Source organism: Benincasa hispida, chromosome 3, assembly GCF_027475165.1.
Source record: "Benincasa hispida cultivar pf3 chromosome 3, pf3_genome.v1.1, whole genome shotgun sequence".
NCBI classification, from domain to species: domain Eukaryota; kingdom Viridiplantae; phylum Streptophyta; class Magnoliopsida; order Cucurbitales; family Cucurbitaceae; genus Benincasa; species Benincasa hispida.
The window spans coordinates 10750360-10821136 of record NC_143480.1 but is presented as its reverse complement, the minus strand read 5'-3'; the positions used below and the strand labels follow the sequence as shown (position 1 = coordinate 10821136).

The 70777-nt window shown below is 34.2% G+C and overlaps 1 protein-coding gene across 1 annotated transcript; it reads left to right on the top strand.

Moving 5' to 3' along the window:
• The first annotated feature begins 22545 nt into the window (after positions 1-22545).
• LOC120072504 (helicase-like transcription factor CHR28) lies at positions 22546-33344 on the top strand. Its single transcript, XM_039024877.2, has 11 exons — positions 22546-23114; positions 23907-23997; positions 25023-26182; positions 27072-27143; positions 27240-27317; positions 27402-28305; positions 29183-29313; positions 29445-29666; positions 30545-31159; positions 31345-31554; positions 32802-33344. Exons 1-11 carry the CDS (start codon positions 22983-22985, stop codon positions 32904-32906), a joined length of 3720 nt encoding a protein of 1239 aa, XP_038880805.1. The 5' UTR covers positions 22546-22982; the 3' UTR covers positions 32907-33344.
• The last annotated feature ends 37433 nt before the right edge of the window (positions 33345-70777 follow it).

Below are 70777 nucleotides of genomic sequence, written 5' to 3'. Positions count from 1 at the left end.
CAAGGATAATATTAAATATATTAATGAATTGAATCTTTAGATACTTAAGTCTGGTTAAGCTTATTTTGAGTTGACCCTCGTTCATAACAATAATTCTATAAAGTAAAATTATCATTTTATCGAAATTATTTTTGAATGATTAGAAATGTATGTTCAATAATGATCTTAACGATTTTAGAATTATTTCAAAATATGTCTTGAAACTAACAAAACTTTTCTAATATGGAATAAGTTCCAATGCTGTAAATGGGAAAAAATGTTAAGAATTGGGAGAGGAATGTCACTCCTTATGAGGAGATCGAACGATATTTCTTGCAGATGTCGAATGGTAACAACGACAACTTCAACAGCGTCTCGTGACAACGATGGTGAAAATTGGAATCATATACCAAGTCTTTTTTCTGCTTTTTATTATATATTTTATTTTCTATTAAAAAAACATCAATCCACCCAATTATTTTTCAATTGTATATTTTAAAAAACTACTGTGCCAAAAATTTAAAATTACGTATTTAAACTATTTTACAAAATAAAAAAAAAATTCCGTTAAGACATTTGTTTTTAAAATTCCACGAGAGCGCTTACACACACACCAATTTTCATATAATCAATTGGAATTTAGCCATGCGTTTGTTGCCGATGGAAGACGCCAACGCCGACCTGCAGCGCCTGGTGCATCACGTGCCTCAGAGGCCTTCAAAAGTCAAACACGGCCGGGCCTACTTTTTTTTTTTTTCCTTTTTTTTTTTTGTAATTACCTTTTAATAAAGACGACGCGGGAAGACCGACATTAAAGAATTTCTCCTCCAGCCATTGCCATTTGCCAAGAGCCAACTGGTCTGTCACCCTGTTTATTTCACCGCCCATGTTGGGTTCCGGTCTTTTAAAAAACTTTAAACTCCATTATTCCTTTTAATATTATTTTAATATTGAATTCTCTCTCTCAGACTTTGCCACCTCTATGATATTTTATTTTTCCTTTTTTTTTTTTTAATGTACCAGCTCTAAGATTTAAGTGCATTATGATTTGTCCAATTCAGTGTTTAATTTAATGTGTATATCCTTACCAAACATAGTATTCGTTAGGTATATATGAATCAGAATTTTGTCGTTTTAATGTTCCAACGTTAATTATTTCCTTCCATCCCTAGTTCCTATTCCACTTATATTTTTTTAAAACTAATAGAATAAATGGATAATTATTTTAAATGATAAACTATTACAAATATTTTTACGTATAGTAAAATATCACTGTCTATCGATGATGTTGACGAAAATTTTATTTTAAAGAGAAAAATGAAAAGTTGAATTTTTCATAGGTTTTGTGAAAAGGAGAATCCCGCATTGCTTAAATCAACTAAGGAGAGTACCCATGTTTTAGAGGGATAAGGAGATAGGCAAATGGGGATTAATGGTCTTTCCACATGCGCGTTGCCACCATCGATGAGGCGTGGTGAGGTAAGGTTTAAATAAAATAATTTTTTCTATTCAACTTAATATTATATCTTTTTTTTTTCTCAAATGTTCCACATTCAACCGCGCGATTCGTCCGTTGCACCCACCCACTGGTGCACCTCTCACGCTTGGTCGAGTCATTCAATCTCAATTACCTTCTGTCTACCAGAGGTAGTCGTTCCTACAGTTTTAAGACGATTGTCCATATGTCGCTATTGTAATTACCGTTTCAACACATGACGATATTATATCCTCTGACGTCAACCGTCCATTCCGATTCAAAAGAGTAAACTTCAAACGTTGGAAGCAGAAGTTGTTGTTCTTCCTCACCATCAAGAAGGTCGCCGATGTCTGCAATATGGAGAAGCCAATTGTCCAAAAGGAAGATCCGATTGAACAACATATCAAAGATGCAGCTGATTGATAAGAAAAAGACTTTTTTATGTACAAATTTTATTTTAAATAGTTTAACTGATGATTTTGATGATTATTATAGCACAATGAAGACAGCAAAATAAATATGGGATTCCTTGCGAAAAAAATATGATACCAAGGAGGCCAATTCGAAAAAGTATGCCGTCAACCGTTACTTGAAGTTCCAAATGACGGACGAAAAGTCTGTTGAGGCCCAATCCCATGAATTATAGAAGATATCCCATGAAATAATAAGTGAAGGTATGTCTATTGATGAGCAATTTCAAATTGTTGTCATTATTAATAAATTGTCTCCTTTGTAGAAGGACTTTAAGAATACCTTAAGACCTGACCAAGGAGTTCTCCTTTAAGAGTCCGATCACCATCTGAGGATCGAGAAGGAAGTCTGGAAGTAGGATCAAAGGGAAGAGGTAAACATTATATCGAAAAAGCCCACCTCAGCTACTGGGAAACCTGACCAAACGCAAAAGGGAACCAAAAGAAAAAGGCCAGAACCATGGATCCAACAATTAAAACAATAAGAAAAAACAGAAACCCTCTTGGAGAAATGGTACAGTTCCTCTACTTTAACTGTAACAAACTTGGGTATATGGCCAATAACTATAGGAATTGGCATTGTTATATTGAGCAAGTGAACTTGAAAGAAAAAGCTTTAGTAGCCATGATCACATAAGTAAATGTGATCGGTGGCTCTGAGGGGTGTTGGATAAACATTGGCGCTTCACGTCATGTCTGTCATGACCTTAGTCTCTTTAAATCTTATACTGAAATTAATAATAAAAATATATTATAAGGGGAGTTACCACTCAGCAAAAGTTGATGGAATCAGTGAAGTGGAGTTGTAGTTTACCTCCGGGAAGACTCTCACTTTGAAAGAAGTCTTGCACACTATAGAGATAAGAAATAATCTAGTCTCAAGCTATCTTCTCAACAAAGTCGGCTTCACTCAAACAATAGGGGCAAATTCATATGCCCTCACCAAGAAAAAGACATTTGTAGGGAAGGGTTGCAACTGTTGTCATGTTTAAATTAAATCTAGACTCAAATAAAACGAAATCTTCTGTTTATATACTGTGTTCATTTAATGTTTGTCATGCTAGACTTTGTCATCTTAATAAAAGATTAATTAGTAACATGATTATGTTGGAAATGATTTCTAAGTTATCTATGAACAAATTTGATAAATGCAAAAATGTAATCAAACTAAAATAACTAAGACTTCACATAAATCTGTACTTAGATAATCCGAGCCTTTAGATTTAATTCTTTCTAACTTATGTGAATTCTATAGTGTCTTGACTAGGAATAGTAAAAGATACTTTATCACTTTTATTGATGACTATTCGGATTTCGCGTTCATATATTTGCTGAAAAATAAAAGTGATGTTTTTGTTGTCTTTAAACTTTTTGTGACTGAAGTAGAAAATCAATTTAACCAAAAGGTTAAGAGACTTAGTAGTGGTAGGGGAACTGAGTACGACTCAGACAGTTTTAACGAATTTATAATTTGTGTGGAATAATTCATGAAAAGACTGCATCCTATTCTCCTAAAATGAGGTAAAGCCGAAAGAAAGAATATAACTCTATCTAAACTAATAGTTATTATTTTGTCTTATTGGTGGGGTGAAATGATCCTAACCGTGTGTTATGTTCTAAATAGAATACCAAAATCTAAAAACACAACTTCACCGGAAGTACTTAAGAATAAGAAACCCAACTTGTCATACTTTAGAACTTGGGGGTGTCTAGTCTTTGTAAGAATATCATACTCCAAACGAATAAAGCTTTCTAGTAAAGTCTATGAGTGTTTCTTTATAGGTCATGACGTAAATAGTAAAACCTATAAGTTCTATGATCTAGTAAACCAAGTGATTATTGAATTAAATGATACCGATTTATTTGAGGATAAATTTCCTTCTAAATCTAGGAATAGCGGGGGCTCGAGTTCTAGTAGTCTACCACCTATTTGGAGCCTAACTCCTAATGAAGAAGCTAACCCAGAGCCTAGAAAAAGCAAAAGAACTAGAATTTTCAATGATTTTGGGAATAACTTCCAAACCTATAACGTAGAAGAAGATCCTAAAGACTTAAAATAAGTCTTGTTCTCTGTAGATGCCAACTTATGGCAATAAATTATAAATGATGAAATGGACTCTTTTGAGTCAAATAAGACTTGAATTTGGTAGACCTACCCCTTGATTGTAAAGCAATAGATTGCAAATGGATCCTGAGGAAAAAACTCAAACCTGATAGAACAATTGACAAGTTCAAAGTCATACTTGTAGCTAAGGGTTTTAGACAAAAAAAAAAAAAAAACATAGATTTCTTTGACATCTTTTTTCCTATGACTAGGATCACCTCAATCCGTGTGTTGTTTTCTCCAGTACTTTAAACAACCTTGATGTTCGTTAGATGGATGTAAAGAATGCATTCCTAAATGATGAACTTAAAGAAGAGATCTATATGGAATAACTTGGAGGCTTCGTAGTACATGGTAAAGAGAACGAGGTTTGAGTTAGATCAATCTATTTATGGCCTGAAACAAGCTTCTAAGTAATGGCATGAGAATTTCGATAATCTCATAACATCTAAAGGATTTAAAGTTAATGAAAGTGACAAATGCATTTACTATAAGTCTGAAAACAATCTATGCACTATCATATGTTTGTATGTGGATGAATTGTTAATTTTTTTTTTATCAAACTTGCACATTATAAATGATGTGAATCCTTGTTGAGTACAAACTTTGATATGAGAGACTTATGAGAAGAAAATGTAATCTTAGGCATAAAAGTATTTAGATATGAAAAGGGAATTTCTTTATATCAATCTCATTATATATAAAAGATTCTGAAGAAATACAATTACTTTGAATGTAAACCAACATGTACTCCTTATGATCCTAGTGTCAATTGTTCGGGAATAGTGGTGACAGTGTTAATCAATATGATTATGCGAGCATCATAGGTAGTCTTAGATTCGCTACTGACTGTACTAAGCATGATATAACTTATGCTCTAGGATTACTCTATAGGTTTACAAGCATACCTAGTATAGAGCATTGGAATGTTGTAGAAAGGGTTATGAGGTACTTGAAGAAAAACCATAACCTAGGATTACATTATCAAATGTTATCCACTGTTCTGGAAGGGTTCAATGATGCTGACTGGAACTCCCTCTCAAATGATCCAAAGGCTACTAGGGGCTATATCTCTAATATAGCAGGTGGAGCTGTTTCTTGGAAGTCTGAGAAACAAACTATTTTAGCCCAATCAACAATGAAAACACTAGCAACAACTAGTGAAAAAGCAAGTTGGCTTAGAAGTATGCTATCAGAGATTCCCCTACGAGAAAAATCGGTACCACCCATATTAATTCACCGCGATAGTACTGCAACAATCGCAAAAGTCGAGAACTGTTATTACAACGAAAAGAGACGACTAATACGTCGTAAGTACAATATCATTAGAGAGTTCGTCACTTCTAGTATAGTTAGAGTGGATCACATACAGACTGATGAAAACTTGACAAATCTTTTGACGAAAAGGATGAGACTCATGCCTATAGAAAGATTAATCACGTGTGAGGAAAACCCAACCTATAGATTGGATATCTCAAGAAACGGGTTCAACAGATAATAACTAATCATAAGTGATATGAAATGAATCATGCTAAAACGAACACGGAGTTTCCTTCCTATGACCTAGAGCATGAGCATGATATCCTAAAACATAAGAAATGTCGTACTTAGTTCTTAATGAGATCTATACTTGATGTCAAGTGGGATACCTAGCTACAGGAGTACTCCTGATAGACTCACCTATGTGAACGTGGAAGTAAGGGTTGCTTTCTATGAATTTTAGGTAAATTCTCTAAAGCGTTCGCTAAACTAGGATACATATGCTAGGCCTTAAAGCACAGGCTTTCGAATTACACCCTAATAATGATATGCATGAGATGTTGTTAGAGATAGAGTTCAAAATCAAGAGTTGCTCTAGTATATTTTGAATCGTCTACACTAGTAATGGTTCAAGTTGTAAGACATCTTTGCCTATGCACACATACTGATATGGCTCGATGAAAATGTTTTTCTTGTGTTTCTTAAATTTTTCGAGTGGGGGATTATTGGTGAAATTTTTGTTTTAAAGAGAAAAATGAAAAGTTGAGTTTTTCATGAATTTTGTGAAAAGAAGAATCCCACATTACTTAAATCAACAAAGGGGACTCATTTTATATACTTTCTCCTCTAATTTTGGATTTGGGCCCAAAGGGGTATCCATGTTTTAGAGGCAGTGAGGAGATAGGTAAATGGGGATTAGTGATCTTTCCACACACACGCTTTCGTCCGCTCAGACGAGCGTGGTGAAGTGAGGTTTAAATAAAATAATTTTTTATTTGAAAAAATAATAAAATAAAATTATTTTTGTACTCCACTTAATATTATTTTTTCTCTTTTCTCGAATGTTCCACGTTCAATCGCATGATACATTTGTTGCACCCACCCATTGGTGCACCTCTTGCGCTCAGTCGCTTGTCACCCCACCTTTCATACATTTTCGTTGGCTCTCGAGCCTATAAATTGAATTGTTTTCAGAGAAGCAAAACATGATTCTTTTTTTCCTTCTCTTTCTCTGTTCTTTGGTCTCTGGTTCACTATTGTTTCCCGAGTAAAACTAAATAGTGTGAGTTTTTCAACCGATGCCAGTACAGTTCCGTTCAAGATAGTATATCTGGGCTGTTTTATCCTGAGGACGGTGTGATCATTGTTGAAATGCTTGCACAAGGGGCAGAGCCACGAAACATCTTAAAGAAAACAAGATTCGTGACTCAGCCTGTAACAGTTCTCTTTTGTAGGTTCATTTCGACGTTGTTCAAGTCGTTCAATCTCAGTTATCTTCTGTCTATCAGAGGTAGTTGTTCCTACAAGTGATAGACCGCGATAGACAAGGTTGGAACATTTTATTATATCATTAACCTTGATCTATTGCAATCTATCAATGATAGATAGTGAATTTTGTTATATCTATAAATGAATTGGTTTATTTTTTTTTTATTTGAAAACAACTTTACATAAATCAATAATTATTAAAAGGTTGAAGAGAAATGATGGAGAAATGTGCCGAATTTCTTACTGCAGTCTATAGGGGATAAAATTTTAATCTATTTGTGATTATTTTTTTTCTTTTCATTATTATTTTCGTTTCTTTTGTTAAATATATATTGGAATTGAAGATGAATTTTATATTTTCACTAACTAAATATACTTAATGATCCTCAATGTATTAAGGCAATTATCAATTCGATTCTTAATCTTAAAAAGCTTTAGTTTTACTCTTAATATTCTATTTTCAAACAGGTAATTTCAATACAAAATGACGTTTTTTTAATAGCACGTGCGTGCTTACGTGCGTGCACATGTGTCGAAATAGATTAATAAAAATAAATAAATGTTTATTGGTTCTCTTACTTAATGACCTAATAGGCATGGTTTAAAATTTTCAACGAAATAATTTTGAAATTTCAACGGTCTTGAAATTTTGGTTTCCCCGAATTTCGAAAAAAAATTATATTTCTCCATTAGTATTTCGACAAATTTTGATATTTATTTTGATTTTTTAATTAATTACGTTAGTTCAAGTTTTTTAATTTTATGTTCATAGTTACACACAATTCTATAGTTTCACTAGAGATGTCTACGGGGTGAGGCGGGACCGGGATGCCATTCCCTATCTCCGTCCCCACGAAATTCCCCATGGAGATCAGGGCAGGGATTCCCCACGGAGAATTTTTCCCCGTTATTATTATTATTATTTTTTTTTTTTGTAAAAAGTCAATTAATTTAAATCACTAATGTGGGCAAATTTTAATTACATAATTAACTTTATCACTAAATTATTTATTATGGTTAGTTTTATATGCCTATTTGAATTTAAAGATAAATTACTCAAATTTTAGCCTAAAAAAGCTAATTAATTTTTTTTGTAGAAAGAAATAAATATAAATCAAATTATTCACATATATAATCTAAATTTAAACATATTCATTATATTTCTTAATAAATAATCAAATTTGAAATTTGAATGTAATATTTATATAATAATAATAATAACATAACATTAGATATTATATTAAATAAATATGTAAAAGCTAATCAGGGTGGGAATGAGATGGGGTCGGGGATAGGGAATGCATTCCTCGTTCCGCCCTCGTTTAGCTCACGAAGAATTTTTTCCTCCATTCCCCGCCTAATCGAGGACGGAGTGGGGCCTCGTCTCCGTAGGAAAATTAGACATCTTTAAGTTTCACACACTGAAATCATTTTCAACAAAAGATTAATTTTTTTTATGTGTTAATATTTCTAATTTCAACTTTTCTCAATTTTTATCTTTATTTTCAATCCAAAACCTTAGTATCTAAAGAATTGAATTTGAAAAATTACATACATACATATATATATATATATTTATTTTTAACCTCATTCAAACTTTTTTCATTAAATTTTTACGTAATTTCACCTAAAAAAAATTATACACTTTACATTATTTTGTAATTATTTTCTATTTCTTTTTTTGAATTTCTGCTTTCGCATTAACATTCACACCAATTTGATGACAAATCCGGTCTTCTTGGTTTTATCAATTTCCATATTTCGTGCTCTCTCTCATACGTATGGCTCGAAGATTCTTCCACTGTGTTCTCTATTGCGATATTTTTTTTATCTTTCTACTACTACGTCATGTCTTATCTTATTTTGGGACCGCGAATTTCTTGACTTTCTTTTTGGGGACCTTCTCTTTTTCGGGATGTTGGGATGGATAGCTGGTCATGGTAACCAAGGCGATACCTCTTCTGAGTGGTTTACTTATACAGAAGAAAAATCGGCCAGTTCCAAGCGTAGTAGAAGTACCTCATCGGTCAATCAACCAGAACAAGCTAGGCCTTCCAATGTCGTACCCGGCCCCCAACCCATTGCTGCCCCAGTAGCTCAACAACGAAATCACCTAGATCAAACAAATGGTGAAGGTGAGAATCCATTGAATGCTGAAAGGGAGGCTAGGGCACAAGAAGAAAACGCTCGCATCTATGCCGTGATTGAGGCTATCACAAACGCCTGCGAGAATGAGGAGGCGTTCTTAGGTTGTTCGTGAAGGTTTCCACATAAGATCCCTTAGTTCTGGCAAACGGATCACAATTACAGGTACCTGGAGCATACCGATAGAATGAACAAAATACGAATAGTTAACATAATATAGTCATAGATCATAGGTTGTTAACAGTTACATGACAGTTAAGGAAATAGATCACAATTTGGTATTAGAGCCACTCTTTTCGAGTGGAGTCGAACAAGACAGGGAGAAAAGACCCGAGGGTTGAATTGAAGACTTCACAGTTGCGTTAAAAATGCCAGTTTGGCAGGGCAGATGTGAGTCAATATCAGAGACAGTGTGTAGGTTGAAGCTGGATTTTGCCATTGAGGGAAATATGTCCCGTCAGGAAGTAAGAACCAAGCTCATTTGCCAAGAGTTTGGGTGTTCTGTTGGTTAGAAGAAGCACAAATGTTGTACCAGGTAGGGTGCCTTCGAAATAACCATTACTACCAGAGGGATAGTGCTAATGGTTGCATGCAGAAGAATCAGGGGTCTGGGAGACATGTGCCGGTCAAGTGCAGTTGTGCATCAAGAGTCCGTATGAGCGTGGCTAGCAGAGCCAGGTGATTGGGAAGCAACTTGCAAGAATGGGTTGTTATCCCGTGAGAAAATGCTCCCTTTGTGTAGAGTCATTGTGTCCCTTAACTCATTCCACATGCCTAAGTGGGGTGGCTTCATAGTTGTTGGGGCCAGTGCACGTTGGAGATGACCAACAGTCTGGCATTTCAGAGAAAGAGAAGAAGTTGCATCAAAAGCAAAAGAAGCATTTTTGCAACATTGCCATATGAGGTGGCCAGTGAGTCGGCTGAAGTGTAGTGTCGATGAAAGAGGGGGTTGTGTTTTGTTTTCCGACTTCATTAAGGTGTGAGTAGATGCCACGATGTGTGATGTTCTGAGGTAGGCTTACGAGCCTCATCCCGAGGAGTGCATCTTGATGTGTGCTCAGAGAGTATGTATTATGGCTGTGGTTACGACCGAGTTATGTGGGATGAAAAGATATCCCTTGTTAGCGGAGGCGAGAGGATGCCGAAGCTTTTTCTATGCGTATGTTGCGAGTCTCGGAGGCCAAGTCCTAGAGTGGGCGCGAGGAGGCCTGTGGGTGGGATGGCTCATATGTAGTGGCACTTTTAGTACTTAATCTGATGCACACCATTTTCAGCAGGTCCGTTATGCAACCAACCCAAGATCGAATCGTCATCGGGACAATGTCGAATTTAAGTGGGGGAAAATGTTGCAATCCAACGAGATTGAAAATGGATTGCACCCTCAAATGTGTCATCGAGGATGATGACAGTTTAAGTGGGGGAGGATGTCACAATCTAACTTTGAAATAGTAGATTGTGACCCCACTTATGCAGATAATGCAGTGGCGACACATGAGTGTCGACACATCTGGCAAAGACAGAGGGACAAGAGAAGTGTTGTGATGCGACCGAGGAGAACGGTGCATCATCCAACACACCAACATAAGTGGGCAAGAATGTCATGTTGAACATTAAGCAGAAAGACAAGCAATCGTGTCATCGGTGGTTGGTGGTGTCAGTGACAAGCTCTGTAGGGGCCAGATGGGGCCCCGAGCCATGACCTCGGAAGATGGGGTTTTGTCGCGAGTTTGGACAAGTGGCTCTAGAGTTAGATGCATATTGATAAGAAATGCAAGCACGTCGAATTTCATGTCAATCAGAGTTCAGACGAGCGCTCTATGTTGGTGAATGACAGTTCGCCACATTTGATATGCATGAGTGGCAAAGAGGAAAATGTTCATAATACACTATAGGGGGAGGCATGGTGTCAACTTTCCACCACCCCTGAGCCCTATGGCCTAAGTGAGCTACCCCATGGCACATGCATGTGTCATGGCATGGGCGAGCGTTACAAGACAAGTGTCTTGGGCGTCTTCCATCGAGAATGGGATCTCATGGACAGTGTCGGACGACGCGGGTGTGCCGTCATTGCGCCCCTTCCCATGGGCCAGAGGTTCGATGTAGCACCCGATATGCCATTTTGATTCGACAATGGCTCGAAAGGGCCTAAGTCTCGATTATGTCCGGATGGATGGATGTCTGGGAAGTCCTGAGTTGGATTATTGCCCATGGGTTTGTTGATGATGGTTCTCGATAAGCGTGCCGAGCAGGAGAGAGAAATCTGATGACATCCCGATACTCGGGATGACATCCTAAAGCATCAAACATTTACAATAAACATTTAAATATTGTCTTGGTGATTAAAAATTGTCATAGTCCAATTAAGCCACAATTAAAATATCATTAACTAATTATAACAATTTTCATCCATTTTCATATTTTTTTTGTTCGAAATTTTCACAAAATCAGAATCTCGATATTTCTATTGTCGTTGATATTTCGAACCTTGCTGATGGGAGAATTTTAATAAATTTATGTGATTTTTTAAAAGAATGAGAACCAACTTAAGAATCATCTTAAAGATTAGAGATCACTTGATATTGTATTTTTCATATTATATACATTTTTTTAGGACTGATTTTTTTAAATGTAATTAGACGAAGATTTTAATTTTCAACAAAATGTTCGACGATAATTATGACGGTACAAATAAATAGTAATTTATAACTTTTAAAAAGAAAATCTCACCATTAAATCTTATTTTAAAACATAAATATGGGCAACATACGTAATATGTATTGATTTCTACTCAATTGAGCTCACTTTTACATAATAGGGTATAACTTTCATTTTTCAACTTTACGATAATAAAGTGAGCAATCAGAAATTCAAACCAATTGATATCCTAAATAATTGGATTTTTTTTTTAATAATTGAGTTTCCCAATTTGAATAATCGAGCATTAGATTGGATTCATGCATAAAACTATGAATAATAATAATAATAATAATAAGTTAGAGAGAGAATGTTATACAAGCATGGTCGGATCGAAAATTTTCCAACATATTCCATGGTTACTTGATTATGATTTTGATAAGATTGCTAATATGGGCCACGTTGTCATTTTCATGAAGACTAAAAGCGTAAAGCCTTAAACTATTATTACAAAAATGATTAATAATTGGCCATCAACACAAATAGTAAATTTCCAGGTTTATTTTGGAAAAATAGTAAATTATTTTTAAAATTGTAAAAATAGTCGAACGAAATTAAATATTAAATATAAATAACTAAAATTTTCAAAATTATCAATACCATAACTAACCCCAAACGTTTGGAATTTGAAGGAAGCATCCTTCAAAAACATTAAAAAAAAAAAATTGACACTATATGCAGACAATTATCACACTACACAATGAATTTGACAAATGTCATATCGACACCTGCAATGAATTTTTATCATGTTAAACAATACATACATTTAAAATAATAAAAATAAAAAACAAAACCCCAAAATCTAATTCCAATCTTTCCCAGATCAAAAGATAAATGACACTCCACATCTCTCTCATCCAGTGACCCAACCGACCATTAATGTGACAAATACATCTTTTATGGCGACCACAACACAAAATCAAGGTTAGGAAGGCTTTCGCCTGTCTCGGCACCCCCCAAATCCACTAGAAATAGTAGAGAAACGCCTTATCGATAGGTAATCTAACCTAAACCTTGTGTATTCTTAATTATAATCTTCTCTAAAACTCGTTTCCCCATTCAAGGCACTTCTTTACTGATCCGTTTTCGAGAGGTAGACAAATCTGAAACATCTTCTATAGGTCAAACCTAAAACCTTCCCCAATCTTATATATAGAGTTTTTTGAAAAAAAAAAATTCAAATATAAATAAATATATACTACTCGTTATTTAAAATATAGGAATAAGATTGTATTTTTAAACTGATTGTAATCATTAGGAAAATTAAATAAATCATTTATATTTAAAATATTGTCCCCTACGTTTTAGAATTCCAAAACATAAATGAATTATACATCTATTTATAACCGACTTTTAACTCATAGATTTAAAAATCTACCACTCAAATGCATTTGATTAATGATTAAAGTTATGGAAAAAAGAAGAAGAAGAAGAAGAAGAAGAAGAAGAAGATTGAAGGAAAAACAAGAGTTAACGAGAGATTGAGAGTTACTGGAATAACTGGGGAAAAAAATAAACAAGCAAAAGGCCATCACTTCGTTTCCACTGACTCGTTATTTAGATATAATGTATTGTACTCTGAAAATTGGGGAGGAGGATCTGTTCCTTCTAACTCGTTACTCAAATACAGTAAATTTTCGGTACTCAAACCAACAATAGAGACATGCTCAACAACTACACATATATAATTTTGGGGCAATTCGATAAAATCGACATCAACCACAAAATCCTCATCACCTCGATAATCCTAATGAGATTCAAATTATTGGAACCATCCCAATACACAGTCAACCGAGATATAGTTAAATTTCAAGAGGGGAAAAGCTTATCTTGGATACATTCCAAAAATTGTTGGAAGGATGAGTTTGACGAGATATCACTACAAGAATTTTGGGCTTTAATGTCGGTTGAAAAAAATTGAAATCGGATGTATAATATCATTTTTTTTTTAAGCAGATCTTTAATGTCAGTTTAAAACCGACATTGTAGGGTACCTTTAATGTCGGCCTCCCCCCCCCCCCCCCCCCCCCTCATTTTTTTGATTTCTCCCTATTCACTCTCCCTCTATTCTCTTTTTCCTTTCATTCTCATACTTCCCACTTCAGACCCTTTTCTTTCTCACTTCTCTCTTCCAAACTCTTGCCATTCGTCTGTCGATCGTGGATGAAGAGTCTGTCGTGGTGTAGATATGGCTTCCTTGCAGGTCTGTTCGTCATGCAACCCGTGCCGCCGTACCCAGTCGCCCGGATCTACTGCTCGTTCTGTCGAAGCGCCACAACCCGGTCTGCTACTCCATCTTCAGTTATTTTTCTGTGTCTTATACTCTCGGTTTGATAAATAAGCACCAAACTTGATACGCTAAAGTTCATATTCCCACGTGGTGTGTGCCGTCGTTCGTCATTCGATTTAAAGTTCATCGTTCGTCATTCGTCCAGATCAGTATGCTCTTATTCTCTTTCATCGTTTAGTTTCCTCTCTTAAACTCTCTTCATTCAGATCTGAAGATCTGAAGGCGTTGGGTAGACGATCGTGTAGCAAATGGGTAGCGCTACACGATGAGGTAGGCGATCGTGTAGGTGGGTGTTGGACGATCGTGTAGCAATGCGGGGAGCTAAACGATGAGGTAGACGATTGTATAGCAGATGTGTGCAGCTAAGTGATACGCTGGACGATCATGTTGGCGGGCGCTAGACGATCGTATAGCAGATGCACGGGCGCTGGACGATCGTTGATCGTGTAGGCGGGCGTTGGACGGTCGTATAGCATATGCGTGGGTGCTAAGTGATAGACTACACGATGGCTACGTGATGGGCATGAGCGCTAGACGATAGTCATGCTGCACTAGACGATGAGCAGACGTGCTACACGATAGGCAGAATGCTAAGCGATAGGCGAATGTGTTGGACGATAAGGCGTCAGCGCTAAACGATGGAGGTAAATGATGGGCGCGGTAGCTAAACGATAGCCTATGCGTGAGATCGTTTACTAAACGATTGAGCTACACTATGGGCCGCTGGAGCTAAGCGATAGATGCAGGAACTAAACGATTGATTGGATTGAGAACATGTGCATTATGCTAATTAAATACACTAAAAGAATGTTTGACTCACAGTTTTAGTTGATGACTCACAATTTTAAAAAGAAGATTCTCTCATTTATTCAACTATTGAGTTTTCTTATTTTGTAGGTGAAACAAAGGAGTAAAGATTTGGTATCACAACCCCTTTATCCTTTTTCTTGGAGAACTCTACTAAAGAATTTTGCCTTGAATGTATCATTTATACACATTCCCAATAAACATGGTTAGTTGAATATGAAATATGATCACATTTTCACTTTCAATCCTTTGTCTTAAACCTTTTTTGTTTCTGATCCTTTGAACAACAGCAGTCAAACAAAGATGCCTATAACCAGACACCGATGAAGTTGGAGGGGCCTGTTCAAGAAGAATTATGAAGGGATCGATACTTACCAAGTGGAGAGGGACAGTAAACTCATAATGTTTGTATTACTTGTAATTTGTGTTTTCAAGGGTTGAATTATTGTACGACCTTTTAAATTATAATTTTATAGCAGAATTTGTGGACTAAATGTAATAGATTTGCAATCCATACATAAATAATATGTCATAGCCATAGTGTTCGATGATGATATGTCATGTTATACTTTTTGACCAAAAAAATGGATTTGGCAACAAAATTTAAAAAAAGGGACAATAATTGATAAAACGGACAGATTCTGGGCTTTAATATCAGTTGCAAATTTCATTAAAGGGCTTTAATGTCGGTTTAAAACCGACATTAAAACCCAAAATTCTTCTAGTGTATATGTCACACCCCCTCCCGTTCTTATTTCCCTAAGTTCGAAAGGAGGCGTGAAGATGGCAAATACCATCCTTTTGTGATATCTATTGTCCACTTACCCTTGTATACTAGATAATTTCTTTAACACAAATGTGTCTAATTCAAAGTTAAAACTGATTAGTTACAACTCTGTATAGTAATTAGGGTTACAATATATTTATGATTTCTAATAATTTTTCTATTATTGTAGGATCCAAGGTTTTATTCTGCTGAAGTGGCAAATTTTAATCTCAAGTGGCACTTTTAGAACTTCGACTACCTGAGCGGGGGGGGGGGGGGGGGGGGGGGATGTTGGGAAACGCGAGCTAAAAAACTCAGTGAGTGGTAAGGCATTTAAGAAACTAGCTAGGTTTTCTTGTGGTAATTCATTTTGAAATAACTTTACATACAACAAACAAAACCAACGTCATAAATAAAATATAACCATCATAGCCTGTTTGTTGAGATACCGCAAGCATGATCATGTGTTTTCCCAAGTAGTCCAACCCAATCCAATACACCTGTACGAGGAAACAATCCCAATATTCAATATAGCCTGTCGAATGTGCACATGTCGATATAATCCCATTAGACATGCTCCAGACACGCTAACAATTTTCCAGGGTATAATTCCAATTCCCCGACCAATCCTTATAAGGATGTTATCAAGCAAAAGCAAAGATACACAGACATTTATGTAAAACAACGGAAACTTAGTAACTTAACTCTGCGAGAACACATTCTTAATCATGCTAACTTCACTAATCCATACATATCATAACATATATGTATATAGAATCGATTTAAACAATAAAAAATATAACCACTCACAGTTCGCCTGCAAGAGTTTATCTCTCCTGATATTTTCCCGCTTCCTTAGTTTCTTCCTCATCCCGAACCTATGTTAATCTCAATATCAATTTATAACCTATATTCTAGTATTAAAACAACTTTAACATGCATTCTTAGTCTTAACCCTATCTTACCAACTTCAACAGACTCTAAACTGCACCCTAGGACAAATCAAGACTGTTGTTGATGCAAGGAGTCACATTCCTACAAGCTGATTGGTGCATGGACCCTCCTCTGTCACCAACAAGCTTGATCAACACATGGCCATTCTACCATTAACACATGGTAGTGTTATTAACGCAACCCTCCTCCCCAAGTTTCTCAACTCTCTCCAACATTCCCCCTTTTGAGTCATCTTTGGGAGATTTTGAGTTGTGATGGGAAATGAGGCTCCCTTGAGGTATTTATAGGCCTTTAGAAGCATTTATGTCATCGACCACAAGCCTCCAATGCATGACACTTGTATTACATGAAAATCCTAAGTGTCAGTACCATGCAATGTCTAGCATAAAGGTCTTAGCCACCTCCTAGTTACATGGAAGCTTGAGGTGTCTTAACCATGCTATGTCCAATGCATAGGCTTCCTTGAGGAGTGAAGGTCTCACTCTGACCTTTTACAAGCCCTAATATGCGTCCACCCCATCCTTGACTTGGCTAAGACTTTACTTGGTTGAATCATGTGTCTCATATTGTTGTCAATCAGACCTTACTTGCTAAATTCTCTTATAATGCATATTTAACCTAAGTTGGGCGCATGGTGGCTTCATCCACTCTCTTCCATATGTCAAACCTCTTCTTTGTGCATCCATGATGGTGTTTCCAATGCATGCTCCCTTAGTTTGAAAGTATGGTCCCTTAACTTGGCTTTTAATCATCTTATATCCTTCTTTTAGGTTTTTGGCAAGAGCATGCGCCCAACTCCTCGAGCATGTACCCAACTAGGGTTCTTTGGCTTCCTTGGTGTAATTCTCTTCCAAGAATGTGTCTTAAGCTTCCATCTTGCTCCTCCTAAGTTCCAAATGAAGTTTACAAGGCCTCCCCATGCACCAACCTTAGATCCTATGTGCTCATCTTCCCCCTATGCATCAATCTCTCTTCTTTTTCCTCCTCCATTGGTTTCTATTTTCCTCCTCAACCCATAACCTACTTAATGACTTAGCTATATGTCCTCTTGTCCTACTTTTCCTTTAATACATGCATCCATATGGCCCCTAATGCACCCAAAGATTCACCTATGCGCCCAACTCTTCTCTTTTTAAGGTTTCCTCCACTTGTTGTCTTATGTTGTCCAACAGTTAGCCAACTTTTCTCCCTTGAATCCCCTACGTGCTCACCACTTCTTCCTATACATTAATTCCAACTTTTCCTCCCTTGATGGTGCATAGTTCAATACATGATCTTCCAACACAACCACTTCCTTCCTTATGTTCCCACTTGATCCATCATGACACCTCTTATGCGCCCAAAATTCCCATGGTATGCGCCCATCCTGTCGATTTTTACCCTAGCCTGCATCCAGTTCTCTTTCCTTCTCAAAACATGTTCCACTTGAATTGTCTTACCCTAGGTTAAGTCTCCACCCCTCATATCTTCGGTACCTAGTCAATTTTCCCTAAGTAATTCAATTTCTTTCAAGACATAGTTTTAGATGCCTTGATATTTTCCTTCCAAGGCTTAAATTTTGAGTTTCTCTTTTTGTCTAAAGGATCATGTGAAGATTTAGGTCTTACAATATACACACGAACTACCTGAAAATCATGATGATGAAAATTTTCATCACATGTACCATCAAACAGAAGCATAATTCGTTGTAAAGTCACAATAAAAAGAGTAACCGAAAAAGAAAGCCCAACAAAACCAAAATTGAATTCTAAACTTATGTGTCGATAACAAATATTTTTTTAAAATACTGATTAAGAAAAATTTAGATTGATTAGAATTTGATAAGAAAAAGTACACAATTACAAATTGAAAATTTAAAAAATATGGAAAAGATAAAATTAATTTGACAAGAATATATATAAAATAATGAAAGAAATATTTAGATAGAAACAAATCTAGTAACAAAAATTTAAAAATATAAAAAATATTTTTGAAAAAGTGAAATTGAAAATTAGTTTGAATAAATCAAACATGATATTAGAATTTAAATTTATATATTGAAGAAAAATCAATAAACCAATATTCATCAATCATTATCAATTCAAAAAGTAATCATATAGAATCTAATTTACTAATATAAAATATATTTTGAATTAAAATCTAGTAGAAAAAATTATGAGAGAGCCATCGATTGTTATTTTACCGAATCAGTTAACTGTAATTTGATAACAAAAGCCTCAACAATTACACTTGTATTCGTAACTACATAATTATTTCAACTTCAATTTCAACAATTACAATGTATTTATAAGAACACAAATCACAAAACTAACGATCTCGTTAGGAGTAAAACAGGAATTTGAAAAATATCTCACTTGTGATCTACACATAATTTACCAAAAAACTTATTAGTTTCCGATTCAGACATATTTCCAAACGAAATCTCACTTGTGCCCACATATTCCAATTCCTTTTAATAATATGTTACATCGTACAAAGGCCATAATTTTGGGTAATTTTCAAATCAAACTTTTTAGAACAATTTTTAAAGTTGGTCAAACCAGAAGTATTTAGATTTTAGATGTGAAATTGAGACGTACCTCAGAATTTTAAAAGATTTTTTCCTTTTTAATGTTTACAATTTAACCTTTGAAAATAGTTTAATATAGGCATAAAATAAACATATTATAAATAAAACTTATTAAGAATATATGATTATTTCGTTCTCAAGCCCTCGAGGTTTTTAATATCATCCTCTCGCCACTATTCTAATAATTAGTCATGTTAGAGTGCCTTTTTAAATAACTTTAAGGTCAAATATCAATGCTTACCCTAATATTTCGGAGATTGTATTCATTTTAACTCTTAATTAATAATTGTATCAATTTAAATTCTAAATTTTTCTAAGTATATCAATTTACATTATTCTTCAGATTTACTTCGACCAATATTGTATTAAACTTATCACGAGTCAATTAGACTCATAAATGGATACTTGGGGCAAGAAGTTGGTTATTATGCTTTTAGATCATTATAGTTGAATTATAATAGTTTGTATTTGAGGTGTAGATTATTTTAGTTTGAGTTATAATCATATGTGTTTGAGATGTAAACTATTTTAGTTTGAGAAATAAATAGTAAATATTGTAGTAAATAATAAAAAAATGGCGAAAGTAAAATAGTAAAGACGTTGACAAATGGAGGGTTTGAAATAGTGTTGACGATAACTAATTAGGGATTACGAAATAATCTTTACACCAAACGCTCCCTAAATTTTCACAAGACAATAAATTTAGATCTTTCACTACGAGTACCTTGAAAAATGGTCCATGCATTAGTAACTCACAAACACGTATGTAAATTTCTTTCAATGTTGATTTTTAGAAATTTGATGCTTAGAGCAAATGTATTGACGATTCTATACAAAAACTATGACCAATAATTTAAATTGATTTTTTTATGAAAGTTTAGGAATTTAATCGAAACAATGAGAAGTTTCATACGAGATTTTTTTCCAAACGAAATATCGCGAAGGGTATGAATTCTTAAACTTACAAAAATTTAAGATTTAAATTGATAACATATCTAAAATTTTATGGAGGTATAAATCAATATTTTTCCTGAATTTAGTCATCCTCAAATTGGTGGAGGTACAACTCATATTTTCAAAAGACGAGGTTGAATAAACTTACAATAATCATATACATATATATTGAAATAACAATAATAATCCCAAAATTTGAAGGTTTTTCCTTTTTAATCAACAATTTAAACTTTAAAAATAATTTAATATAGGTATGTAATAAATTATTATAAATAAATATCAAGGGATGGTCGAGTGTAATAACGCATCGAATAAATTTGGTTCAGTTTTTTTATTATTAATTGTCTAATTAAATTGGATCAGATAAATGGGAGAGAGAAAATGGAGAAAAAACCAAAACAAAAGGAAAAAAAATGGAGACATATACGTTTTTAGGAAATCGGTAGAGAGTATTTTTGTTTCTTGATTTAACTAATTGCTGGTCATTTATAACGACTATGAAAATTTGCTTTAAAAACACTGTGTCAAATTTTCAAATGTTTTTTCATATTTCCATTTAAAAGCAAACAAAACAATAATGATCATGTTGATTATTAATCCACGAACTGTATTCCTTTTTGCACGAGCACAAAAATATATACCATTTTAAGGCATTATTTATTTATAGCATGCCTAATTATCTTTCACTTTTTGGAAAATCATATAGATGCATGAAAAAAATAAAGATGGATGACCTAATTTAGGGTGTGTTTGGAATGCATTTTAAAATGTTTAATTTAAAAATAAGCTAGTTTGTAAGAAATTAGATTGTTTGACAACAATTCAAAATAACTTTTCAAATGTATTTTATCAAAAGTGTTTATTTATTTATTGAAATAGAAACATCAAAAGTGTCTAAATAAAAATGAGATTTTTGAAAAAGACTTTTTTCTTCGGTCAATCCAAATGGACTCTTAAATAAGGTCTTGTTTTGTTGAATTCTAAAAACAAAGCACATGTGTTTTGAAAAACGGTTATTATTGGCTTGTTTAGTAATTATTTTATTTGGTCTCCATATATGCATGTATAATTCCCTCGAATTTCCAAACTTGGCGATACAACGCTAAAGATTAAAATCGTTACATACAAAAAATTTAAAAGAGAGAGGTGAATTGAAAAGGTATTGTATGCATCAAGAGTCCGTTTGGATTGATTTAAGAAAAAAATGTTTTTTAAAAAACTCATTTCTATTCAACAACTTTTGATCAAAACTATTTAAGATACACTTCAAACGCTACTTTGAGTGATTGCCAAACACTTAAATTTTTACTAAAATTGCTTATTTAAATTAAATACTTGAAAATGTATTGCAAACACACCCTAAACAATTTCTTATCAAAATAAATCATATAATAATCAAATAAAAAAACTATCAAAGGATATCTTAACCAATACATATGTTAATTAGGAGTGCAGATAAGGTCTAGCATTGGTTAGGGAAGGGAATGATCATAGGTATATTTGTAAGTCTCATTGTGGCAGCCTCTGCAAATAATTATTCATCTTAATCGGAAACTTGTACTTACTTTTAACTATTACTAGCGGTTTATTATACCACCCAAATCTTCGTTGTTTTTCATTAAATATATACAACAAATTCGACCACGTGTACAACATGCAGGCCATGCATATCGTTGTACATATATAATTTTAAAAAAGGCAACTACCAAAAGTTTATTGTACTATTAGAATATTCCGTTGATTTTTATTAAATATATACACCAATTTCGACCACGTGTACAATCATGCATATGTTCATCGCTGTACTTACCTAATTTTAAAAAAGGCAACTGCTAGAGGTTTATGGTACTATTAGAGTATTTCGTTGATTTTTATTAAATATATACACCAATTTCGACCACGTGTACAATCATGCATATGTTCATTGCTGTACTTACCTAATTTTACAAAAAAGTAACTACTAGAGGTTTATAGTACCATTAGAGTATTCCGTTGATTTTTATAAAATATACACACCAATTTTGACCACGTGTATAATCATGCATATGTTCATCGCTGTACTTACCTAATTTTAAAAAAGGCAACTTCGAAATCTTGATGTTAATCACAAGTTATATGAAAACGAACGTTTCAAGTAGGAAATCGATAAAACCAGACCAAATTTGAAAAAAATATATTTATTTTTAAAATGTAACTAAAAATTTAAATATTTAGTTAGAAAAGATTGACATTTAGGTAAGAATACAAGCAGGAATATATATTTTAAAATTCATCATACGCTAATTTTCAGGTAGCGATATCATAAAGGGAAATAAATTGAAATAAAATCAGATGTTTTTTTTTGAACTTTCCTAATAAAAAAGAGGTAGCGTGTAGCGTGTAGCGTGCATGAAAGAGATATAAATACAAAGTAAGGAACCCCATCTACTTTTTGTAGGAATATTTGTTACCGTTATCTTCGCCGTTACGGGTGGAAAGGCGCGATGGCTAATTGAAAAAAAAAACAAAGAAAAAGAAAAAGAAAAAGAAAAAGAAAAATATTGAGTGCGGTGTTTTATTTACTTCGCTCACGGCTTTTCAAAGTTTTCAGACTCAGCAAAATAAAAATGAAATAAAAAACAAAATAAAATTAATGAGCTTGAAAATCCACGAAAGAGTCCTAAAATTTCGCATAAATTCACAAACCCTATTTAAAATTACGGAATCCGTGGTCTTCACGATTCGATCCCCGACTTTGTCTTCTCCTTCTCCTCCTCCGCTTCTTCGTCTTCTCTATCCGCGGAATTGGGGAGGAAAACTCCCACCTTCGCCGGAAGTTTCTCTGAATTTTACTTCCCTTCTAGTAAATGAATCTTTCTGCTTCTTTAGTTCCTGGTGATTTTGGTTGACTTAATGAACCCGGTATTCTGTCAATCGCCGGGGAGGTTTTAGGATTTTAAAACGCTTCTAATCGGTTTTTTCTTCTGTCGCTGGAAACCAACGCTTTCTCGTCGCCGGTGTTTTTTTGTTTTTTTGTTTTTTCTTTATGATCATGTTGATGGCGGATGAAGCTTCTAATTTTCCCCTCCAGTTTGCTGATGATGATTTTGATGAAGACATGTCCATGGAGTATGAAAAGTTTTTACATCTACTGAGCGAGGATCTAGATCCTTTGCAGGTAGGTTTGTTGCTGCTGATTTTAGGAGAATTAAGGGTTTTCTTTTCTTGAATTGAAACTAGAGGTCTTGGATTTTAGGGAAAAGAACTTTAGCTATAGTTGCAATTTCCTCTTATGGGTTGGAATCCCTTAGAATTAGTTGGTGTTTTAAGCGTATGATCGGTGATGACAGCTGATTCACCAAAAACTCCGAGTAATTGGCTAAGTTCATAGTACTGACAACGTTTATTTTCTTATGTGGAATGGAGGAGGCAAGCAATAGATAAAGCTTTATATTTCTCACTCGTTAGAGTTACTACATTGTGGGCAGAATGACGCTGCTTATGTATTATTATTAAGTTTAGCTAGTTCGAAAATTGCGATTTTCTGAAGTCAGTTGGTTCAGCGTGTGAGCTTGCCAGTTAACGTATTCTTGGAATGGTATTTAGGTCGTTCTGTCCGTTAAGTCACTTGAAAGTTGACACCTCGAATCTAATGAATGAGATAAGATTGTAATATGGTGCTGTAATACTTTATCACTATTACACTTGATTTGTGGGAATTTGTTAAAAGAACGATATATCTCCATTCTTTCTGTTTCTTTATGGACCATTCTTAAGTAATTTTTAAGCTGAATGTTTGCGAAGTAATATTGGACTTTTCGCCTCTAAACTAAGTGGAGAAATAACGGGATATAGCAAAGGACATGATATCTTGGTGGATTTCTTCAATTTTCATGCTCTCTCTTCTCAAGAATACCTGCATAATCTTTCACTAGGAACTCTCTTGACCATTTGTTTATAATTATCGCAGAATAATCCAGAGGACTTGTCACCAAATAATGCATCGACTGGCCAACCAGCTTTTGATTCTTCCAACCAAGAAAATTTCCAACTGCAGAACGGTTAGTATGGATGAATATTATATCACATTGGTACTATTTTTTCTTCTCATATAAAGAGAGAGACTGTGTTCTTCCTCTAATGATCAGAGTTGTAGGATGTCATTTCCTTAAATTATTACTTCAATTTCATGTATATCCACCATCCATGGCTTGATTGGGTTTTAGATTTTATATGCTAAAGGTGCACCAGAAGGAGGTAATAAGGGTCTTGCTTAGCCTTCAGTCACATTAATCTCTTTGATAGGATAGGACTTCTTATTTTACGGTGGGGTAAGGTTAAATATATTTATAATATTTGTTATTTGACTCTTAACTTCTTGTTCTTGAACCTTTCTGCGCAACAATTTAGGGGTTTTGACGAGGCCTTGACTTTTAATTTTGAGAAGTAATACAGTGATATATTATGTAGATGAATAACTCCAACAAATCTTGAAAAAAACACCCTAACACCCAACACCCTCAGAACAATGTATAATTATCCATTACATTTATGTATCTAAATGAATCAAATTGTTATGAAGAAACAAGGTTCGGAATAGTACTAGAGCCAACATCCAAAAACTAGAATTTTATCCTTAACTTTCTTTTGTTTTCCTAGTGCGGAAGTGTTTGAAGTCTTTCAAAGGTTTGTCTTTTCTCTTCATTTTTCCATTTCTATTATTAAATAATATGTTATTTTGAAGTTCCAAGGGTTGACTCCCCATCCTGAGAAGATGAAAGGTTTTCTTTTAAGAGAGGAGCTATAGCAGCTTCTGCTGTTGGATCAGACTCTTTTCAGGTTTTAGACTAAGGCCTTAGGCCCTTAGCTTTATCTTGGCCTATGAGGGGAAAGCACTAGAGTTCCGTTTGATAGATACGGTGATGCGGTGATGTTTTGTATATAATGTTTCTTGATGATTGATACTTTGTCTAAGAACTAGCATTTCTCTAGTGAAATTAAGTGTTTATGATCTCATGTTGCGCTTTCAGTTGGTCTCATTATCAGAAGCTGGAATTCATCTTGATATGTCATTTTACAATTGCAGATACATCTCATGGTTTCATGGATGTAACATTGAAAAATCATGATAGTTTGGATGGAAAGGGCACAGAAACCTTGAGATCCTCAGAAAATAATTCATGTGCGTCAGTGGAGTTGCCTTCCTTTGATGCAGAGCATTCTTCAAAAGAAGTGTTTCCTACTGAGTCCACAGTAAACCGAAGTTTTGATTTTGTGACTGATGTTACTGACTCTTATTCAACTATGCCATACTGGATGAGTACTGTGGAGCAACCTTTTTTAGTTTCTTCTCAGTACCTTTTCCCAGAAGATTATGATTCTCCACTTGCTTCTGGAAATGGGGACATGACAATCAACATGATGCATGGAGGAGAGTTTCCATCCAATAGCCTGTGCTCAAGTACTACGATGAATTTGTATGCACAGGGGGCTACTGATCACAAATCAGTATCGAGAGAGTCAGTCTCAAAGGATGTAATTCTTGATGGGTATTCAAATGTAAAGGGATGGAATCAGAATTGTGAAAATGGAAACTTTATTTCATCATTTGATGGGAACTATCCATTTCATGCCGATGAACTTCATATTGGTCAGGCATCCATGGGGCTTCCAATGTCTACCGAGCTGAATTTATCTTGCAAGGAGCTTGTTAGTCAAGTGAAGAATGAAACGATAGATTCGCTGGTTGAATCTTGTAGTGGCCCATGGCAATCTATGATGGAGGAAAACATGTTTTTTCCATCCCAAAAAGTTTTTCATTCTGAAGATATGGTTTGTGGAACATCCAGCAGACCCTCTAATGATGGCAGGTACCAGAATTTATATATATCTGACCAATACTCTCCTAATGGCCATTCCTCTAATTTAAGCAATCAGCCTTTGGTTTTCATCAAGGACGATAGAGATCATAAATTGACTCTGTGCAAGAGTGATATAAATCATCCACAAGTCAGCCCTGAATCAACTCACAGTAATTTGTCAGACAAGGCCCATGTGGAGGATGATCCAGATATCTGTATAATTGAAGATATGAGTCATCCCGCACCGTCAAACCGATCTTTTGTGGTTGGAAAATCTGTTGCTTCTCAAAGTTGTTCTATAGTCAGTGGATCTTCCACTTATATGGGATTAGGAAGCATGAGACACAAGGCAAAAGACATAGACATTTTAAAAGTTGCGTTACAGGTTAGTTCATTTTAGTTTTGTTTCTGCATATTGTAACATGTGCAGAAACAATGTCCTTGAATGTAAATGAAAATTTGTTCCTAGAGCTTTAACTTTTAAGCAATCTCTCTCAAACTTGTTTTGTCCACTTACTGTTGATTTTCTTTTCTTTTTTTTTCCCCCTCTTTTTTTCCCCCTTAAATGACTAAATGAATTCTTTACAATGTTGAAGAGTATGGAAGTTTGCTGACAATCCGAAACAAATTTAATTAGAAGAAAAAAATTGAAGCTGAATAATGAAATTGTTTGGGACTCCCCTTTTTGTGATTTCATCCATCAATGGAATTGTTTTGTTGAGAAAAATAAAGAATCAATAGTTTTTTCCATTACTTACGAAACGGTATTTAGGTTAGGCTATCATATGCTTGTGAGTTCTAAAACAGGCACAAATGTTGTTAATCTTTTTTTTTTTTTTAAATATCTCAGAAATGGAATTGAAGGTTTGAACCGGCAACCTTTTAGAGGAAGTACCAATGCTAATTATATTTAATAGTTACTGACAAGGGTGCAACTTTTTTGCAATTACTGTTATTGCATTTTCCTCAGCTCCTGTTTTGAGTCTTTGACTTTGCAACAGATGTAAATTTCATAGTTAATTACTATTCGTCATCCTGACTTATCTGCTTTTGTTGCATACATTTTTGTTTGCGTTTTGATTTTTGGGATGGTATGCTTCTAGTAAAACTTTTAACATGGTCCTATATCCCTTTTAGAATTTTGATTTGACCCTCTGCTAGAGGTAACAAGCTCATGCTACTGAGCTCGGCTTAACATAGTTCTATATCATTCACTCAAGAGTTTGTTTATATGATGGCGAAGTTGATAAGTCTCAGGTTATCGAGCTTTGCAGGATCTTTCTCAGCCAAAGTCAGAAACTACTCCGCCTGATGGTGCTTTAGATGTTCCTCTTTTAAGGCATCAGGTTTTGTATTCTTTTATTAACACGACCTTTTCTTCTCTATTTGTATTTCTAAAAATAATAGGTTTGTATTATTAACTTTCACGGATGTTTGGACAGAGAATTGCTTTGTCATGGATGGTTCAAAAGGAGACATCTAGTGTACCTTGCGCAGGGGGGATTCTTGCGGATGATCAGGTTCCAACTCAGAATTTGTTCAATATCTAGAGATAATATGGATTTTATTTTCCCTTCTGTATTGACACGGGGAGTCACTTGCAGGGATTGGGGAAAACAATATCAACAATTGCTCTAATACTAAAGGAAAGGGCTCCTATTAGAGCTTGTCCTAATGTTAGACATGATGAGTTGGAGACTTTAAATTTGGATGAAGATGATGATATACTTCCTGAGCATGATGGACCCAAACAAGAATCCTCTCATCAAGTTTCACCAAGCGAAAATTTAACTACAAGCAAGAACACTTCAGTACAAGCTAAAGGCAGGCCAGCAGCTGGAACTCTTGTTGTTTGCCCAACAAGTGTATTGAGGCAATGGGCTGATGAATTACATAATAAGGTTTCTAGTAAAGCTAATTTGTCAGTGCTTGTATACCATGGAAGTAGTCGAACTAAGGACCCTTGCGAGCTGGCCAAATATGATGTTGTTTTAACAACGTACTCAATTGTGAGCATGGAGGTACCAAAGCAGTCTGCTGTTGATGAAGAAGATGATGAGAAACTCAATACAGAGGAACAAGCTATTCTACATTTGCATTTTTCTTCAGGCAAGAAAAGAAAAAACCTCTCTGGTTCTGATAAGAAACATTCAAAGAACAAGAAGGGAGTGGACAATGAAGTTTTTGAACCAGTTGCCCGCCCTCTTGCTAAAGTGAGGTGGTTCCGGGTTGTATTGGATGAGGCCCAGAGTATCAAGAATCACAAGACACAGGTAGCTAGGGCCTGTTGGGGTCTGCGGGCAAAACGTAGATGGTGCTTGTCAGGAACTCCTATTCAAAATGCCATTGATGATCTTTATAGCTATTTTAGGTTTCTCAAATATGATCCCTATGCTGCATATAAGTCGTTCTGTTCGGCAATTAAGTTTCCAATCAACAAGAATCCAACCAAAGGATACAAAAAACTTCAAGCCATTTTAAGGACAATAATGTTACGTCGCACAAAAGGTGAGGTCACATGAAATTTTGTGTATTGGTTGGTTACATTGTTTCAAGGATTTAGAATATTTACTTGTCTTTTGGTTTTCTTCAAAAGTTAAAACACTGCCATTTCGCCCCTCCTTGACTTTCTATTTTTATTGAAGAATTGGATATATATTTTCTGTAGGGTGAGAACTGTCCCTTGGCTATGGTCTGATTCACAGTGCGTTTCCATTTATTTTATAGATTATAATAGTCTTCCTGATTGGTGCCTTGCTTTTGTTTTGAGAAATCTCTCCTGTTTTTACCATGTACAGATTTTTTTATTATTATTTTAAAAATGGTAAATAACTTGATAACATGCTTGAATCATGGTTAGATTATGAGTCAGAAATCTTCTTTGTCATCTTATGAGTTTGCCTAGGAGTGATATGAGGAATTGGGATTTATGGATATCAGATCTGCCAACTCTATTTGACATTCAATTTAATTTTAGATTATCTACAAGGCCTGAAACTTACTGTCAGGTGACAGGACCAGGATAATTTCTTTTATGAGAACAATATGCCTTTTTGTTAAACTTTGTTAGATTTTGTATTATTATTTTAATAATTTGAAGAATGTGCCTCATTTCCTGACTTTTCTTTGTTAGACATTCCTTATGACTTATTTTATATAACTTGACTTGATTCTGCTTACCTACTGTAGTAAAATGTACGTTCAAATGATTTTGTTGGGCAATTTTATTATTATTATTATTTTAATTTTTATTTTTTGTGCCATGTGGTGGATTCTGCCTGAACTCCGTATTTTACTTTTCTTTACTGTTGCACACATTTTTTTTTTGGGTATTATATGAACTTACCAATTTGACTTGGATCATTCTATGGCACTTCTTGTGTAGCCACACTTCTTGACGGGCAACCCATTGTTACATTGCCACCTAAACATGTGGAACTGAAAAAGGTGGATTTTACTGATGAAGAGCGTGATTTCTACTCGAAATTGGAGGCTGATTCAAGGGCTCAGTACGAAGTATGTTTTTTAAGAAACTTTTGTAGTTTGTTTTGTATGCCTATTGCCTAGTATGCATGAAACTTCAGTTACAACATCTAATTTCCTTCTTCCCCTTTCTATCATTACTTATCGAGAATCTTGCCCCCCAGGAATATGCAGCAGCTGGAACTGTTAAACAAAATTATGTGAACATCTTACTGATGCTTTTGCGCCTTCGACAAGCTTGTGATCACCCTCTTCTTGTTAAGCCTTATGACTCTAAATCTTTATGGAGATCTTCGGTTGATGTGGTCAAGAAGCTTCCTCGGGATAAACAGATTTTCTTATTAAATTGTTTGGAAGCATCATTGGCTATCTGTGGCATCTGTAATGTATATCTTCTGCCCATTTCTTTTCTTTGATGTGAAATTTTTTAGTTAGTGTATGGTTTAGTGCATGTGGAATTAAGTACAGCATTTAGTTCAAACTATCTGTTTACATATAAGTTATCATGAATAAAACATATATAAACAGCTTTGTTGACTTTTTGCTTAACATAAAAATTATGAAGCATGAAATTCTGATGAAAAATGTTGTATACTTTTCAAATAATAATAATAATAATAATAACAATAATAATAAAATTCCAACAGTCATGCCAGGGTTAAAGAACATGCAATTATTGCATGTTGCATTTAATTTTTCTCCCTCATAAAAGAAATTCTGATGCTCCTTTTATTCCTTCCAATTGTTGAACATAAATTGAGGTATTCTGTACCTTTGACGTTATATTTGGATTTCTCCCATAAAAAACCACTGCTTGGCTCTGCATAAATGCTTCCTAATGATGTTAATATAGCATAATGCTTTCTAATGACTTGTTTATATCACCACTGTGAGAAGGAGCTTTTTGGCTTCCTTTTGTGATTTCATCATCATCATTTCTGATGTTTGTGCAGTTCCCCATTTTTACATCTCGTCACTTTAATCAAAAGTTTTGATTCCTAGTTAAAAAACGACCTTTTTTTTGGCTTTTTGCCTTTTCCTATATTGATGTATATTTGAAACTGGTAAGGTCAACTATAAATAAGAGCAGTATCTTTTCTTCATTCTCTTTTGTTACTTGGACTTCTTGGATATATTTACTTTTGTTCAATTCGCACACTATGCTTATCTCAATGTTCCTTTTGTTGTCCCGTTGATATTTCCTTCATCTCGAAACAGATTAGTGAGTTTTTTTACTCAAAAACTTCTGTGATTATTTCTGTAGGATCCACCTGAAGATGGGGTTGTCTCAGAATGTGGTCATGTTTTCTGCAAGCAATGCATTTTGGAACACCTCTCTAGTGATGACAGCCAGTGCCCTACAGCAGGATGCAAAGTTCGTCTTAATGCATCTTTATTGTTTTCCAAGTCCTCATTATGCAGTTCTCAGTCTGACGAGCCCGGTGAAGATAATTCTGTGGTTAGCTCTTGTTCCACCGTTGGTGACTCAGTGGAACCCTCTTCATCAGTTATGTATGAGTCTTCTAAAATTAAAGCTGCTCTTGAGGTTCTGATGTCATTGGCTAAACCAAAGGAATACTCTTCAAGAAACAGCCCTCCCCAACTTGCTGTTGTAGGAGCCAGCGATAAATCAATCGATGCTTCATCCACAGAACTGCGTCTGGAAAGTCCCGAGTGTCAAGATTCTGGAAACAAAAGCTCTAGCGAATTAGTTAAAACAGGTGGAGAAAAAGCTATAGTCTTTTCTCAATGGACGGGAATGTTAGATTTGCTTGAAGCATGCCTAAAAAACTCCTCCATTCAGTACAGGAGACTTGATGGCACCATGTCAGTACTTGCCAGAGATAAAGCAGTAAAGGATTTTAACAATCTTCCGGAGGTTTGTCAAATGACGTGGCCCTATACTAGAGTATTTTTCATAATTTTTTATACTCTCTCTTCTGTAGTGTATGCTGCATAATCCTTCACCCCTTTTTTTAATTTATTGACAGGAATATTGTGTTTTTTTTTTACTTTCTTGTTTACGTGATGTTAAATACGATTCAATAAATTTCCTTATGGTAGGTGTCAGTTATGATCATGTCTTTGAAAGCTGCTAGCCTTGGCCTAAACATGATTGTTGCCTGCCACGTTCTTCTGTTGGACCTCTGGTGGAATCCTACAACTGAAGATCAAGCAATTGATAGAGCACATCGAATCGGGCAAACCCGTCCTGTGACGGTGTTGAGATTAACTGTAAAAGACACAGTTGAGGATCGTATTTTAGCCCTTCAGGTACCGATTATATGTTTCATTTTCAATTTTGATTTGAGAAGCTCTTGTTCGTTCAATATTAGTATATGGATCAAAATCCAGTTTACTCTGTGGTTAATTAGTTGAGTGTCAAGTGTTTTGAAGGCTTTAGTTTTTGCCTTACCAAAAACTCAAAAGGGTGGGACTTAGGAAAGATGAGCACTTTAGTTTGGGGAACTGATACCCTTTTGGGACCTGTATGGAAACTCCACTCACTTTCATACACATATTGGGTACTTGTTAGCTTCAAAGACAAGTGTTAATGCAAGGTTAAGTTGGGTCCGGCGTAAAGTGTAATCTAGGATAAAGTGATAAATGTTGGGAGTGAAGTACATCAAACTCATTTTTTCAAGCATGTAAATGCAAATGTGTAAGAATTTGAATTTTTGTTTAAAAGTGATGTATTATTTAAGAAAATGTCAATCTAAAGTTGAGAAAATGATTTTTTTGGTTCTTGAAGTTTGAATAATTGGGGGTTTATTTAGTCCTTAGAATTCAAAATCTTACACTTTCATTCTTAGGATTGAGGAAATAGTTTATTTTAGGACTTGTGATCGTTAGTCAACTTATAGAAAAGTGACATGCCATATTTTGTGATAGAATAAGTGATTTGACAATTAAAAAAATTTAAAAGAAAAAGAAACTCTCTCTCTCTCACCCCCACCTCTCCCCTGTTTTCAGCCCCCACCCTTTCAGCATGCAACGTTCGACAGCAGTGAAACCCATGACCTCACCTTCATAGATCCCGTTCTCCTTCACTGTTGTTTCCCCTCTTCCAACTCTCACGTTAGTTTTGATTGAGAACAATGAACTAATATCCTAGGGCTTAAAAAAATAATTCATATTTAACAAATGTGACATGCCAATGACGTGTCATTGTGTCTATGCCTTTTGTCCTTATATGTGCCTTTTAGGTTGCAACAATATGTATAATTTTAATAGATGTCTTCCATGTTCATGGTCCTATAAACTTTTAAAAATCATGTGTCTCGTATGATGCTTCTTAGGCCAGAACAATATTTCTGGGCGATCATATTTGCCCCCATATTCGTGTGTGACAACCACATTCTTGGGCAATGGTTGGGACAATAACACCATTTGTTACACATGCTATTACAACCAGTTCCTGCACTAGCGTTAATAAATCAGGGGGATTGTTGTGTGGCATGATTTCCTTCTGCCATTTCTGTTGGTAAATTGATTGATTGTATATTCATACTTTTATGCAGCAAAAGAAAAGAGAGATGGTTTCATCTGCATTTGGAGAAGATGAAACAGGCGGTCGACAAACTCGTCTCACAGTTGAAGACCTGAACTACCTTTTTATGATGTGATGATAGATATGACCACAATTATTCTTTTGAATTGGCTGATTTAGGTTAACATCATATGCACATATCATATCAAAGATTTAGGTGGTGAAGGCTGGCTGCATTGGCTCTAATTTTAGAAAGCAAGTTGTCCTGACCATATTTAGGTTAGATGGCCAACTTTTGATGTTACTTTGACCAGAAGATTCGACGATCCAGCTCCTTTTACCAGAAGAAGATTTGTGAATAGGAATTATAGAAATCTTTGAATCCATTTTTGCCCACCCATTCTTTCCTCACTCACAATTTGTTCCCATTGTGACCTTCTCTTTACATCCCATTCCCTTAGTATATCCCACAGGTTGTAAAGATTAGAAATTTTTATAGAAAGGACAGAAAGTTAAATCTGTTGAAGACTCTTTTCTTTTCCAAATGTAAAGATATAGATAGTGTTATTTGCTATTGCTTGTCCCTGGCTCTATGCTGTTTATTTCTTTTTTCCTTGTTACTTAGATCATCATTTTTTTTAGTAATATTAATTTTATCGTTCCATTGGATGAGGAATTTGTAATTCCTTTGTCTTTGGAGATAATTTTATTGGTTTGGATTATGCTTTACAAAATTGAAACGTTATAATGAATAATAGAAATGCTATTCTTTTGATTTTTATATAAAGTTTCACTCTAAGTTGATATAAACTATTACAATAAATTAAACAGATGATCTGAAATGAAAAACAGATTGTGTTTAATTTATGAAGGAAAATCAAGTAATTTAAATGTGGAAAACTTGTTTGAATAGCAAGAATATATTGGCAATAACATAGGATAGCTTGAATTTATACTATCAGCCTCATTCGATAGTACGTTTAAATTAATATTTAGTTATCAATTTAGATTATTTTTTGTAAGGTCATAAATAGTCAACTTATGGTTGTGCTAGAAAGCTTTTGATTATCCAATTTAATATTGAATTTTTTGTTTTCTTTAGAGAGTCCTTTTATCTTTTAAGAGATGGATTTTTCTTGTTTGGTCATAGATTTGGCTTTAATTATATCAGCTTCCTGGCACGTTATAAATTAAATTTAAAATAATCAATTTCCATACGTCAAAACTTTCTGTATGTGGGCTTAATCACATCATCTAGTAAAAAAATATTAAAGAGAAAAATTTGTTAAGAGTATTATATGTGTGAATTAGATATTAGAAAAGACAGCTCCCACATGGGAGTTATTCCAAGTAATGAACTATCTTTAGGTCATATTTTTCAAAATTGTTTTGAATTTTTTCAAGAAAGGCTTTTTAGTATTATATTTGGATAAATTTGTCATTTTTACATATATTTCCCGAAGCATTCTTAATGATGGAGAGAGAAATTATATTTATTGTAGAGAGAGAAAAGGTATTTAATATGATTTTTTAACATTTTCAAATGGAGAGTGAAAATTTGATATTTTTCCCTTTATTTAATTTAATTGGAGAGAAAAAACACATTTAATGGAATTTTATTGTTTTATTTTTCCTAGATTCATGGTTATTTAAAATATACCTCAGAATAATTTGTTAAGTATTTGAAAATATTCTAACAAATACATGAAATATACCACAATATATAAATTAAAGATTGATTCAATTCTTGACGTAAATCACCATTTCATTTTTCATGTTGATTTCTGATATTTTGTGAAATATTCTATTGTTTGTTCATTTGTGCATGTAATATATTCCATTGTTTATTTGGAAACATTCTAAAAAAATATATGAATTATATAGGAAAATATATTAGATATCTACTCAAATATTCATGATTATTTTTAAATATATCTTAAAACTCAAATATGTATGTTAATATATTTCATTGTTTATTTGATGTATATATCCCAAATATTATAATATACATGCATTTCTAATTAGGTATCGATATTCCGTTGCTATGATATGTATGTTTCTATACCTTGGATCATTATTTTAGATATTTGCAAATATTCAAACCAATTATGAAATATAATAGTAAAATGGTAAAACATTAAATATTCCAATAGATTTTTAAATATATGAGTAAAATGATTTATATATATATATACCATAGTTTAGGTTCATGGTTATTTTTAAATATACGTTAAAACATTTCCCTTAGATGTTTGCACATATTATAAACAATATATAAAATATACTAGTAAGATTGGAAACGAATATATATAAAAAACCACGCTATATATCATAATATATACCGAAAAAGAATATATATATATATATATATATCATAGTATATATAAAAAAACCATCTTATATATCGAAAACAAAAAATCACCATACGACAGTATATATAAAAAAAATCCCATATGACAGTAAATATCATAATATATATAAAAAAACCACCTTATATATCACCGTCAATTGTCATCATCTAGAACCCCATGCAGATGGTTCATCCTGCGTTGCATCGACTCGCCCCACGCCGAAAAAATAACCCCACGTCGGATCACCTAGCTCGACACGGGAAAAACGCCCCATGCCAGATCTGCTTGCCACACGCCGAAAGATGTGCTGGATCTACTCGCCCCGCGTCGGAAGATTCGCTCCACGCACTGGATATGTTATGAGGAAGAAGGTAACGACAGCTGGTTAGTGGCTCAAACGGAGGGAGGCGGCGGCTGGATCTTGGCATGGTGGACAGAGGGAGAGAGACAACGATGGAAAGATGAAAGAGAGACCATAGATGACAAAAAGACGATCGGTGGTGTGCGAAAGTCGACGATTGAATCCAACTGGTGAATGGGGTAGCGACGGTCGGCTGAATGGTGGCAGCGAATGGCGGACTGGTGAACGACGGCAACGAAAGTCGGCCAAATTCGATAAGCAAACGACGACAGAAAAGGAGTGTGAAATTGTCGAAAGGAGAAAAGAGATGAAGGAGGAAGGAGGAAGGAGAAAAGAGAGGGAGGAGGAAGAAAAGGGAAGTGAAGGAGTCAATGGTTTTTATTTTTTTTAAAAAGAAACATTGATGGACGTGAAAGCTTGTATGTAGGAGAGGGAATCACAATTATATATATGTATATATTTATGTGTAGGATCAAGACCTAAATTGTAAATAGCCACTGACATTGATGAAAAAAAATCTAATTAAGTCTTTTTTGTAAAAAATGAAATGTTCAAGATATTAATATAATATAGCTTATATTTTAAGGTCTGTACGTCGAAACTCAAAAAAAAAAAAAAAAAAAAAAAATGGAGAAATTGGGAGAAGATGATATTTTCTTGATAGAAGGAATGGCGACTGATTACAATATGTGAAACCCTAAAAAGAGAACATGAAAGAAACCTACACATGGCACAAATCTATTTGCAGATTCAAAACAGTCATATTGTAAATAAAGCAGTTGATTATAAAGAAAATTAAAATAGACTAGTAAGGGAATTAAAGGAATATCCCCCCCCCCAACACAAGCTGACTGGGCAAGGTGCAACAGTAAGCTTGGTTCGTAAGTTTTGAAAACGAGATGATGGTAACCCTTATGTCACGATATCAACAAGTTGGTCCTAGATGGCACATAACGGACCCGAGAGTGACTCAAGATCATAGGAGGCCTTGGACAAAACTTTGATAGAGAGGCTTTCTTATAGAAAATATTATGTAGAATTTATTTCTCTTGCTTTTTTAGATGCAAAATTATGTATTAAATTTTGATTATCTAAGTTCATCTATATATCATTTTCAATGAATAATATGACCAATCCATTTAATCTTTTTGGCGACGTAGTTAATATTTAATAAGATTGAATTAATTTTAATCTTGAACCGCTTTTTTTAGCAGAAACAACGGTTGTTGGTATTGTTAATTATATTCTATAAGCAATATATGCATTTGGAAAAATATTTACCTTTTTATATAATTTAATATTTTAATAGGACAATCAATTTTATTTTGCAAGACTTCTCTTAATACTTTTAATTCAAAAAATAAATGTAAACCGTTAATGTCAAAAAATGTATCACGTTTTAATGATTTTCAAGATTAATACAATATCTTTTCAAATTATCATCATCCAATAACTTTAAAATTTTCATATCAAATAGGAAGTTAAAGATATTTTCATATACTTGAAATTGTTCAAATCTATTTTTAGGTGAAGAATTGCTTGATCTACAATATAATAAAAGTAATCAATTCTAAAAAAGTCTTCAGATGATCGTGTTTCTTCAATGTCAACATTCTCATCAAATTGTTTTTTTTTCTTTGAATCATTATTTTTTCATGAAATATTGGTTGTATTTCCATATCATTTTCAATTTCTTTAGTTGAAATCATAGCATATGTGAATCCATTTTCTCTATATTTTTCTAAAAATGAAACTAAACCTTTCAAGTGATCTAAAACAATATCGACATGCATATCTTTATGTTGCAAGACTTTACTCATAGAATTTAAAGCAAATAAAATATCATACCATATAATCATGCATAATAAGAATTCAAAATTTTCAAATTCATAAGTAGTTAAACAATTAGCTTCATTTTTCACTTTAGGATCTTCACTAGTTTCTCCTAATTTTAATAAAGCGTCCCTCATTTGAGGTGCTTGAAATCTTATTTAACATTTTGAATTCGATTTTTCCATCGTGTTTGTGACAATGGTTTGATAGTCAAGTTAGTTATGTGATCTAGCAAAAGTTTGCACCATTTGGTAGACGAAGAAAATAAAGAATAAATACATTGCACAACTCTATAAAATGTCATAGTTTTACGACATGAGCTAGCCATGTCAGAAAGTACTAGATTGAGATTATGACAACCACAAGGTGTATAAAATGCTCTAAGATTTATTTTCAGTAATCTTTTTGTACACCTTGTTGTTTTCCTTTCATATTAGATCCATTAACATATCCTTGTCCTCTTATATTAGACATATCAAGTTTAAGATCCTTAATTGTGTTTATAAGTGTTGGGGTTGATGTCCTAAAATCTCGTGGTTTTATAGTTTGTAATTTGTTTGTACAAACAAGTTTTTTATTTAATAAAATAAGTTTTTATATTATTTGACATTTAGTTGCATTAACCCAAACCAATAAATTAAGATCCTAGGTTATTTAATATAGCTTAAACATGTATGTGATGACATACAAGTCGATCATGTGTACGTGATAACCTAAAAGATTTAGTAGATGGATAAGGCTAGATACCTTATCCTAATGAGACTACAGATACGACTCACTTTATAATTGTTAAAATTGTTGTAAAGTGTTACAAATGATCTAATCCTGATCATTCATGTGGAGATATGTGAGTGAGGGTATACTATATAAAGAGTTTGTATAAGACCGGACCACGAAATAACTAGTCTCTCTTTATAACGCCTTTACTTGAAAAGACTTACATTTCACTAGGATGACCATAGTGACTTAACCTTAATCTTGAGTGAGTTGTGAGCTCTTGCCTATGAGAGTGATCCTTTGATCTACATAGGTGATAGTGGCTAGATTCGCTGACTCAATATGCTTACCATTTTGAGATTCGCCCGAGTGGGGAGCTGGGAACACAACTACACAAGAAGAAGTTCACTCCTTCCCATTGTTAGAGTAAGTAGATAAGTTGCTCCCTTAAAGGCTGATTTCGGGTCTTGAACAATGAGGCTTCTCATCCTCTCACTGGTCTAAGAGGAGTCCAGTTATAATTGGACTATGATTAATTGTTCATTAGAGGGATCAATGTTACTTAAGGAGTTAGATATAACTACTAGGGTACACCGATAATTTTAACCCAACCGTACTTATGAACAATGTGTGAAGGGTCAACGTACTTTTGATTGGTTATATCCAATGAACATAAAAATATATCTACAGTGCGAAAAATGTTGGGATTGGTGTCCTAATTCTCCCGGAGTCTCGTAGTTTGTAATCTATACACATTGTTATAAATAAAATAAGAGTTATTTTATTTGACATTTACTCATATCCAATAAACAAAGCTCCATGGTTATTGTATGTAAATTTAAGCATGTATATGAGATATACAAGTGGATCATGCCTTAAGTGATAACCTAAATAGGTCTGTAGTATAAGGATTAAGGAGGGATACCTGATTCTGGCGACACTACGAATACGACCGCTTTGTAGAGGTTTGTAAGTATTGTAAACTATTACAGATGGTAGATCCTGACAACTGATGTGGAAACATGTGGACGGGGGTGTCCTATACAAAGAGTTTGTATAAGATTGGTCTACGAGAGGATTCGTCTTTGTATATAACGCCGTTGATATTGGAGACTTACATCTTACCTAAACGACCATAGGTGACATGACCTCAATCCTGAGTGTTTTGGGAACTCCTGTCTTTAAGGGCTGTCCTTTGATTAGTATGGGTGAGAGTGGCCAGATTGCCAACTCAACATGCCTACCTTTTTGGGGATTTTTCTGATTTGGGAGTTGGGAACTCAATTAACAAGGTGGAATTCACTCCTTCCTCGAAGTTGGGGTAAGTAGATAGATTGCTCCCTTAAGGGCTGATTCCGAGGCTTGAACATAGTGGCCACAGTTTCTCTTTGGAAGAGAGGACTCAGTCATAGTAGGACTATGACTTATGTTCATTAGAGGGATTAGTGGTACTTAAGGAGTTAGATGTAACTACAGGAGCATAACGATTATTGGCCCAACTGTACTTACGAGTGATCTATGAAGGGTTATCGCACTGTTGATTGGTTGATATGGATACATAATATATCTATAGTAAGAAGAGTTCAGCTGTCGGTCTTTAGTGGAGTGTCTGGCAGTTAAAGGATGGTGGATCCCGTGACTAAAGAGTTTAGTCAGTTGTTCACGTACCGTTGGAGCTTCGAGCTACAGGTCCATAAGGTCCCCTTAGTAGCTCAATGGAATCAAGTTGAGAATCAGTCCTTGGTGTTGATTTGAAATGTTCAAATTGACAAGAGAAAAATTCGATTATATATGATATGATCGGTGTGATGTATGAGATACATCACGTGGAGGATTAATGTAAATGAGATTTACATTAAGTACCATGAAATAGAAAAAGAGCTATGGTTTATATGTTTCATGAGATGAAATATTAAAACTATAGGTTATAAATATACTATGGTAAGTTGGTTATCATATATATTTATAATAATATTAATTATTGGATAATTATCTCTTTTTCTCTAATAACCAATTGAGTGGGAGGTTATTGGTAGTTTCATGGTAACCGTGAGATAAAAGGAAAAATGTTTTCCTAAATTTAGTAGTTGTTGAAAGTGTTTCCACTCTAAAAAATTACTCACAGTTGGCTGTCAATTGAACTAGATTCACTAAACGATAGCTAAAGAGAGACTAGAGGATCGTGGAGTGATACTATATGATAGTTCACTCAGCTAGCCTTTAGCTAAACGACCGCGGAGCTCTTGCTAAACAACCGCATATCATTTGTTAAATGATTGGGCATTGTCTATATGATAGACTTTATCATCTCCCATTTGCTCAATCGTTTACACGATTGTTCTTCCTCCGGTCTTGTCCTCTAACCAAGTCTACATAGAGCCCACACTTCTGAATTCTCATAACGATAATACCAAGGTAGTCATAGTGGTGGTGTCGTACTCAGCTCGACATAGTTCGAGGTTTTTGGAGGTCGTTCGTTGAGTTCGTGGTGTTCGTGTGGAGGTTGCTGTGATTTTTCTATGTGGCAGTTGAAGTGTTCGAGCGTTCGTGATTGCTGTTTTGCTATTTGATTGAGCGTTCGTGATCGAAGGTGTTTGAAGATGAGTCTTCAAAGGTATGATGCTTTATCCCTTGATCTCTTGTATAAGCATGCTGTAATTTCATATGTTGCATGACCAGTTAGTTTCTGTTTGTTGATTGTAATTGTGTATGTTTAAATACGAATAAAATTTGGAACGATCATGTCACACCCCCTCCCAGATTACCCCTATTAATCCAGAAGTGAATGTGACGACAGTAGTTATTAACCATTTTGTGGCACTTACTGCCTAACTAACATCCTGAACCTGCTTGGATCCCTGGAATACATATATAACATTCACCAAGCTAATGAAACTTTTTTAAAAAATAACCTTAGAACACCAGGAACCAACAACAACATAATTACATCATATTAACACATATAGAGTTTAGCGGTCCCAATATACTTTACTAGTCCCTAATATGAGCAATACATATGTACAGACATTTACAGAATAAACACCTAAAACTTCTCTCTAGACTTTGGACTTTTAACTGGAGTCCTTGAATGGCAGAGCAGGATGACAGCTAACCTCTGGGGAGATGACCACTACCTGGGAAAAGAAAACATTTAAAAAAATGAGTTACTCGCCCAGTAAGTGACTTAATAAAACATAAATCTCATGCTTAAACTGAAAGCTATAAAACATAATACTGGAACTAAAACATGCCAAGCAAATGTGTACATAAAACTTTTAAAATCATTGTATCTGAAAACATAGCTGAATTGATTTTTGGTTGAGAGAGAACCCTTTTGCTCGATCTCTCAACGTCGGATATCATGTTCAAGAGAGAACCCTTTTGTTCAATCTCTCAAACATTATCCTGGTCTGGGGTGAGAACTCTTTTGCTCAAAACCTTCTAACCAATGCTAAGAAAGAACCCTCGTGGTTCAATCTTATCGTCAGGTGTCATATTTAAGAGAGAACCCTTTTGTTCGATCTCTCAAACATAAGCCTGGGCTGGGGTGAGAACCCTTTTGTTCAGCACCTTACAGCCAATGCTAGGAAAGAACCCTTTTGTTCAATCCTACGGAACTGATTAACTGTCAAACGTGCACGTAGAGCAAACTGGATCCTGATGTCAAGGATCATTACTGAGGCAGGGTACATTGCCTATCACTGAACTGAGTGAATTATTCTGATACCTTCTCTATGTACTTCTGCATCAGAATCATAACATAATTGAAACTAGGTAATACAGCTCGGGTACCTTCTCCTTGTACTTCAGTATTGAGCTGAAAATACTTGATAGGAAAATATTTTCATAAAACATGCTTACTGAAAGCTTGATCTCATAAATCATAGTTTTCACAAGAACATCATTTGCTAATGCATGCTCAACAACATTAAAAGCACATATGCTTTAAAACATAATACAAATACTTGTAACATAAACATGTCATAGAATCTCCTTTTGAAAACTACCATGGTTCAACCATTGTACCAAAGCATGTTTCATAAACTTTGTAACCAGCATGCGTTTATAAACTTTAGAGAAATGCGTTGCTTAACTGTCAATAAAGCATAGATTATTAAAATATTTATAAACCATTTATAAATCATTTATAGTCACTCACAGCTCGTCGGGGCTCTTAAACGGTTTATATGCCTCTCCTAGCTCTTCTTGGCCTGAAAGGACATAATCCCCGGTTAGATTTCTTAGAATTCTCAGCAAAAAGCTTCAGGCAGCTCACTTACTAATGAAACTTTCACCAACAAAACAACAGTACTAGTAAGATGATCATTTTGAGCGAGATCATCCTCCTGAGCGAGATTTACCACTTCTAGCAAGATTTGTGACTTCTAGCGAGATTTGTGACTTTTCCAGCGAGATTTGTGACTTCTAGCGAGATTTGTGACTTCTATCGAGATTCAGCGCAAAACCAGCGAGATCTTCATCCTTAGCGAGATCCACCTCTTCCTTAACTCACTCTCGCTCTCGCTCATTTTCTTATCTCGCTCTCGCTTTCGCGTACAATGGTGAGCTGCCTGCTTAATCTTCCTAAGAAGTTGCCTGCTTATGCACCGATTCCCTGTTTCAACTTCAAAAATTCATAACTCAAAATCCAGAACTCTTTTTACAAACTTGTTTAGAATTGAGTTAAATTTCTTACCTTCAAAATATCAGCCCAAAGTTCCTTGTAGTTTTTCCTAGAGATTTCAATCTTCACGCTGGGCTCTGATTAATTCGAGAATCTGCCCCTTCTGCAGATTCTTCACTTTTGTTCTTCTTCATGTGAGGTCTTTCTTTGGCAAAACAACCTCGAAAACTAGATTCTCTCAGCTTTCGAATGGTACCAATCTCACTTAATTTGCTCAAGTCATTTTCCAAAACCGAGCTTCTGAAGTTCCTCTCCCTTTATACTTCCTTTCGTCTCCCCTGTTCAAGGATCAAACTGCCACCTCATCTAGTACTTAGTGCTTCCGGCCAATTCTCATTAGTGAGTTTGTTTAATTAATTTATTTTTCCTTCCCTTCCTTCATAACCCACTTAAGCCTTCATAATATAAATTTAACGTGCATCGTATACTCCATCGTCTAACGCCCAACGCCTATCGTCTAGCGTCCAATGTCTATCGTCTAGCACCCCATGTCTATCGTCTAGTTCCCAACGTCTATCATCTAGCGCTTGTCGTGCAGCTCATCGTCTAGCGCTGATGCCGATTGTGCAGTGCCAATGCCCCATCGCTTAGCACTATCGTCCCAAGTATAGCGCTAACGTTTAGCGAGATCCTTCGTATCGTCTAGTGCATCGTTAAGCTCCGCGTGATTACTACACGATCGCCCAGCCCCACCTACATGATCGCCTACCTCATCGTGTAGTGCTATTCACTTACTAGACGATCATTTACCCAATCGTATAGTGCCGCTCATTTGCTACACGATTGTCCAACGCCTTTGCTCGCACACACTTGAAGCTACCGCAAGCCTTATTAAAGCATCATGCCTTTCAACCCATGCATTCATCCTTAGTACCAACGCATAGTTTACCCTTGCCTTCAACACTTAACCTCTACAAGCCTTGGTTGCTACACACGCAACCCCATGCGTCCACACTTCTCCATCAACGCATGCCTACACTGTGCTTCCATACAGCAAATTTTCACTTGTTATATTATAAAAAACTCACCCTTGAGTAAGTATTTCTAACACTTAGAATTTTCTTCCTCCATCGGCCTACCTTCTTTACCTCTTTTTATAATTTTACTTAATACGCTTGTTACTCACTTATGTAGGAAAAATGGAGTACGGGGTTTACAGATCATTCTGTTGTTCATGGAAATCTTCATATTCGTTTTCCTTCAATTAGTATTAGAGTCAGGTTGTTTTGATATTCCAAATTTCACTTCTGTTTTGAACTTCTTTTACAGTCGTGGTGGGTTTTCTGCATCGCGTTTAATTGTTAAATGCGTTTGTGGATGGCGTTGATGAATGTTTACAGGTTAATTGCCTCTGTTTAAAGCTTTCTTTAAATTACAAAGTGTTAATTTGTAAGGGCCCCTGTATTTTTGGGCATAATTAATATGCAATCAAGTCTGTAATTCAAAGAGTTTGAGTTTGTCGAGTCATTCGTGACAAATTTTCAAAGCATGAAGATACGATTCTCTACGAAGAAGAAGACCAAGAGTTAGTCGTGTCGTGTAGCCTTAGGTAAACGATCGTGGGATTTAGCTAAACGATCGTGTAGATTTTTCTATGCGATCGTGTAGTATTTACTAATCGTTTAGTCTATTGCATATCATTGATTGCCCGATCGCGTAGATGTTGGAGGTAAACGATCGAGTGGGAGCATATGATGCTCATCGTTTAGAAAAAGGCACGCGCTAAATGATCGTGTAGTTAACATGCTCATCGCATAGTCACTAACTACACGATCACGTGGTATACAATACGAAGCGCTCGCTCAGTGATTGTTTAGACGATTGTGCTTCATTGCATCGTTGTCATTTAGACGATCGTATAGGGTTTGCGTTATGCGAAGTGTGTTGCATGATCGTGTACCTCATGCTTTATCGCATAATAAAAGGTACACGATCGTTGCTAAACGATTGTTTAACTCTGGAAGCGTAGGTAAACGATTAAGTAAAGCATTTACTCTTTCATGTAGACGATCGCTTGGGTTTTGGTACACAATCAGAGGAGACATGGGCTTTGACCAGACGGTTCAAGACCCGATTCGCCTGTTTGATCTAGAGACTTTTTGTATTTGTAATAGTTAGCTTTAGTTTTGAGGATTTGAGGCAATTTTTTCTGTTCACCAACATTTGCTTAATATACATGAGATGTATGTGGTTTAAATGGCAAAGTGTTTGACATATAGATTTGAAACCCACATTAGGTTGTGCATTATTCATGCATCATATATTATAAGTGTTATAATATGGCATGATGAAATTACAAGAGAGCATGCATATGCATCATAAAAATATAAGAGATATTTGTGCATGCAGTAAGCATTTTCATGCATCATCTTTATATTATAAGTGTTATAGTATAAGGGTGAATAGAAGCATATTTTCCTTGGTTTGTTGCTTGTTTGTATAAGTGTTATATAAAAAGTAGCAATGAATGAACAATGCATGGAGCATGACACTTAGTCTGTTTGTAAAAGTTATGAATGCCTTGTATATGTTAGCTTTGCTTTGTATATGGTTTTGGTTGTTTTTGTTATAAGTGTGATAATAGAAATTAGAACTAAAATCAATAAGAAAGAATTGCATGCGGACTTAGGGTGAACTCATGTTTTAAAAGGGTTTTAAAATTGGATTGAGATAGACCTAAGTTCAGAGGTTCTAATGGGATTAGCAACCTAGTTTTAATCTTTTTAAATCTATTTAATAGGATTAAATTGATTGGCATAAAAGATTAAAATTGTTGTAAATCTATCTATAAGAGACCTTTTGTCTAAGGCGGGTTTTGTCTAGGCCGTGGTACTTAAGCTGAGGGAAATAGAACACCCCTACTTGGAACCTATCTGGAAGGGTGAATTAGATAGATTTTTTGTAGGCATGGATGATGATCAAAAGTTGTTCAATTATCCAAGGTAAAAGTTACTCTTGGGCAAACCTAAAAAGTCAGTTAGTTAAAATTCTTAGATGCGTTTTTTCTAAGTAAACTAAACCCTAGGTTATAAAATACTCAGTGGGATGAAGAGATATATTTGATATGTCAATGATTCCACTCACGTTTCTCCCTGAATGTTCACGCGAGATTTATGCTTGGCCTCGTGGTGCCCTGGGAGCATCTCCCTTCACATGGTATTTGCATGATTCAATATCAAGGTAGACGGAGAGAGTGTTTATAGTAGGTGGGTGAAGGGTGTGTGTCAACACGTCTTACGGTCTCTATCATTGGTTCACACCGTGAGATCATTATGTACTACCTCGTGGAGCCCTAGGAGCGTCCCCCTTCGGATGGGTTTTGTGTAGTTGGTCAAGATTAAGGTGAACTCCAGAAATGGATAAGGTCGCTTTAGTTTTTGCCCCAATAAGATTTTCCCCTCCAGATTGGCTGTTTGGTGCGGAACTCTAGGGCCTAAAATGGGGGTCACACTTATGGGACATTGTTAAGCAAGTTAATGATTTCTTGACCAAATCAAAGATGGCTAGTCGTTATAGGAGCAAGAGTTGTTCTAGTATTAATGACTGGTTGAGAATTTATCAATTCAGAGGAGGGATAATTGACCTTCCTTCGGCGACTTTTGTCCTAAACCTGCGTCATTGCGAAACTAGATGTCACACGGGGTTCATGTTAGTTTTTCTAAAACTTATTGGATGTTGTATGTTTTTCAATGAGTATTTGCTTAAAACCTAACGTAGGTCAATGTGTTTTTGTTTTCAACAACGTGTTTGTTTTCCATTTAATGCCTTTAATTTGACCGATTACATATAGTGGAAAGAGTCTTATAAAACGTTTTTCGTAGTAAACGACCTCGAATTTGTCATGGTTGAGGAATGTCCTCAAGTCTCGACCTTTGATGCACTGTGAAGTGTTCTAATGTATATGAGGTATGGATGAAGGCTAATTCATTAGCCTGACTTCACATTTTGGCTAGCATACCTGATGTTTTGGTCAAAAGGGTTGAGAACATGGTCATTGCACACGAGATCATGGACTCGTTGCAAGATTTGTTTGAACGTCAGTTCTTACTTTTATAGCACAAAGGAATGGATGACAAAACCAGTAGTGTCAGTTCCCAAGTTAAACTGCAGGAAGAGAAAGCAAGTATTGTTGACTCTGTTGAAGTTCATAGAAGAGAAGTGTCCTCTGACATTGAACTTGAAGCTTATTTAGGTTCTGATACTGATCCCACTACTTTCCAAAAGAGGAGGATGTCTAAAGATAGTAAATATGATTTATTGGTCTTGGAGACATGTTTGATAGATAATGATGATTCTGCCTGGATCCTTGATTCGGGTGCTACCAACCATGTCGGTTCCTCTTACTAAGGATTCAGTTCCTGGCAAACGTTGCCATGGGGAGAGTTGACTTTTTGAGTCGGTACTCGTGAGGATGTTTCAGTTGTTTCTGTTGGCAAGCTGAAGTTATTTTTGGACAAGAAAAGTTATCTGTTATTGGATAATGTTTTCGTTTCCTAGTTCCTCATATCAAGAGGAATTTAATCTCGGTTTCTTGTCTTATTGAACAAGGTTATACCGTCTCCTTTTTTGAGAATAAAGTATTTATTTTCAAGAATGGAATGGAGATTGGTTTTGGTTCAATGGAAAGTAACTCATATGTACTAAGGCCGTTAGTCATAAAAGCCTTGTTTAACACTTAAATGTTTAGTACGAAAACAACAGATAAAAGACCAAAAGTTTCTCCAAAGTAAAACACCCATCTTTGGCATTTAAGGTTAGGTTACATCAACCTCAATAATATCAAACTCTTTTTCTCAAAGATCCCAATTGTGAAATTTATGTCTCAAATGAACATCACAATATTGTAAATCCTTTTGCAATTCAATCTTTGAAATAAATTTCTTAAAACTGTATAGATGCTTTGAACTCCTTTTCATAAAAGAAGTTATTCATTTTTACATATCTCATATGCAACAATGAATGCATAAAGACCCTGTTATAGAAATTAATTAGAAAATTGACTCATAATCCATTTTCACCCAATAGTTCTAGCGCTGGTTTTCACATGGTGCTAAGAGTCTTGAAGGCCTCTATCCCCAAGTTTCATAATTTCGAGTTTCCTTTTCGTGAACCCCTTCATATTCTTTAAGGTTTCCCCCATCAATGAAAATCTACAAAAGGCTGACTGAGATTAAATACATTACTTCATCTCATATTTATGACTTTAACAACGTTTCTTTTTGTCAACTTTCTTCAATTCTTGTCATGTAGTATGACAACTTTGACTTCCAATAAGACATAGCATAGGTTGAGTCATAAGATGGCTCTACCATTATTGAAAGGTTCATAAGTTTTCATTTTTCCATGTTATATGACAATAAAGACTTCAAGTAAGTCTTTGCAAAGGCCGAGTTATCTCATAACTCTCCCACTACGATGAAAACTTATCTGTTTGACAATTAAAAATTTATGTTCAAATGAAACAAATGGTTATAACATTTGTTAATTATTACGTGGTTTTACTTGAAATAAATTCATCAATATAGTTTGCACCCTTTAACCTTTTAAATATATCAGTATTTGTCATACAAACACATCATTTTACTTTGGAATGTCCAAAGGTCTACTTATAAATGTCTTAAGGCCTACCTTTACTTAGGCATACTTTTGAACATTTCTTTCACTAAGAATTTGTATTAACACAAGTGTCTCAACTTACCCAAAATCTGAAATGTCATAAACAGGTTTTATAACACTTCCATAATCTAACAATGTTTCACAAAATTTTTGGTGGAAATAACGTTAAAAAAATGCAACCTATATTGCATTACCTTAGTGGAGTCAGACATCAGTGTAATTTAAAACATGAGAACTACATTTAACAAAGAACTTAAAACGCACTAAGTTGAACAAGGCCATATTTCTTCTGCTACAACATAATTTCATCCAAATTGTACTAAATGCTCAAAGTTGAGATCTTATCTCATCTTTATCAATCAGGCTTAGTACATCAAATAACCCGTACTAATCATTATGATCAAATCATAATGTCACAATATATTTGCTTAAATGACTTAAACTTTAGTCAAATTACTTTTGAGCATTTCAAAGAAAATAAGACCTAAGTAGTATTAGAGCAAGATACATTTATTCATAAATACTCATCAATCATATTAATGAGTTATCTATGAAGTTAGACTTATGCCTTTTAACATAGAACCACCTAGGTCAAAAAAAGAAAGTCCAACATTGGCCAGGTAACCTTATTGTTGGGTTTTATGCCCTAAAACTCGTAGATATTAAATGTTATTAATTGACCTTTGTCAATAAAGAGTTATAGATTAATTCAATAAATGTTATTGCTTGTGTTATTTGTTTATTTTGTCTTAATAACCCTAAATCCAATAAAATAACATTCAAGGCTGCCTTATGAGTTTTGAACTGTATGTGAAGACATATAGAGATCAATGTTCAAAATACAGCCTAAAGGATCTATAGTATAAGAATAAAGTTGGTACCTTATCCTTGTAACACTATGGATACGACCCACTTTGTATTTGATACAAACATAATAATCCAACATGTTCATTTAGTTTACATGTGAGTGGCGGTATCCTATGCAATGAGTTTGCATAAGACTGGACTGAAAAATAGTAACCACTAGATGTAACACCGTTAACTAGTTAGGTTCCTATTTCAATAGGATGACTTAGGCAACTTAGTGTTAATCCTAAGTATACTATGAACTCCTGTTCACGAAGGATTATCCTTTGATCTGTATGGGTAAGAGTGGTCAGTTCGCCGATCCAATACGCCTACCATTTTGGAGACAAGACCGAGTGGGAAGCTGAGAACATAATAATATAAGATGGAATTCGCTCTTTCCCACCTTAAGGGTTAGATAAGTGTTCCCTTAAATGGTGGTCTCTGGGACTTGGGCAAAAGGTCGTACCCTCTCATTGGCCTGAGAGGGATTTCTGTTTATTGGTTGGACCATAAACAGGTTATTCATTAGAGGAGCATTAGTACTTAAGAAGTCAGAGGTAACCCAAGGGTAAAACGGTAATTTAACCCAATTGAAGTTACGAACACTCGTGAAGGACTGACTTGCTGTTATTGGTCTATATCCATGGACACAGAAACATATTTGTAGTGAGAAAAGTGCAGCTATGGGTCTTTAATGGAGTGTACCCATAGTTAACGAATATTGATTAACTTGGTTAATGAGTTTAGCCAATTAATCTCATATCGTTGGAGCTTTTGATCTAAAGGTCCACCAGGTCCCCTTGTTAGCTCACTAGAGGATATTTAAGAGGGATGATTTGAATTGTTCAAATTAATTTGAGGAAACCATATATTAATATGATTAATATATAATTGATTATGAATATGATCTATAATTCAGATTAAATTGGAAAGTAATATTTGAATAAGATTCAATTAATTAAATCAAGTGAATTAGATTCACAAAGAATTAATTAATAGAGAGGTATTGCACATATACATACGGTGTTTATGATAATTAAATATATAAACATTAAATTAATTTTATGTATAAATAGTTATTTAATTAATGTGCAAATTAAATTATATAAGTGTTATTTAATTGTGATAATTAATTAAATAATTGTTATTTAATTAATTAAATAAGTATTATTTAGTTAATTAATTAATTGAGGAAAATGAAAATAGGAAGAGGATTAGAAAAAGAGCTTGACCCTTCTCTATATAAACACCTCCCTATGGCCCCTTTGGAGATCTAGACACCGACAATACACAACATACAGGTGTTATTGTGTAAAATTTTTCCTAAACCACAAAGAGAATCCTCTCTTCTCTAAAAAACCCTTTTCTCCTCTCCTCTTCCAATAGTTGGATACCACCTATTTCTCTATTGGAATCTTAGAGAATAACGAGGTTACTCTTGTGGTAGTGTTTGAGATTGTTCAAGAAATCGTTCATGATCAAGATCTTTGGAGGAGCCATTCGTTGGATCTTAAAGAGGATTGTTCGTGAAGCTTGGGAATCTACAGAGGTAAGAATGGTTTTAATCTTTTTCCCCAAAGCATGCTATATTACATGTCTATATTCTATTTTAGTATACTGAATTTGTTTATGTAAAATTCGAATTGCGGGATGCAAGGCGTTCACAACGATTCTGCTATGAGATTCAATCCCTCCAATAGGTATCGGTGTCAATTTCTTGCATCCACGTTCTGTTGGGGTTGATGCCTTAAATCTTGTAGGGTCCTATAGTTTGTAAACATTGTTGAACAAACTCATTATGTATTTAATAAAATATATGATATTTTATTCATTGTATATAAAATATATGATATTTTAGTTGCATTAACCACAAACTAATAAACTAACATCCAAGGTTATATTTGTAACTTAAACATGTATGTAGAGACATACGGGTGGATCATATTTAAGTGATAACCTAAATGGTCTGTAGTAAATGGATAAGACTAGGTACTTTATCTTAGTGATACTACGAGTATGACCCACTTTGTAGGTGTTACAATTGTTGTAAAATGATATGATCCTAATCCTGATCAGGTCTGATCCTGATCCTGATCATTCATGTATAAACATACGAGTGAGATATTCTATATAAAAGAGTTTGTATAAGACTGGACCACGAAATGTTTAGTCTCATTATATAACACCGTTTATAATAGAGACTTACATTTCACCAGGATGACCATAGGTAACATGACCTGAATCCTGAGTGAGTTGTGAACTCCTTCCTATGAGGGCAGTTTAGTTGTTAAATTTAATATAAATATGATTTATATTTAAATGCCATATTAAAAGAGAAAAGAAACTAGTTTATATTGTTTGTGATACAATATGAAAACTATAGGTTATATATTATATTTGATATAACATATAATTTATATGATAAGTTAGTTATCATACTTATATTTATATTATTATTATTATTTTAATAATAAGAAATGGAGTTACAAGCCCCTTCCCATTCTTTTCTCCCCTCCCACGTAAGTGGGTGGTGGTTATTTTTGGTAAAGAGAATAAAAGAAAAATAATTTCTTCTTCTTCTTGTTAACTGGTTGGTCAATCGAGATTGAGAAAGAAAAAGGACAGAAGTGTTTTGTGTTTTTTTTTGAGTTCTTTCTCAATCCTCCTCCTTTACATTAAGTTTTTCCTCATAATCTAAAATAGCTAGAGCCCACCACTCTTGGGTTGTCACCCCGAAAATACTAAGGTAACATTCGTGGTACTGTTCATACTTGTTCGAGGTTAATCTTGAAGAAGGTCTTCAAGTTGTTCATGATTTGTTCGAGGGAAAACGTGAAGAAAAGGTCTTCAAAGGTGAGGTTTCTTGAAACCCTTTCTAAAGCATGCTATAATTTAGAATTAAATGCATATCTTGTTTATTGTAAATTTGTATTCAATAAAAATGGAATTTGGTCGATCCACTTTCGCTCAAGATTCTCTCTTTATTAGAGTTCCTTCACGTTCTTCGTATTTTTCGAAACAAAATCAGTTTAGAGGTGAGTTTAATATTCTGCATTTGGAATGTTTAAATGTTGGTTTGCAAGATTCGATGTTTTCGATTTTGGCACGTAGATTACTTTTAATTTGATTAAATTGTAAGGGATCATTATATTTTTTGGGCAATTTAATTCTTACTTTGAGTCTTTAAGTTCGTGTCGATTGAAAGAACAACGGTTGCTCAAGAGATCGGAAAGAAACGAAAGTGTTCAGGGTAAGTTCGGAGCCGAAAACGATTTGACAACAACATTCTGCCGCCCAGCGTTGCGACGCTGCTATCACAATGTTGCATTGCAACGCTGAAAGGCAAACACAACGCAAAGCAGTTGTAGCGTTGCAATATTGGATGGAGTGTTGGCGGTGTGCATGAGGACGATTTGGCTGCAACTGTTTTAACCTAATTCCCTTTATATTACTTAATTAATATTAATAAATTAAATTAATATAATAGTTATATTAATTTAATCAATTAATTTTTCATTAGGGTGCCAAAATCAGTCCAGTTTTTGCTGTTTAAATTAATTTAATTATGTATTGAATGTCTTTTTAAATTAATCTTTGAATTTATATTACATACTATATGTCATATAGATTAAAAAATACTCACCTTAGGATAAACATGTACATGCATCATAAATAAATATAAAGGATTATATTTTATAGATGCATGATTAAATTAGCATGCTCATGCATCATGATATACGTGTTATGGTAACGATGTATGATTAATCTAAACATATTCATGCATAATCCTATATATTAAAATTATTATAATAAATAGTGGAATGATGTATGTGAATTCTTGTTTTTCATGAATGATTTATATGTGTTATATTTATCAAATGAAAATTGAATTTGCATTGAGCATGACATTACTTAGATAAATATAATTGTTGTCTTTAATCGATATCATTAGATCTATTCTAATTCAACAAAGAAATTTAAAGATGAACCCATGAAATTGAATGTGAATCTCATTCATAGTAAAACATAATTTCTATTGCTATGATACTCCAATGAGTCAGAATAAAAGGCACTATAGGGCAGTCAGTTATTCCTTCACTGGATTGAGACATTCTTAACCAAATATTACACCATAATAACTCTTATTCCTAGAACATTTATAATTACCATATTTTGGTCAAGAAACCATTAACTTAGTGTAACCCTTCATTTTAGTCTCTAGAGTCCTGCCCAATAAACTAACCTTAGGAAAAAACTGAATGGGGCAAAAACTAAAGCAATCTTATCCATTTCTGAAGTTTGAGTAAAATTTCATGCAAACACCATTCGCAGGAGGACACAGGCAAAGATGTTTCGAGACCAAACGTGAAAGTTTATTACAAACCAATGAAGGAGACTGTGAGATGTGTTGACACACTTCCCTTTCCCACTTATTATAAGCACTCCCCATTCACCTTGGAATTGACCTATGCAAACACTATCTGTAGGAGGACACAAGCAAAGCTATCTCGAGGCAGAGCATAGATTCCACGGTGTGAACTATTTAAGGTGAAGCATGAAAAAGAAATTGAAGTATCATATACATCATTTTTCTTTCACTCAGTATTTTACAAATTCGGGTTAATTACCTAGGTAAACTAGGCTAATAAAATTTATCTAAGTGAATTGTTAAATTATCCCAAAATAACTCTTACATTGGATAGTTTAACAATATATATTTTTCGTTTGTTAAACACTTTAATAAATCTAATCATTTATTGCATGCTTATAACATTATTGTCTAATTCACCTTTCAGGTTGGTTTTCAGGTGGGGGTGTTCCATTTCTATCAACTTAAATACCCCAGCCTATCACATAACCTTCCTTAGACAAAGGTCCTTTATAGACAAATATGCTATAAATTTAATCTTTTATTTGCTCCAATTTAATCATACTAAAAGGGAATCAAATGATTAATCCTATTTCGAATAAAATTAGAAATGTTATTGACATAGGTCTAGGTGAAATCAATTTTAAACCATTTAAAATTAATTTTAACCTACGTTTGCATGCAACACTTGCTTATAAATTTTAATTCTAATTTCATTAACTTATAACACTTATAAAGTTCAATGAAATAATTAAAACCTATACATGTATCTAATGAAATATTTTAAAATATAACAATTATATTTTCCTAAAATAGTGTCATGCTTCATGCATCTTTATTTTCATTACAAAATATATAACAATTATATAATAAAGTAATGAAAATTATATAACATACATTCATCATCCATACTATATATTATAACACTTATAATATAAAATGATGAATGGACATGTTATAAATGCATGTAATCATATAATATAACAATTATATTAAATATGATACACGAGCATGCTTAATTAAATCATGCAACTATATAATATAACATTTATATTAAAATGATGCATGAAAAAAATGTTTATCCTATGGTGGGATTATATACTACATACAATATGCTATATAATTGTAAGATCATACATCACATGCATAATTAAACATAAAAGCAACATTAGACAGAAATTGGCATCCTAAACATTAATTAAATTAATACAAAACTTATATTAATTGAATCAATAAAAATACAATAAATATAATTAATTATTAAAAATTAATAATTAATAAATACAAATAAAGGAAACTGCTTGTTGATCAACACGAACCCACATTTTGCAAGCAACTGACGCATCAAACTACCTTCAAAGTGCAGCTGCGCTCAGGGAGAGTGCCGATACACTTTGGTCCTTGTTGCTGTAGAGAAGTGGCATTGATCCATGATGCACGCGCATGTATTGTCAGAGCATCGGACGTGTACTCTCTTTGTAACATCGTTGTTAGAAGAGACTTACATTTCAATAGGATGACCATTGGTGATTGACCTTAATCCTAAGTGACTTGTGAACTCCTGCCTATGAAGGCGATCTTTTGATTTGTATGGGTGAGGGTGGCTAGATTCACCTACTTAATACACCTATCATTTTGGGGATTCGTCTAATTAGAGAGCTAGGAATACAGTTACATAAGAAGAAATTTGCTCTTTCCCTTTTGTAAGGGTAAGTAAATAAATTGCTTCACTAAGGGCTGATTCCGAGGCTTGAATAATGAGACGCCTCACCCTCTCCTGGCCTGAGAGGGGTTAAGTTGTAGTTGGACTATAACTAATTGTTCATTAGAGGGATCAATAGTACTTAAAAACTTAGATGTAACTACAGAGGCAAAACGGTAATTTTGGCTCAACCATACTTATGAGCAATTTGTGAAGGGTCGATGCACTGTTGATTGGTTATATCCAGTGGACACGAAAATATATCTATAATGGGAATAGTACAATTGTCGGTCTTTAGGGGAGTGACCTACCGTTAATGGAAGTTGGTTAATTTAATTAAAGAGTTTAATTAATAATCAAATACCATTGGAGCTTCAATCTATAGGTCCATAAGGTCCACTCATTAGCTCGATTGGGAGGTCCATAAGGTCCACTCATTAGCTCGATTGGGAGGTCCATAAGGTCCACTCATTAGCTCGATTGGGATAAATGAGAATCAAATTAATTTTGATTAATTTGAATTGTTCAAATTGATAAAAGGAATTACTTATATAAGATATAATTATATGAGATATAATTTGAGAGAAAATGTTTATTTGAATATGATTCAAATATCAAAATTAATATGAATTTGCTTCCTATTAAATATTGTTGAATTAATGAGAGAATATTTGTTTATATTAATTAAAGAAAAAATATTTTTTATAAATAATTTTGTAACTAGAGAAAATAAGTTATTTGATAACCTTTTCCCTTCTTTTATTATTCTCCATTAATATGTGGAATATGAAAAGAAATGTTCTTTCATATTCCTCTTGCACTTTTATACAAACACCAAAGTGTGTTGGTGTTTGTGATTGGTGCAAGTGTTTGGCAAAGTTGATGTTTTTGCTCTCAAAATTTAAGAAATACATTCCTTTCCAAATTAATCTTGAAGCCTAAAAACTCTCATTGATTCTCTAGTTCGAGAATAGCGAGATTTTTGCGTGGTAATGTTCGATTGATTGTTGCATTTTTCACGATTAAATTGTTCGTTATGTTCGAGATCTGGAGAGGAATTGAGAAAAGATGAGTCTTCAAGAGTATGTGACTCTTAAATTTCTTTTTCCTATTTAATTTCTTTTCAAAAGTATGCTTTTTTGGGAATGTCCTAAAACTCGCAGTTCGTAATATATGAAACATATTCTATTTTGAAATAAAAGTATTATGGAGACTTCATTCAATAAAAGTGTATTGAAATTGCACTCTGTTATAAAATCCAATAAACCAATCCATGGCTATAGTATGAATGTTTTAACTTTATGTAAAGAATGAAAGAGAACCAAGTTTTAGTATATAACCAAAAAGGTCTATTAGTATATGGATGAGATTGGGTACCTCATTTTGGGGACATTATGGATGCGGCCCACTTTGTTTATTGATACAAACAATGTGATCCCGAGATTGTTCATGTGGAAACATGTGAATGTGGGCATCTTATGTAAAAGACGTTTGCATAAGACCGGACCATGAAATAGTCAATTTTCTTTATAATGACTGTTTACTGTTAAAACTGACTATTCCAGTTCGATGACCTGAGGTAACTCGATCTTAATCTTGAGCTAACTATGAACTCCTTTTTATTCGGGATTATCCTTTGATCTGCATAGTTCAACAATACTGCTCAATAAGCCTCCTATTTTGGGAATAAAATCAGATAGATAGCTGGGGATATAGTACTGTAAGATGGAATTCACTCATACCTAATTTAGGGTTAGCAGATAGGTTGTTCTCTTAAGTACTGATTCATGGTCTTGAACAAAGAGGCCCTGCTCTCTCAAGATAGAGAGGGACATGGTTTATTAGTTGGACTATAAACCAATTGTTCAATAGAGGATTGGTGGTGACTTAAGGAGCAAGATCTATTTACAGGAGTAAAATGGTAATTTTGACCTAGCTGTAAATATGAACGATTTGTGAAGGATCAACTTACTGATCATGGTTAAATCAAGTAGACAGAAGTATATCTACAGTGTGGAAAGTGCAACTATTAAGCTATAGCGGTATGCCTCAGTAGTTAATGAATATTGATTAATTCAAATTAAAGAGTTTAACCAATTAATCTCAAATCGTTGAAGGTTATGATCTGTAGGTCCATAAGGCCCATCCACTTACTCGCAAAAGATTAAACCTTGGATTAGAATATTGAGTGAATTTGAAACATTCAGATTCAATTTAGGGTTTGGATAATTATATTTGATATAATTAAACGTTTAAATTTATTGAAATTTAACGTTTTTGGAGAGTTCAATATATTTAAATATTGATGAAAAAGGATTCATGTTTGAATTAGATGCTTACTAAAAAGTATGAAACCATGGTCACTGCTAGAGAGATCATGGAGTCGTTACAAGGGATATTTGGACAGTTGTCCTCATCAGTACGACATGATGCCATAAAATACATTTACAATTCACATATGAAGGTGAAGACCTCTGTTAGAGAACACGTTCTGGACATGATGATCCACTTCAAGATACCGGAAGCAAACGTTGCTATTATAGACGAGAGAAGTGAAGTTAGTATGATAATAGAATCTATTCCGAAGAGTTTTCTGACCTTTTGTACAAACGCAGTAATGAATAAGATTGATTACAACTTGACAACTCTCCTAAATGAACTCCAGACTTATTAATCCTTAATAAAAAATAAAGAAGGGAAGCAAATATTATTTCCCAAAGAAAATTTCGGAAGGGTTCAACATCTAATTCAAAACCCTTTGAAAAGAAGTTTGGATCTTCAAAAGATAAGAGTATCCAAATGAAGGAGAAGGGAAAAGAGAAAAAAAAGACTCCTGCTACTAGGAGCAAGACGAAAGTTTCAAAAGGAAAATGTTTCCATTGTAACATCGACAGACATTAGAAACGCAATTGCCCTAAGTATCTTGCGGAGAAGAAAGCTGAGAAGGAAAATCAAGGCAAATTTTATTTATTTGTAATAGAAACATGTTTAGTGGAAAGTTCTCATTTGACCTTGATATTGGATTTAGGCGCCGCTAATCATATTTGCACTTTTATTCAGGAAACTAGTTCCTATAAGTAGCAGTCGGAAAATGAAATAACTTTCAAGGTGGGAACAAGTGAAGTCATTTTAGCAGAACCAGTTAGAGACATCTGTAAGAGTGTATCAACATGCAGCGGAAGCAAGAAGGATTAATAAGCATTCTTGTTCATTAATTTTGGCAGAAACTAAAACATACTCATATAATATTAGAGGGTTTATAGTCATACCTTTGTAGAACTCTTCAAGATCTTGATCCTCAATAGTTGTCTTCTCCAAAACTCACCATGAACCACCTCAAGATCTTCTTGGAGCTTTAGAACGAGTTGTAGGACTCAAGAACAGCTTGAACCGATGGAAAACAAGGGAGAAGCTGACTGCACCAATCTGCTTGAAGAACTCTTTCTTCAACACGAAATTTTCTCTAAAATCTCTTTGAATGCATGCCTCAATTCCACTCCAATCTTCTTTACTTATTGCAGGTGAACATGCAAAGAAGATCACTGCATGAGATGCAACTCATGCTTGGAGTAATTGATGCCAAGGTAAGTGGTGTTTGTGTGAGCATGTTGAAGATGGTAATGGAAAAACCAATTTTTCCATTTTGTGCTATTTTTCAATTTTTCCAAAAATCAAATAATTTCAAAAAATCAAATTTGATTTCAAAACTAAAAATATTATTAATTTTATAAAATTAATTTTATTAATGAATTTTCTAATAAAATTAATAAATAATTCTTTAAATAATTCTAATTAATTTAATATCAAATATTAAATTAATTTTTACACAAATTTATCTTCATATATTTAAATCATATTTAAATATAAATTCTCCTATTTCATTTAATTCTAATTTGAGTGTTTCAAATTAACTTATCAAGTTACTCAAAAGCTTATCCATTTATGAGCTAGTAAGGGGACCTCGCGGACCTACAGATCATGGGCTCCAACGATCCGAGATTAATCGGCAATACTCATTAGACCGAATTAATGCCCATTCATTAACTAATGTGTCACTCCACTATAGTCCATAGTTGAACCCCCCTCACTATAGATATATTATGTCCACTTGATATAACCATAATCAATAAGTCGATCCTTCACAGGTTGTTCGTAATCATAGCTAGGTCAAGATAACCGTTTTACCCCTGTGAGTACATCTTTTTCTTAAGTTCCCACTGACCCTCTAATGAACAATTTTGATTCATAATACCTATGAATCAAGTCCTTTCTCTATCATAAGAAGGTGGGGTCCCAATTGTTCAAGACCTGGAATTAGTACGTAAGAGAACAACCTATTTGCTAACCCTAAATCGGGTACGAGTGAATTCCATCTTGCAGGGCTATGTCCCCAACTATTCATCCAGTCTTATCCCCAAAATGAGAGGCTTATTGAGCAGTGCTGTTGGACTACTCTCACCGTTTGCAAATTAAAGGATAATCCTGAACAAAAAGAGTTCATAGCTAGCTCAAGATTAATATCGAGTTAACATAGGTTACTTAATAAATAAAATAGTCAGTTTTAACAGTAAATGATCGTTATAAAGAAAAGTGACTATTTTCGTGGTCCATTATATATGCAAACTCATTGCATAGGATGCCCCCACTCACATGTCTTAAAATGAACGATTTGTGGATCACATTGTTTGTACACTTTACAACTCCTTGTAACAACTACAGAGTAGGCCGCATCCAATAGTTATTGATAAATAATAGAATGCAAAATATGTTTATTGGATATGTTTATTGGATTTTCATAATAGAATGCAAAATTAACAACTAATTATTATTAATAATTGCGAGTTCTAGGACATTCCCTAGTTTATTGTATTTTCTCTCTTTTTCTCAACATAGTATATTTGTAACTCACTTGAGTACTAGTCCAAGTACGAGATTGTTGGGAATGTCCTAAAACTTGCAGTTTATAATATATGAAACATATTCTATTTTGCAATAAAGTATTATTGAGACTTCATTCAGTAAAAGTGTTATTGAAATTGCATTCTATTATAAAATTCAATAAACGAACCCATGACTATAGTATGAATGCTTTAACTTTATGTAGAGACATAAAAGGTATCAAGATTTAGTATATAGCCAAAAAGGTCTATAAGTATATGGATGAGATTGGGTACCTCATCCTGAGGACACTATGGATGCTGCCGACTTTGTTTATTGATACAAACAATATGATCCCGAGATCGTTCATGTGGAGATATGCAAGTGGAGACATCCTATGAAAAAGATGTTTGCATAAGATCAGACCATGAAATAGACACTTTTCTTTATAACGACCGTTTACTATTAAAACTGACTATTTCAATTCGATGACCTAGGGTAACTCGATCTTAATCTTGAGCTAACTGTGAACTCCTATTTATTCGGGATTATCATTTGATCTGTATAGGTGAAAGTAATTTGACAACACTGCTCAATAAGTCTCCCATTTTGAGAATAAAATCAGATAGATGGCTGGGGACATAATCCTACAAGATGGAATTCACTCCTACCTAATTTAGGGTTAACAGATAAGTTGTTTTCTTAAGTACTGATTCCTAGTCTTGAACAAAGGGCCATCTCTCTCTTTCGATAGAGAGGGGCATGGTTTATTAGTTAGACTATAAACAAATTGTTTAATAGAGGATCAGCGCTGACTTAAAGAGCAGATATATTTACAAGGATAAAATGATAATTTTGACCTAGTGTAAATTCGAACAACTTGTGAAGGATCGACTTACTGATCATAGTTAAATTAAGTGGACGAAAATATATCTACAGTGAGAAGAGTGCAACTATCAAGCTATAGTGGTATGTCTTGGTAGTTAATGAATATTGATTAATTCAGATTAAAGAGTTCAACCAATTAATCTCAAATCGTTGGAGCTCATGATTAGTAGGTCCATAAGGTCTCTCTAATAGCTCGTAAAAGATTAATCCTTGGATTAGAATATTATGTGAATTTGAAATATTCAAATTCAATTTAGGGTTTGGATAATTATATTCGATATAATTAAACGTTTAAATATACTAAAATTTAACATTTTTGAAGAGTTCAATATATTTAAATATTGATTACATGAATAGGGATTCATGTTTGAATTAGGTGTTTTATCAATTTAATATTTGATATTAAATTATTATTATTTAATTAATTAAATTTGTTTAATTGATTAAATTAAATTATTTTTTAAAAAAATAAATTCAATTTTTTGAAATTGAATTTAAATTATATTTATTTTAATTTAGTTTTAAATTAAATATAATTAAAATTGAAAAAAATGGGATGAATAGTGGATTTATCCAATATTTGATTTCTGAGTGGATTTCTCCCTAATTCAACACCTAAACCACTTTGCTAATGCTGTTTGAAGTGTCAGATGGTTGATGAAGTGAGTGCTTGCATGATAAAGATGCTTAAATACTTCTAATTTGAAGAATTTTATAGGCATGCAATCTGAAATTTCATAATTTCTTTTTGCCGAAAACTTTTTCCTATTACATTCTCCAAAACCAAACTTAATCCCTTCTCAATTCAGAGTTCCACCCACTTAAATCCAAGGTTGAGAATAGAAAATATTCTCCTGGTGGTCTACTGAAGATTTGAAGGTCAAATTCTTGGAGATTTGCAAGGAACAAGAGGAATTCTACAAAGGTTGTAAATTCTAAAACCCTTTTATTTGAAACTTGTGTTTTAGCATGCTTGTGACTTAAATTAAATGTAGTTAGAGTACTTAATAATTTTGTTAGCTTCCGTTTTATGCATGTTACTGTATAATGCTTAATAGATCTCGTATATTCTGTTTTCGTCTTCTATGATTTCTGTATGTTATGTAAAATTAGAATTAGGACATAATCGTTTCCGCATCGGGTACTCGCATATCTTTTTCCGACACGTATCTGACACTAACACTAAACCACTTTACACGTGTCAGTGCTTCCTGGTTCCTTTTATCCCGTAAATTCCACAAAAAGGCTCAATTAAGGGCAAAGCACTAAATCTTATCTTGTCTTGAAAAATATGTTGATTCCTTTGAAACCAAATTTCAGAGAGGATGATTTTGACTGAATTCATAAGTCACCATATTTCTTTAGAAAATATTATAAAAGCTAAATGGTAATTTTGAGTGATCAATCTTTAACTTGTGGGGGTGATGTAGGTATGCTCGGGATAAAGTCAAAGTAAGAGTCAAAGTCAACCTGAAAAGTTAACATTTTCAGGAAATGGTCAAATATTTGAATTATGATCGTATAGAGGATAACCAGGGGATTGTCAATGTAATTCAAGATAATTGGGAGTCGAAGAATTGAAACTCCAATGAAAAGCGGGCTAATTGTGAGTGGTTTATTTTCAATTAATTGATTTTTGAAATATATGCATATAATCTATAGTATGTATGATTTGTGAATGAAACTCAAGCATGATCGATTTTATATGAGTTATAAAATAAGCTTTGAATTACTTGATTTAGATAAATATGTTTTATCTATGGTTTATCAAGGAGCTTGTTTTGTGGTGATTTATGGTTTTATTTGAATAATGTGGTTTTGATGGAATTGGATTTCAAACCATTGGATTGTGTACTCGGGAAATGTCAGCATACATGCATCTGGTTGGGATTGTCAAGCGTACTTCATGTGCATTTGATTGGGATTGAGCCTCAAGTATGACTAGTGGAAAATATCGACATGTGCATATGCGACGAGTTATAATGAGTACAGGGTTTGGTGTGGTTTCCTGTGTCGTAATAGAATTTATGTGGATAAAATTTTTGATTTGATTGAGGGAACTTATGATCATGCTATCTTATTGATTTGCATATATTTCCAAGGTTTTCTGGTTTATGATTTGTTTTAATATATTTTAAGGATTATTTGATTTTCAAAAAGGCTTCAAGAGTTTGATGATGTTTAAAGATCTAGTTATTGAATTGGTCTTAAATTAAATGATTTCCAAAAGTAATTCTAAAGGAAAACCCTATGTTTGTATAAAATTACCACTCATTAGGCTTCCCAGCTCATTCTTTCCTGTTTTATTTTCCTCCTCCCAAGTAGCAGAGAAGTTTCAAATGCCTTGCTTATGGGTGTCCAATCTACCACTTCATCAAAGTCTTTTTTTGATTAAATATTTAAAGTCCTGTATGTAATAAGATTGGTATGGTTTGGCATGTATTCATTAACATCAAGGGATGTAAGATCATGGTCCTTATTTGTATATTTGCATTGGGAAATGCCTTAAGAGTTGGGTTGTATGTTAGCTAATATGGGTTGACTATGTTATAGTGTAGTTGAATGCATGTTTTAAATTGTGTACAAGGTTTAGCAGGTAAAGAGGAACAGTGAATGTCACAAGAGGGTTGGCATTTGCTGTTCTCACATTTCCTTTTGAGAATCAGAGGGTAATCCAGGAGGGAGTGTGACAACTAGCTACGATAATTATTATGTGACCTCCATGTTTTCCTCTCTGATCCCTCTATATTATGGTGTGATAATGTGTTTGCTATATCTCTTGCTAGCAATCTTGTTTTTCATGCTCGGACCAAATATATTGAAATTAACTACCACTTTGTTCAAGAAAAGGTCCTTCTCAAAGATCTTACTGTTTGGTTTATCTCTTTAAGACAAGATTGTAGACTTGTTTACTAAGGCTCTTTCTTCATGTTTCCTTGAGTTTGAGGGGTAATGTTAGACTTATGAATTTTGTAGGAAGAAAGTGTAGGGATTAAATCAAGAGCAGAAGCGTTAGGATCACCTTGCATTCAATTTTTCCATTTTATGAGGAAAAAAGCAAGCAAAACATAGAATAAAAGAATAAACATCATGCATTAAATTTTACAGCATGCTTTATGAAGAAGTAGCAAAATAGAAGAGCTGTTCTTACCTTTGTAGACTCCCGAGCCTTCTGAAATTCCTCTTGATCTCCACATGAATGTCTTCTCAACGATCACTGACACTACCACAAGGATACCTTGTTATTCTTCTAGGAATTCCAAGAGTTGGATGAGTGGTATTCAATCCTTGGAAGAGGAAGAAGTAGAGAGATTTAGAGGAATTGTAGAAAGGAAATTCTTTCGTGGAGTCTAAGGTTTTTTTCACCAATTCAATTCTTGCCCTAAATGGTCTAATAGTATGATTATATATGGAGAAGAGTTTACCCCTTCTCTAAGTAATTCCCTTTTTACCCTTAATGTCAATTAACTAAATAATACCTTATCAAATTAATTGACACATTAATTAAATAACCACACATTAAATATAATTTAAAATATAGTTAATTAATTAATATATAAACATCACATGTTTATATACTTCTACCTCTCTATCATTTCTTAATCAATTAATTAACCATTAATTAATCACTTAAGTAACTATATTAAATCATATCCAATATAGAGTTAATTAACATACAAATATCACATATTTATATGTATACATCCTTTTGGGAATCCAATTCATATAAATCTAATATTTGAATCTCATTCAAATATATATCTCTCTTACATAATTTGAATTATAAACCAAATCTATAGTTAATTATATATTGACCACATTAATATACAATTTCCTCAATAGATTTGAACAATTCAAATCATTTCTCATTAATATCCATTAGTGAACCTAACAAGTAGACCTTATAGACCTACAGATCAGAAACTCCAACGATATGAGATTAATTGACTAAACTCGTTAACCAAATTAATCAATATTCGTTAACTGTAGGTGCACTCTATTAAAGACTCATAGCTACACTCTTCTCACTGTAGATATATTTTTGTGTCCATAGATATAAACCAATAACAACAAGTTAGTTTTTCAAGAGTGGTCGTAACACCAGCTGGGTCAAATTAACTTTTTACCCTTGGGTTATCTCTATATCCTTAAGTATTAGTGCTCTTCTAATGAACAACCTGTTTATGGTTCAACCATTAAATGAAAACCCTCTCGGGCCAGAGAAAGGGTAGGACCCTTTGTTCAAGTCCCAGAGACACTACTTAAGGGAACACTCATCTACTTACCCTAAAGTCGGGAAGGAGTGAATTCTATCTTGTAATATTATGTCCCTAGCTCCCCACTCGATCTTGTCCCCAAAATGGTAGACTTATTGAGTTGACGAACAGGTCACTCTCACCCATATAAATCAAAGGACAATCCCTCATGAATTGAAGTTCATAGTACACTAAGGATTAAGACTAAGTTGCCAAGGTCATCCTATTGAAATGGAAATCTAACTAGCCAACGTTGTTACATCTATTGGTTACTAGTTTGTGGTTTGTTCTTATGCAAACTCATTGCATAGGATATCTCCACTCACATGTCACCTACATGAATGTATTGGATCATTGTATTTGTATCAAATACAAAGTGGGTCGTATCCATAGTGTCAACAAAATAAGGTACCCAACCTTATCCCTATACTATATACCCTTTAGGCTGTATCTTGAACCTTGATCATTGTATGTCTCCACATATTATTCAAGACTCATAAGATAATCTTTGATGTTAGTTTATTGAAATTAGGGCTATCAAGACAAAATAAAATATACTGCAATCAATAACATTTATTGAAATGACATCGATAACTCTTTATTGATGACGTAACATAATCAAACATTTATTGAAATAACATCGATAACTCTTTATTGATGAAGGTCAATTAATTACATTTACTATCTACAAGTTTTAGGATATAAAACCCAACAAACTCCCACTTGAACTAAAACTCTAGTTAGTGGGATGCATATAATATCATTGTCCAAAAACAATGGGAATGATAAATAAATATAATAAACTAGGGCATTCATATACCCATTACACACCTCCCACTTTCCCTAGATTATACAATATATATGTCTCGCAGACCTGGACTCTCTAGATGACTTTCAAACACTTTAGTCGAGATAGCCTTCATAAATGGTTCAACAATGTTGTGCTTTGAATCAATCTTTGTGACGATCACATCTCTTCATTACATAATCTCCCATATAAGGTGATACTTCCTCTCAATATTTTTTTTTGTTTGTGATTGTGAGGTTATTTAAAGTTAGTTGTTGTCCCATGTGTTCATGGTATAAGTTAATGGGCAAGTCCATGTTTGGAACCATTCCCAAATCACTTAGGAATTTTCTGAGCCAAAGTGGTTTCTTTGCTACTTCACAAGCAGCTACATATTCTGCCTCCATGGTGGAGTCTGCAATGCATCCTTGCTTGATGTTGCGCCATACTACGGCTTCCTCGTTCAAGGTAAACACTGATCCTGACATGAATTTCCTAGAATCCTGTCAATTTGGAAATCATATTTGATGTATCCCTTAAGGATCTGTTCGCCTTGCAATTTGAATCTAAAAGTGTTATGGATGATGATGAAGGAAGATAATAAATGAGTAAGATTAATGGAGATGAATGATGGATTACTTCTTTTTAAGTAAGAAAAGTAGACGATGTGTTGAAGTGGTTGCAAGCACACCTTGTGAAATGTGTACAATCTTTCCTAAATCAGATCCAAGTATAAATCTAACTTAGGTTTCCTGGTAATTCCAGGGTTGAACACTAGAATTTTAAGATAGTCTAACGCAGTCCTTGTGTTTGCCTTGGTTGTAGAGTTTTAGTTTAATGCAAGTGATGAGTATTTAAACTAACCTCAATACACGCATATAGAAAGACAAAAGTCCAAGGAAAAAAGGGGTATTATGGTTGAATGGCCTTAAGTGTTTGGGATATGCATTGATTACAAGTAAGATGAACAAACATGTGTGAATAGATGAGAATGAGATGAAGATAATATAGTTGCATGCTTACAAACTAAAGGTATATGTATGCGTTAGGGTTTTCATTCCTTAGATCATATTTGTTCAATATTTCTCAATGCAAATGCCACATATATTCCTATATTTAGGGTGCATGCATTAGCCACAGAAACATGTAGAAACGCAAGTACTTTTATCTTTAAACATACTGTGCGTTCTAACTCAATGCGTTCTATAATTAAACTACTCTCTCGAATGGTTTAACTACTTAATAACTTCAATCAAGTGATCAAGATGATTAAAGCATGGAATTCAAGTACATATCAAGTTAGACAAATGGTAGCAACATACGAATTTGAGTATAAACAAAGAAGTAAGGATGGAATGATCAACTGTAAGATTGTATTTAATGATGGCAAAGGTTTAATAACAATCTCGATTCAGTTGAATGAAATGTATAGTGAAAGTAAGAAGTAAAAAGAAAGAAGCCAAGCCGCAGAATTCAATCTCTTGCCCTCTTTGGCTTGATTTTAATGCGTGTTGCAACCAACTTGGGAAGAAGTGATGAAGAATCCTTTCTCGAGCTTAATTTCCAACAACTTCTCCTCTCTTGATCAACGATGGCAATGGATCTTTTCCTCCTATCTTCTTCTTGCAGCTGCAAAACTTCTACTAACTATCTGAATTCTCTACGTTCTCTCTTGTTCTCTTGGCAGCAAGCTTTCCTATTTATAGGTGTTTCTTTAGCAACTTGTGACGATATTTGCATGAAATTCCATACCTAGTCAGCCGCCTGCCATTTGTGACCTTTTCAGATGCCACCAGTCAGATGTCCATACCCGCAAGTGGTGATTTGACATAAAAAGCACAAGCCAATGTATCTTTTCTACGTTGAACATCTTTGGACGCATGCCCTTGCCTTAGCTTGGTCTGCAACTCTTAGTAAAATTTCTTGAGTTCCTGCAATAAGATGCGTTAATGAGACAGATTTAACAAGAAAGCTATTGTTGTATGAGTTGATGATGTGTAGGGAATTCTATGTATTTTTCCTTAGAATGAATGTATTTTTATCACCAAAAATTCTAATTGTTCCAACCTTTAAGAGACAATCATTTGTATTTCTACAAGTTATTAGAATTACATCCTTAGACTCATATGCCAGCTTGTAGTCCCTTGTTCTCTTAAGATACTTGAGGATATTCATAACCACCAACCAGTGGTCTAACTCTGGATTGGAAGGGTACTTATTGACTATTCCCACTGCATAACAAATGTCTAGCCTAGTGCAGAGCATAGCATACATTAAGCTGCCACAACTAAGGCATAGAGAATATGTTTCATATCTTTAACTTCTTGAGGTGTCTTAGGACATGATAACGGGCAGAAATGCATGATATTACAGGGCAAAGATATAAAACAATGCAGGATTGCGACTGTAAAAATATATAATATTGCATCAAAAAGTATTAAGTTTACAACATTGCGATCGCATGTGTGCATCGCATTAAAACAGCTAACTTATGTATTTTATACAGGAAAATGCATTGACGCAAGGTGAAATTGCGATCCAAGGAAATTAGCATCCGAGCGCATAAGAGATTGCGACTGCAAGGTTATGCGATCATATGTGTTCGCGAAGATTTACTCAAGAAGGTGGCCGTAAGAGCTGGTGCATCAAGGTGAAAGCTTAATAAATCATGATGGGACAGAAAGTTGATGACGATCGATTCCGAACTAAGTTGACAAGCAGTTAACAACATACTGTAGCAAGTATACGCAACTTTTTGGTGACAAATATTCGGCGCATCAGATAGAGAATTAATAATATCCCATCAGTGCTATCATTCGAGAGAAAAAGCTCTTCACCCTGAAGCTCTATAAATATCGAAGGCCACCTTCGTTAAAGGAGTTCGGAGAATTCGGTTCCACTATTTAGAATTTAGAGTTCGTCTTCACCTTATACTTAGATTTTACATACTTAGAAGGCGGAGGCGAGTGAAGGGAGAATACGCCGAGAAATCATCCTGGTTAACTCGAAAGAGTGTCGGGAAGCGTCGAAAATAGAGAGAGGGCTAACTCTTGCGGAAGCAAGAACATCTTTTTGGCAGAATAGAGATAACTCAGTGTAAAAGACTTAGGAAGCAAGATATTGCTACCAGATTCTCTATCCTTATTTTCCATTGTCATTTGTATTCTAAACTTATTGATAAAATGGAACTTGCATCTTTATATCTATCCACTCTCTTTACATTACGCATGAGTAGCTAAAACTATCGAATAGGTTGAGAAGCACTTAGCTAGCATAACCTGGGATCTTCATTTTATGTGATCATCTTGTATTATGTATGCGTCATTCATCCTTTAGAGATACTCGGGAGGATAGTCTAAGGATAGAATCTAGGCTTGAAAAAGTCAGATTAGAATCTAGGCTCGAGAGAGTCAGATTAGAACCGCATAATCAAGAGATAGAACTTAGGAATAAGTTCTGTTTGCTATTAACGCATCACATGCACCCTAGAGATAGGATATGATTGTATGCAGTCTCCTTGTACCTATGTGCATCTTTCATCATTGCATAGGCAAGAAGTAGAGACTTAGGAATAAGCTCTATAGACATCATTGCATACATCGCTTGCGTCCTAAAACTAGGAGCTATCGCATTTGCATTGGAAAATGAATTTTTATCGCATTAGTGTAGCATGATCGCATAGCTTGAATGCAAACTCAGGAAACGCTAGCTCAAGACCTTCTCAACTCGTTCTTTTGCATACTCATTGTATCTTTTGCATTATTAGCTCTTTTCTCAAGACCGCCGCATAAACTGTATACTTTAAACAACACACCAACCAACACATTGATTTATTTGTTAACGCAAAGTAATTGAAAGTTACCATCGCATACTCTTTCCTTAGTCCCTGTGTTCGACCCTGGACTTACCAGGCAACTTAGTAGGGTTTATACTTGGATCTTGCTAAGAAAACTTGCATGCACAACACATTTCCACCATCGCATTCTACACCATTATTTCATCGCATTAATCACGCAGCAGGGCACTATTCCTTAGACAAGTGAACCTCGTGCCTAAAAGATAATCAACCCTTCTTAGAGTTCTGCATCGAATATCGAGTCAACATTTTGTCGATATAAGTTAGTTGAGACAAAACCAATATTTTGTTCTTGTGATCACTAATAATTTGCATCTTAAGTACATACTACGCCTCTCCCAAATCTTTCATTTGGAATTGGGCTTCCAACCAATTTTTAATATCTGTGAGTTACTCTACATCATTCCTAATGAGTAGATATCGTCTACATAAAGTATTAAGAAAACTACTTTATCTTTGATGATTTTCTTGTAGACACAAGGTTCATCAACGTTTTGATCAAAACCAAAATATTTGATCACAATATCAAATTTAATGTTCCAAGATCTGGACGCCTGCTTCAACCCATAAGTAGATTGATTCAGCTTGCAAACTTTTTGCTCCTAACCTTGGGCTACGAACCCCTCGGGCTGAGACATAAAGATATTCTCTTCAAGATTGCCATTCAGAAAGGCAGCCTTGACATTCATTTGCCATATCTCATAGTCATAATATGTGGCTATAGATAAGAGAATTAAGTGTCCTCATAGTCAACCCCTTCCCTCGGGGTATAACCCTTTATGACAAGTCTAACTTTGAAGATCTATACCTCCCTAGCTGCATCTCTCTTTCTTGTGTAGATCTTTTTGCACCCTATGGGT

What these genes read in the sequence shown, in the direction of transcription:
- LOC120072504 (XM_039024877.2), top strand. Translation starts at nt 22,983, where the DNA reads ATGATCATGTTGATGGCGGATGAAGCTTCTAATTTTCCCCTCCAGTTT. An exon ending in AAATTTCCAACTGCAGAACG is followed by an intron (nt 23,998 to 25,022) that starts GTTAGTATGGAT and finishes TTACAATTGCAG; the next exon opens with ATACATCTCATGGTTTCATG. An exon ending in CTATCTGTGGCATCTGTAAT is followed by an intron (nt 29,667 to 30,544) that starts GTATATCTTCTG and finishes TTATTTCTGTAG; the next exon opens with GATCCACCTGAAGATGGGGT.